Source organism: Cibotium barometz, chromosome 3, assembly GCF_041138505.1.
Source record: "Cibotium barometz isolate CiBa-2024 chromosome 3, ASM4113850v1, whole genome shotgun sequence".
In the NCBI taxonomy this organism is placed as follows: Eukaryota; Viridiplantae; Streptophyta; class Polypodiopsida; order Cyatheales; family Cibotiaceae; genus Cibotium; species Cibotium barometz.
In genome coordinates this window covers 69,790,678-69,862,720 of record NC_141048.1, presented here as the reverse complement: position 1 = coordinate 69,862,720, position 72,043 = coordinate 69,790,678, and the positions used below count along the sequence as shown (strand labels likewise).

Sequence of the window (72,043 nt, the reverse complement as noted above, 5' to 3'; positions counted from 1 at the left end):
AATACAAATTTGTTGGCTAGTAAATAAGTAATGTCGGTATTTCTTTACAACATAAACCATGGCCAACCCTTCACGCTCAGTGGTGGTGGTGTAGTTTATATCTGCATCATTCAGTTGTTGATGGCCGACGAACTGGCAAAGAAAACTAGGTAATCCAATTTGAATTCCCCATATTTTGCCAATACGCATCCTATAGCGAAGTTTGATGCATTGATGTGCACGTGGAATACAAGATCCCAGTTGGGTGGTCTCAGAATTGGTGCACAAGCCAGTGCGTTCTTCAGCTTATCATATGCCTCTTGGCATTCCTCTGTCCATTCAAAGACAATGGCTCAGCAATTTCAACATAGAATATAATGAAACGTCGATAATACCCAATGTGTCCCATAAACCGTTGTACACCTTTGTAGTTTGTTGGTGGAGGTAATTCCAAAATCAAATTTACTTTGCTCTCATTAGTGGAAATACCATTCTTAGACATAATGTGCCCTAAGATTACACCGTGGTTGACCTAGAATTGACACTCTAAAGGGTTTAAAGATATATAATATAATCGACATCTCTCAAACACCTTCCTCAAGCAAGCCAAGTGCTCGGTCCAGCGTGTGTGCACACAGATCATCAATGAATACCTCTAGCCACTTTTGCAAGTAGTCCTTGAAGGCCGTGCTTATCAGTCTCGTTGGAAAGTTGTTGGGGCATTAATGAAGCCAAAAGGCATAACCTTATAAGCATATGTCCCCCATATTGTATTGAAGGCCATCTTGTGCTAGTCTTTTGGTGTTATGGACACCTGATTATAGCCTGAAAACCCATTGACCACCCCCCCCCCGAGTCTCCGTCCAACTCACTGCACGCTTTTAGCACCCTCGCTCTTATCAGACTATCTCTACAGGTCACCTTGATAAAGACTTACTAGCAACATAGGGCTATTATCAAGGAAATGAAATGGTATGGGTACCAAAACCCAATTCTTCATGTACCTCCAAAAGAACAGAAGAGAGCCATAAGCATAGACAGGACCAAGTCCTAGCTAAATCAAGTGCTAAGGAAGCACCAAAGTTGATCTGGAGAAAGAAACAAGTTCAATCAAGTAAACAAGGGAGTGCAACACCGCCAATGTCATCCACCAATGAGGAAAAGTTGAACCAAGCCATGGACTAGGGTAAAGAAGATGTGCCCCCACATGCACATGAAGCAAAACAGGTTCACCAAGATTCGGTGGATGTACTTCTCCACTGGATGGAAGGAAAAATCAAAAGTTCTCACTCACAAAGCTTACGCAGTTTGTAACAACACATACCCACAGGCTCCAAAGTACCACATTGGTTTCTATGGTAATAAAAGGAAGGAAGATGACGATGGGTACGGAGCTCCAAGCAACTGGGGTACAAGGTAAAGGGGTATGCTTTTCATGCCGTGAAACATGTTTATTCGTTTCACGTGTACACTTCTACTCCTCAAAATGCATAACATGTGGACTTGGACTATTTGAGCATATAGGAAACCATAGGGTATCAATATTTGCATACATAAGTGTACAAGTTGTTTCACGTCATGAATCCGTTTGGGCTAGTTCACGTCGTGAAAATCTCAGGATTGTTTCATGTCATGAAACACTTCAAAATAGTTCACATCATGAACCAACTCATGCCAGTTCACACCATGAAACGGTAAAAAAACCTCCACAAATTGCAGACGGACACGTGGCATACCCAATTAAGATGGTCGCCAGGGCCGACAACTAGATCATAAATGCATCTTTTTTCCCTTTATTGTGCATTTTCATTGACCTACTTCCATCGCTTCTCCTTGGCATCATCATCTTCATCGTCTTCTGGAGTGCATTCGTCGTCGGTGTTCATCCTCATTTGATTGCTTGCGACCATCCCGATTCTCAGGTAGGAGCTTTTCACACACTTTTAATTGTTTCATTTGTTTGCATAAAAACATTGTTTGAGCTCTTAGGTGACACATTCGAACACATTTCTGCATTTTACAACTCTTAATCAATTGTATCTATCCTTTCCCTTCTTGTTCTCATCATCCCTCCACTTTAGAAGATGACACCTCCCACCAAATCCACTCACATGACATAAGGAAATTGATCCGTGAAATAGTGGTCTGCTATTTCACAGAGTCCAAACTACACTCTCGGTTTGGATAATAATGCACCGTTTGCTTAAAGTCGCTTGCTCATACCAAGCGCTAACCACTAACACTCATTCCACACTGATAATCGTGACACCACAATCTACTATTTCATGAAATAACTTACTGCTAGTTCACGGGTTAAGCCTTTCATGGGTTAAGCCTTTCACGGTTAAGCCTTGCATGGGTTAAGCCTTTCACGGATTACCCTTTCATGGGGTAACATCTCACGTAATAACACTTCACACTTTAACCCTTCACGAGTTAAGCTTTCACAAACTAACAGTTCACAGGTTAAGATTTCACATGTTAACCCCTCACATCTTTACACTTCATGTGTTAATAGTTCACGCTTTAACCCTTCACGTGCTAACCCTTCATGGGTTAACGTTTCATGCTTTAACCCTTCATGAGTTAAGCTTTCACAAACTAACAGTTCATGGGTTAAGATTTCACATAACCCCTCACATCTTTGCACTGTGCCTCGAAGATAGGTTCGTGTTGCCAGTAACTCCTGGGGACCCTCCTCAAACTCTAACATTATTTTTATCTACACTAACTCTCTCTCTTCTTCAATACAAAATTAACCTAACCGAAGAACTCAATTTAGGAGACCTAACCCTAATTCATCAAAACACGAAAAGGGATACAGACCCAACCATAATATAGTGGGAATCCTACGAGGGGATATAATAACTAACCCAGCTGATATTTTCTTTTTCCCCTTACATCCCATAGTACTAAACCTTCATAGTTGGTGTCGGGTGCTACAACAGTCAGACATCCTAGATGACAGTGTCGATAAACTCACCCTATTTTTACCAAATGATATTCCAATGACACTGGGGCCAACTACGAGGTTGTTGCACGTAGCTACCAATGGGTTATTAGCCATGGCTGGACTGAAGTTTATAATAGCCATCAGCATCTAAACCTATCAAAATCCACATTATATCATCCTTTTAGTATTACAAAACTTTATCAAAATATCCATAAGCTTTTGGAGGCTATGCTCATGTTAATGGCTCACCCTAACCCCCCTTGAAACACATCCAACAAGAGATTACATGGTGAACCGACTGTATTCAGGATCTTTCCAATGGCCGAGCTCGTAACCCTTGAGGTCTCCAAGCTCTACAATGGCCGAGCTCGTAACCCTTGAGGTCTCCAAGCTCTACAACTCTTTGAGAATCAATTCCACCGTACCTCCCGCGAGTGTTGTCACCATCGCGTTGCACTACGTGTACTCGTCCCTCCTCTACCTCACATCACACACACACTCATTCACTAGCATGCATTAGAGATATAGATTAGCAAGAGGATTAGCAAGAGCAAGACTCTATTGCATAATGGGAGAGTATCCTTGTATTATGAAAGAAATTCACTTATCTACATGGCCATAAGTATTCACACTCACTTAAACTATGGCCAACCAGGCATTTAGGCTCAAGGGGCCTAATGTTATTACAATGACTTCTCTCATAATATATCCATGAAGTACATCACTTAGGACTTCATCCTAACTTACTACCACACGCTCTTGAAGTGGGAATTTCCATAATTAGTTCGTCAAACCATTACGGGCGCCCATCTAAGTTATAGATTTGGATGCCATTGCTTCATATCTTGAATGTATGACCTTTTGGTGTATCTACCTTGACTTCTTGATATAAGATAATGGTAGTAGCTCTTGTTAAGCCTAGAAATGGGTTAACATTCCCCCCTTCCTGATGGCGATCACGTCCTCATGTTGAAGACCTTTGTGTGGGGAGAATCGACATACTTGTAGATGGCTTTGATGTTGATTGACATTCAATTGTCTTTTGTTTCTCCAGAAGGAATAAGAAGGGCTAGTTAGTAAATGAAAAGGTTAGTGGTTTATCGGGAATTCCTAACTTTATATTTTTGTGAGCATGGTTTTTTGTTTTTTTTTTGCTCACTTTGTTTTTGGCAATCATAAGCTAGGTTGCATGTGATTTGTGTTAGTGGAGAAACTAAGAGATGTTAATGATAGGGGAGAAGAGAAGGAAGGATACGGAGAAACGTAGACAAAATCACCAAAATGAGATTGTGTTTCTCAGTTTCTCATTTGATTCATTGAAGCGATAAAATCATCAAAATGAGATTGTGTTTCTCAATTTCTCATTTGATTCATCATTTGAAGAAATTGGCCTTCAATGATATCCCTTTTGTGTGTGGCAGGATTCTTGTCAAATGTTGTTGAGTAGAGCTTATTCCTGCATGCTTCTTCCCATGTGCTTTTTATGTTTTTATGTATATTTAAGTGCTCTTATGAAGGAGATATACATGAAGTACAAGAATTGTCATATAGCCACTTGTTGGTGAGGATTGAAAGAATTGCGGCAACTTGCGAGGCTAATACAGATATCTTCACTAAGGATTGGAGATCATTGATTTGTGAAGATGGTAGCGTCATTTGGAGGGATTTGTAATTTGAAGAAAAATTCCAGGCGATGGGTTGTACCATTGACCAGGATTTCACCCACCAATGCCCCCCCATTGAGAGATGTATCTAGAAAGTTATTGATGGTGAGGCTTTGGTGAAAATGTCCTCCAGTGCATGAGTATGGATATGTACTCATGGAGCAGCTGCTATATTAACTTAGCCAAAAGAATAGTAAGCTATAAGCTTAACAAAAATGGAATGGCTATTTAAGATCCTTGGGAGTTGTTTGTGATATTCTACCACTTTTAGGTAGGCCATGTGTGACTCCCTTATTTGTGTGTGTGTGTGTGTGTGTTTTGGTTACCACCTTGCGAGCAACAAGTTCTTGTGTCTACTCTCCTTTTTTAGAGAATAGGTTGTTATATATGTTGCATAGCTTCTGCACTTATGCTTCTCATCTCCAAAGGGGTGAAAAGAGCATCGTGAGTTTGTCTTTAATGTGCTCATAAGTCTCTGTTGGCTGACGCGAGGATTAAATCTTGAATTTTTGGCACAAGTGTTGTCGTGGGGGCAAAAGCTTCTAGTTTGTTGCCATTGGGTTTGAATGATCACACAAGCTCTTGTGTAGGTGCTAAATGCACGAGAGGGGTTGAGTGTCTTGCTTGGTGTTGCTTGGGCCTCCATTCTTGTCAAACTTTAGGTGAAGCTGTTGGGGTTAAAGTCGATGGTAAGGCTGTCTCCACCTTGTTTGATTTTGGCAACCATATGATGGGATTACCATCATAGTATCCTTGTTGTTGAAGCATGTGCATAGGCACCCATCTTTGATGGGCATTATATATCATTAGCTGACGCTTTTGGTGTTGAGGCTTCATTCTTTGTGCAAGCTTAGGGGGGACATTTTGATGCGCTTGGGAATCCTAGCTTTGGTATTTCCTTAGTAGTACCCTTGTGCTTCTAGTAATCTTTTGGGTACCTACACTTGTTGAGATATTGGAGTTCGTTGAGGAACTCGTATAGGCTTTTGTGGATGGTGTTTGTGGGGTACTTTGCTTTTTCTGTGGCCTTTAAGTGCTACGTTGAGGAAGACGCTTTGATGATCAAGGCACCCAAATCGGATTAGTGCCTTTGTAGTAGCCTTGGGCTACAAGTAGCCGCTTCTCCACCCACATTTTGATATCATTAAGATACTTGGATTTTGGTTGTCTTGGTGGATTTTTATTTTTTATTGAAGTGGAAGGTTTGGGACCCTCTGTCACATTGGTTTGTGCTGAGGTTACGGGTTTAAGACTCATGGGAATTATTAATGTGATGAGGCTAGAGTCTCTTGTGGTACTTTGCTTTTTCTGTGGCCTCTAAGTGCTACATTGAGGAAGACGCTTCGATGATCAAGGCCCCCAAATCGGATTAGTGCCTTTGTAGTAGCCTTGGGCTACAAGTAGCCACTTCTCCACCCACATTTTGATATCATTAAGATACTTGGATTTTGGTTGTCTTGGTGGATTTTTCTTTTTAATTGAAGTGGAAGGTTTGGGACCCTCTGTCACATTGGTTTGTGCTAAGGTTAACGGGTTTGAGACTCATGGGCATTATTAATGTGATGAGGCTAGAGTCTCTTGTGGAGTGGTTGTCGATGATGAGGTTTTTGAGTATGCGACTGTCTCCGTTTGGTGAGGTTTGTCGATGAAGAGGGGTTGGCTCTGGGGTTTTTCTTTTGAGTTCCTTGTTAGACATAGATGGTTGCACATGGGGAACTTTTGCAGGAATAGCTGTTGATTGTGAGGTTTTGGCATTGAACTTTGTTGAGAGGATGGAGTGGAAGGGGTAGATGCTTTATCATAGTCGGTTGCGTTGATACAGATGGTAGGTCTTTGTGTAGAGGGGCTTCCAAGGAAGAGACTAACGTTTTGCGCTCAGCATCATAGAAATCCATTAGGGTTGGATCCTCTTCCTGGAAGTATGGTATCGTCAACCCTATGTCGTTGACCATCACAATGACCCTATCACTGGCAAAGCACAGTGGTGCTTGAGTAGTATAATAGTCCATTTATGCCCCAAGATCAAATCTGCTCCCAACGTATACTCAACCATAAAAAACTTGCAAGAAAGGAGGTTAGTTTCAATATACATTGTATGTTCAAAATACCCCAAACATATCATGTCCAAGTCTTATCTGAATGGAATTCTTTCATAATGAGCATTGAGTTTGGTTGACCTAATAAATCCCATAACTCGAGGGTCATGAGATTGTGTTCTCGTGTTGGATAAGGATGTGCTTGTATTGTGGTGATTTTATTTAAAAAAAATAAATCCAACCACCATAATTCTTGGGATATTCTCAGTAAGGTATGTTGGAAGTTCCAGCTCCTCCAAGGTCTCTTCCTCCTGTAATAGCAATTGCATAATGCCTGCATGAGTGTTCAAGGTGACTGTTTGCATGGATTCATCAATTGAATACAACGAGTCACGTATTCAAGCTCCACCAAGGATGACATCGTACTCAAGGGGATCTAGGGATCTAGGGATAACATGGAATCTAAATTCTACATCTCCACCGATTGTTTGAGTAGCATAGCTAAAGTAACCTGGAACTTCAATGTTTTGTCCATTGGCTCCTCTGTAAGACCATTGTCTTTAGGGATGAGTTTTGGTAGTCCCAATGACACCCAAGTGTCTATTATCAAGATGTTATGACTAGCTCGAGGGCTAATCAACGCACATTTGTGCTTAACATCATTGCCTATAGGGAAATCCAACCATACCATGATAGAATCTTCAAGTAGAACCATGGATGTTTCAGTTTTTGTTTCAGCTTTATCATCCTCTTTTCTGCTCTTAGCTTTTTCAATAGTACCCAATGTGTGTACAATGGCACACTTGGTCCTCTGACAATTATGATTAAGGTCTGTTTGAAAACTTGTGAATTCTCATAGTCCTATCCTATGGAGCTCTTTATGTCTTAGTATAACTCATGTTTAGCCTTTAAAGGTGCAAGTGTGCTGATGCTATGCTGGCTTCACCATGAAAGAAGAGCACTCCTCCAAATGAGGATTTAAGAGACTACTTTTGTAAGGGATTGAAATTTTTACGTACTTTTTCAACCGTATAATTCATACAATTTGCCTCTAATGACTCATTTAGAGAGTACGTCTTCCTCTTAAAAGGGGAAGCGATACTCCTCCAGTTCAAGCACAACCGGTGATCCTGTATGACACTCGACAATGCTATGCATGCTCTCTTGAGATTGCTTTTTGCGTTCTGCATATATCATGTGATCATGATTTTCAATTTAGAGTGGTTGAGCGGGTTCTAGTTTCTAGATCGGTTGAGATGCACCTAGTGTCAAATCAAGACTTAATTCATCCTCACTTAGTGACGTACTAGAACTTGTTTCATCTTCTGACTTTCTTTGGATTGTCAGGTTTTCATTATGTTTACTCATGCGACTATTAAAACCCTAAAGATCTCTCTAGCTAATAACTATGCATAAACCAAGCATATACTCATCCACCCAACCACCCCCGAGCCAAGGGTACACACATAATACAATGAAGTACCACATACCTTACCTTGGTGTCCCATACCACCAAGAGATATGACTTCACTCCAACAGCACATAGCTCTAGCATGAAATGACAAGAGGGTAGATATAATGCTCTATATTAGAGAACATTCCTTGAGAGTGCCCCATGCTCCTATTATATAAGAGGGCCCTCAAGCGACTCTTAACTCTCCATTTCCATGTGTGACCCTTGGTTTCCTGACCCTAACCTCAACCCAAGGTTAGACCTAACCCTTGCCCCACTAGAGCATGTTCCCATGCTCACATACCTAGGGTGGGTTAGCCTCCTAGCACATGCACATATAATGTGCACATAACATACTTCCCCTCTCTCAAAACATTGCACTCTTGCAATGAAAAGAAGGAAAATTGCGCTAAACATTCTCAACTGACTCCCAAGTCGAATCTTTAATTTTTCTATCTTTCCACTTAATTTTAACCTCATAGATTAAGCGACTACGAAGTTTTCTTTCCCTGAATTCAAGTACCTTTTCAAGTTCATGTGGAACATTAAGCGACTACGAAGTTTCCTTTCCCTGAATTCAAGTACCTTTTCAAGTTCATGCGGAACATAAAACAAATCTTTGACTTCAACGAGTTCTTGAGGAGTAACTGTGTTATCCTCACCTCCCAGCTTCTCTTTCAGTCTAATGACATGAAAGACTAGATGAACTCTTGACATGTGGAGGTAGTTTTAGCTCATATGCAACCGTGTCAATCCGACGTATAGCAAGAATAGACCACAATATCTAAGAGATAATTTTGAGCACTTTCCTGTTGACAAAGTCTGAGAATCTTTAAGAACTTTCAAATAAAGCAACGCTCCTAGCTCAAAAGACCGAGGTGAGCGTCCCCTATCAACATAAAATCATACTCTATCATGAGCACTCCTGATAGAATCATGAGCTTGGGTTAGCATTTCCTACATATCATGCAAGAAATCCCTCGATGCATCAAGCTCAATGTCCTTAAGACTGACATCAATAGGTGCCCTAGGTTGATACCCATACATAAGCATGAATGGACTCTAACCAATAGCCATATGCTTAGAACTGTTATAGGCAAATTCCATCATTAGAAGATATTTTTCTCAACTTGATGGTTTTCCAGAGACATGCACGAAGCATATCCTCTACAATCTGATTCACACGCTTTGTTTTCCCATCAGACTGCTAATGATCAGAGGAACTCATACTCAAAGTAGTTTCCGATTTCTTGAAAACTTTCTGCCAAAATGAGCCATGAACTTAGAGTCCCGATGGCTCACAATATCAGAAGGAAGACCATACAGTCTAAAAAGTTGCTCGATAAATTGGTAATCCAATTCCGATGCTTTAACTATTGTCTTTGTGGGGTAAAAACCTAGCCATCTTTGTCAATCTATCCACGACTACCCAAATGGCATTGTGACCCTTGCTGGTACATGGAAGTCCCGTAAATGAAATCCATGGAAATACTTTCCCATTTTTGAGATGGAATATCCAAAGGATGTAATAACCTAATAGATTTAAGGCGCTCTGCCTTATTAATCTGACTCTGATGACACTTGACCACATAATTCTAAACAAAATCCTTCATTTTTTGCCAATAAAAAGTCCTTCTAACCAAAGCCAAGGTACATTGTATGCCCGAATGTTCTGCTGATGGTGCATCATGGCACTCAAATACATTTTAATTTTCAGCATGCAAACCTTATTATTTCGAAATAAAAGATCATTTCGAGTAAAAAATTAGTTGGCTTTTCCTTCATTCACAAGGTTTTGATCTACCCCAGAGTTGGACCCTAATTTTACGAAATTCTAATATTTTTCAAAGAAAATATATGTATTTAATTTTTTCCTGAGTGAATCATACAAGTTAGAAGTAATTTCTGTGAAGCTATTTTCATTAACTTCACCAATTCGACTCAACACATCAGCAATGCTATTCAAGCTACCTTTTCTATATTTAATCATGAAATCAAAGTCCTACATCAACTTAGCCCATCTGGCCTTTCTACCTTTCAAGTTCGGTTGATAAAAAATGAACTATAAAGACTGATGATCTATCAAGACCATAAACTGAGACCCGTATAGAGATATTGTCTCCTTGCCTTTAAAGCATAAATGATTGCAAATAACTCTTTCTCCTAAACTAGGTACCTAGTGTGTGCATCGTTGAGTTTCTTACTCTCGAAGGCCCGGCTTCCCATCCTGGAACAAAGCTGTGCCTACAGCAAAATCACTAGCATTAGTCTCAACAATGTAAGGCCTGCTAGGATCTGATAAGGTTAACACAGGAGCATCTTGAACTTTATATTTCAAAGTATCAAAAGTTTCTTGTAACTTCTCATTCCACTCAATTGGAGAATTAGACTTCTTACTTTTACCCTTAAGAAGGTTGGTGAAAGGCATTGTCAACTTCGAATAATCCTTGATAGATTTTCGAAGAAATACCACGAAACCCAAGAAAGATCTTAATTGCTTGACCGTACACAGAACCGGCCATTCCAAAACCTTCTGGATCCGATCCAAATCTATACTTAAGCCATCTCGAAAGATCTTATGACCTAATTATAACAATTCCTTCTTGAAGAAATCACACTTGGATAACTTACAATACAGTTTCTCCTTCTTGAGCCTTCCTAGAACCTCTTTCTTAGCCAAAGTTTTATTGTGTATCAAAATATCATCTAAGAAGACCACTACACATTTTTCTAACAGATCCCGAAATATATCATTCATCATATGTTGGAAAGTTGATGGTGCATTAGTGAGACCAAAGGGTAACACTAAAAATTCATAATGGCCATAGAGTGTCCTAAAAGCAGTTTTAGAAACATCTTCCTCTGCAATACGGATCTGATGATAACCGGTTCATAAATCAAGCTTTGTGAAATACTTAACTCCTTGCAACCTATCAATAAGATCATCTAATCTAGGCAATGGGTATTTGTTCTTAATTGTAACCTTGTTAAGACATTTGTGATCAATACACATTTGCTAGGTACCTTGATCTTTTTTATGAACCAGGAGAACTGGTGCACCCCAAGAAGACTTACTTGGTCTAATTTGACCCATCCTCAAACATTTATCTAGTTGCTTTGCTACCTCGTCTTTCTCAGTCTGGCTAAGCCGATATGGAGGAATACAAATAGGTTCTGCACACCTGGCACTAGCTCAATTTTATGGTCCACCTCTCATTTAGGAGGTAATCCGTGAGGTAACTCATCAGAAAATACATCATGAAATTTGCTCTTAATGGAATTTAACACTTTACTTTCCCAAACATCCAAAGAAATAGTATTTACATCAAAATGAACACAGGAAGACATTGGATCCATAACTAACTGGAAAAGTTCGTAGTTAAAAAGATTTTCCATTAACTCAAGTTCATTGATAAAAGTTTCGTTGGGTATAACAATGTTTCCCTTAAGAGTAACAAGGTTTCCATTGTGATGGAAAGACATCAAATATTTGACCCAATCAAATATTTGACCCAATCAACAGAAAATTCTTATTTTTTTTATGAAACCATTCCATCCCTAAAATGATGTTTACATGACCCAAGCTCATGACATGAAAATCAAGTCTATCTTAGTACCACTGTGTTAAAACCCTAACGATCTCTCTAGCTAATACCTATGTATAAATCAGGCATATACTCATCCACTCGACCACCCCCGAGCCTAAGGGTACACACATAATACAATGAAGTACCACATACCTTACCTTGGTGTCCCGTACCACCAAGAGACATGACTTCAGTCTAGTAGCACATAGTTCTAGCATGAAATGACAAGAGGGTAGATACAATGCTCTACACAAGAGAACATTCCTTAAGAGTGCTCCATGTCCCTATTATATAGGAGGGCCCTCAACTGACTCTTGACTCTCCATTTCCATGTGTGACCCTTGGTTGCCTGACCTTAACCTCAACCCAAGGTTAGACCTAACCCTTGCCCCACTAGATTATGTTCCCATGCTCCCATGCTCACATGCCTAAGGTGGGTTAGTATGCACATATAATGTGCATATAACAGTGATGAGAACAAAATTTGTTTTGGGCTTTTTGTGTCACACATGTGGGTGTTGTGGTTTGTGTGGTAGCTTTTGAGGTGGATGCTTCCGCATCATGTGTAGCTTTTGTCTCTTTTGGATTTATTTCCTCCACGATCTCTTTTTCCCTGTCCTTTATTTCAACTTTGGTTTCGACAATAAGTTGCCCCTTGTTTTTCTTGGGTTTAGAAGGTTTTACTTGCTCTTCTACTTTAAAGCATGCTCTTCTACCCATTTCGAAGTGTTTTCTTTGGCATTCTTTCTTACTGTTTCTCATGCCTTGGCTTGTAAAAGCGTGTAAGCACATTCAAGGGTACCGTGACAATTGCCTATTTTGCACACTTAAGATGTTAAGAGTTGTATTTTGTGAGATAGGTTGCGGTGAAGCAACTCACCTTAGGCAATCTTAGAATAGGTGATCGATGCCACATCATTCACATAAGGATTGCAAGGTGTTAGTGACCGTGGGCATGGAAGTATTCCAAATTGTGCAATCTGCCACCTTGTGTAGTCCACGACAATAGAAACACTGAAGTGTTTGCTTAACTGTTTCTTGAGCGGTTTCTACCCTTTGGACTGTTTCTGTTTGGTGCACAGGAGATGGAGGTTTTGAGTTAATTGTTGATGAATTGGGACATAGGGTTGTGTCATGATCAAAGGTTTTGCAATCTATGTAGTACATAATGGGGATTGGGATGGTCGTAGTAATTGCCCTGAATATACAAGGCATTTCGCTCATCACTTGAAGAGGCATTAAGGATGTTTGGTTTTGAAGGATCTCATCCTCTCTTAGAGATGTCGATTGTAAGCTTTTAAGCAAGGCTGCATAGAATTCAGGGAATGACAACTCCGAGATCAATTTTTTGTTAGCCATTGCTTCACTTGGTTTAGATGAGGAACATTTCGTATCATGATCATCTTTCATCATGTTGTCATCTAACCGTATTGCTTCTTTACAACATTGATTGAATGTTTTCGGGTTGGATACAATGATCAAGTTGTGTGAGTTGTTATTCTTTAAGCCCATCATGAAACATCTCTTCAATTAAGCATCATTTAGTTTCTCCCATGGCTCACATCGTGAGTCCAATAGTTTTATCCGAAGGATAAAATCCCAAATGTTTTTGTTATATTTTCGCTCAATTGAATAGAGTTATTTCGCTGCACTCCACTGATCACCTTGTCTTAAAAAGCCATGGATAAAGGTTGTTTTCAAGGTTTTGAAGTTTGTCTTGATCGCGCAAGCATCAATGTGATGAACCATCGGCTAGCTTTTCCCACTAAGCATAGATTCAACGGATGTACCTTGGTGGGGCAGTTTGGATTTCCAAAGGCTTCGCATCATTGTTCAAACATTTGAATGAATTGAACAGGATCAGTTGTTCCATCATATTTGCCCATGATTTTTAAAATCTGTACGGCCGTGTTTTTGTACGAGTCACTGAGGCCCGTGTTGTGTGAGTGCTCTTGGGTGGGTAGGAACTCACTTAGTTCTTGGGCAACCCCCCTTCCTAGATTAGTCAATATATCCAAGTTGTGGGCATCCAGGGGTTGCAAAGGGTTGGTGCCTATAAGATTTGTGGAAATGTTAGGTAAAGAACCAAAGCCCAGTGGAATTGAAGTGACGGGGAATGTAAAACCTCTCTCATAATACAAGGATACTCTCCCATTGTGCAATAGAGTCTTGCTCTTGCTAATCTCTCTCTCTAATGCATGCTAGTGAGTGTGTGTGAGTGATGTGAGGTGAAAGGAGGGACAAGTACACATAGTGCAACGCGACGGTGTGACAAAGCTCATGGGAAGTGTGGTGGAATTGATTCTCAAGGAGTTGTAGAGCTTGGAGACCTCAAGGGTTACGAGCTCGGCCATTGAAAATATCCTGGCTACAGTCGGTTCACCGGGTAATCTCTTGTTGGATGTGTTTCAAGGGGGGTTAGGGTAAGCCACTAACATTTTTGGCACCCCTATCGGGGAGTCATCCCTTGCCTTTTTCCATCGTTTTTCTCTAATGTACGCATTACCCATTGCCCATTGTCTTGATTAATGGTTTCCCATGAAAAAGATGTGGATTTGATGGTGATTTGGTGTAGAATAGCGCTCTTTTTTTATTTTTGTAAAGAATGTTTTTTGCTTAATTTTAGCTTAAATTGTTATTTTTGTTGTTGTTGATGATGTGGTTTTTAATGTTCCTAGGGCTTGCACATTGAGTGTATTAGAGTTAGTTTGCATCTATTACATCAAACAATGCAATAGAATGCAATTTTTAGTGAATTTAAAGTTAAACATAGAACTAGAATCTTTAATTTTAGCTTAAATTATGTGTTTTTTGTTGGAATTGTATGCATTAGAGTGTTAACAAGCATTAGGAGTAGCTTAATCATTGAAAAAAATTCTCAAAAATATCAAAAAATCCTTGAAATTGACTAATCTATCTTAATGGATTGGTTTTTGTCATTAAGGGTGATTAATCTTGTTCAAAAGGTAAATTTTTTAGAAAATATGTTTTTTGGGGATCTAATTTGGTCATATAAGTAGTCAAAATTAGTGTTTTTGAGTGGTTTGAGAGCATCTAGATACATCAAAATACCTAATTACATCAATTGGAGAAATTTGACTCTCTTTTGCTTAATTTTACCTTAGGAGGAGACCAAAATTAAGAGCTTAATTAATATCCTATTTTAGCTTAATTTATACATTAGTTGATGCACATAGCTTATCAATCCCTTGCTCTATCCAATGATGTGCTCAATTGTGTGAATTAATTTAGTGATTAAGGGTTAATTAAAGTCCTTAATTAGTCTAAAAGAGAAATATTAGTGAAAGGATTAATTCTTAATTAATTTTTTAATCACTTTTTTTTACACAACTCATTAAGGCTAATGAGCAGTGAATGAGAAAATGCCAATGAGTTGTCAAATTGTCCATTTTGGGGGTCATTTATGAAGGGTGTAAGGAGGTGTCATAAAAGGGTTAACTTTTTTTATTCCCACTTGCCTTTTTGGGAAAATGCTAATATCCCCCTAACTTAAAATTCAAAAAATATCCCCCCAAACAAGCAAATTCAAATTTCCCTCTAGACTCCAAAAATAAAATAAAATAAAATAATTCACCTCATGCCTTAAGGCCTCACATGAAAATAAAATAAAATTAGCTCACGCTTTAAGGCCTCACATGGAAAAAAAATTCAAATTTAATAAATTTCATGAAGTTCGTTTCACGCCTTAAGGGTTTACGGCGTGAAACCCTTAAGCGTCTCACGGTGTGAAATAGTCCTCGCGTAATATATATATATATATATATATATATATATATATATATATATATATATATATATATATATATATATATATATATATATATATATATCAAATTTGATAAAATCCGTTTCACATCGTGAACTGCACCCTGCTAGTTCACGTGAAAGGGATCCATCGACCAAAAAAAAAAGGGTCCGTCGTCGGCCAAAAAAACAACCCTATATCTCCTAAACCGTGAATCTGATGAAGGGGCTCTAGTGCCCATTGGAAAGCTGACATCTAGCTCTTTGAAATTGGTCTTGGCCAGCCGAGGTCAAAATCGATCGTTTTGGCTTGACCCCAGCAGCCTCAAAATTCAACCCGAAAATCAAGGCAAAAAACGATCCTACTAAAAATTGCCCAAAATAATGCAAGAATGACTGCGAACCATATTCGGGCTACTTTTTGAGGGTCTAAACGACAAAATCATGAATGACTCAGAGAGACAAAGTTGTAGTACTCTAAAAGTACTACAACTCTCTCATATATAGTTTTACCAAATTCCTTTTGGAACACCTTCAAAAACAGGTTGCGAAACAGGGAAAAAACTCTCAATTGTTTTTTTTATATAAAGACAGTGATGGAAAATAGGTTTTAGGATCTCCACTTCCAGTTGGGATGCTAATGGTGTGCACTTTTTTTGGAAAAATATCTCTGGTCATTCACATGCATGTAGCGCCTAAGCTAGTTTGGGAAAATGGACACTCGTTTGACCCAACGAAGAGTACTCTAGGCCTTTTAAGGCGATAACGGGATATGGGAATATCTAAAAAGCAAAAAATAAAAATAAAATAAAATGCGTACTTGCTCATTAAGGAGCAATTTAGCAGCATTAGATATGACACAAGTAGAGGGACTACGTGGGTCGACACCCTCACTGAACCCAAGGTTGACGTCCTCGAGCCATTGAGATCTATGTCCTAACTGCAACTCCCATTACCATTTGCCATGCCAACAATAAGCGTGTCATCACTCACTTAAACTGTGGCCAACTAGGCACTTAGGCTCATAAGAGGCCTAAAGCTATTATAATGACTACTCTCATAATATATCCATGAAGAACGTCACTCAGTACTTCATCCTAACTTACTACCACATGCTCTTGAAGCGGGAATCGCCATAAGTATTCCGTCAAACCATTACGAGCACCCATCAAAGTTGTAGATTTGAACGCCATTGCTTCATATCTTGAATGTATGACCTTTTGGTGTATCTACCTTGACTTCTTGATATAAGATAATGGTAGTGGATCTTGTTAACCCTAGAAATGGGTTAACAGCTCACTAACGTGGTTTATAATATTTTTAAGGAGTATATAGAATATCCTAATATAACCACAACTAATATAATTGACCTCCAAGAATTTATGAAAACTAACAAGCCCAGCCTACCACTCCCAAGTTCCAAAGAGGGTCAAGAAGAAACACTAGGAACCTCCACTTCTTTTACTTATCCACCAGTGTTCTCTTCTATCGCCACAGTAAGTTATTAAATCCCTTTCCTAGTGTATCTCCTGCTAATAAAATTGAGGCCGATTGTATCTTCTCTCGCTTCTCTTCTATTCCCGTTGATTTTCCCACTAACACTCTCGCTCCCGAGGAGATGCTGCCACCAACTCTATCTCCACCAAGGCCGATTGATGAGGTGCATCACCCTCAGGATGATATCCAAGCTTTTACTGATGTAAATGTTCTTGAGTCTTTGTCAGAGTATGAGGGTTTCATCCGCGTAGGCAACCCACTCTTGAAAAGTAAACTCATGTTCAAGGTGCTGATGCAAATCACACCATTTAAGCCTACCAGAAGGATCCTGCCGAATGCATACTCTAACATTGACTCACGGAGACAGCCTTATGTACCATATCCTCTCCGAGCCCCAATGCCAGAATTAGAAGAGCTTTTACCAATGGGAGGAGAGGAGACCTTGTGGGAGAATGTGGCTTGACAAACACCAAACTGACCAATCCGCACTTGGCCGATCTGCTAGAGATCCGAATTGTCACATTCATGATCCGCTATTGTTTCTGTAGATGGCACACACAACACCCAATGCATACATACAAGGGGAGGCTATATGACAATCCAAACAGCTGATACCAACCCCCACTTAGCAGATTTTGGCATACAGCCGGATTGGTGCAAAAAGTATCTGATAGTCCCAGAATACAGTTTACAGTACCAGTGCTCCCCACCAACACAATGAGTGGATCCATTATTTATGCCAATCAAAAGACGACTCACTCCACTCTAATTCCACGAAGAATAGCAACGGAACTCTCATGTCTATTAACAACTTCCCTCACTTCTTACCATCCATATTCCACGATATAGCAAGTCAACGACAGTAATTGCTCACATGGATACGACATGGCGCAAAATTCCAGATCCAAATATAGTAGCTACCATAAGATTCATGAAGTTGATCGTAGTTCTTATTGATCAACCAAGAAAGGTATGATGGATTTGAGGTATAACAGCTTTGCTTCGACATGAAAAGAGGCCCAACTGAAAGAGGCATGATGCTTTATTATCATCACCTCAGGTGTCTTTCGGGTTACGTAAATACATGTCACATTCGAAGATGTAGTAGACACCGGGTTTTGGACCTCTCACCCAACATTCCAAAGAATCCTTAAAAAGCTTCAATCCCATTGAAACTTCTACAGACACGAGTTTGACGAGACCAAGTATTTCGACCTAGGTAAAGGTTCTGAGGACAAAACCTACATCAAGTAGGTTTTGACGACAAAACCTACATTAAGTAGGGGGGATGTTAATCCCATTTTGGATTAACAAAAATACTCCTCCAATTGAGAACATTAATAAGTGTTATGTAAAGGCACTATGAAAGTTATACATTTTGAGATACTAGCCACCCAAGGCCTTGGTTAGTAAGCTTTGGGCGCCCAAGTATGAATAAGGACTAGATGTATAAAAGGCAATTTCTCATAATGAAAGAACACAATCCCCCCCTTTGTGCTATGATAGCTCTTGCTTTGTCCACAGAGAGAGAGAGAGAGAGAGAGAGAGAGAGAGAGAGAGGGAGAGAGTGTACTCTAGTGCATGTTCCTCTTCTATGCATGTGTGGGAGAGTGAGAGGTAGATTACCTTGCATTGTGGTGAGAGCAACTCCGCAGTGACATCATAGAGGTGAAGATTGGAGGAGTGGAGCTTCCAAAAGCGAGCTTGGGGAGCCTCAAGGGACGTGAGCTCGAAGCATTGGTAATTACCCAACGATAGTTGTTGTCTATTGCTTCTTTCGATTGTGAATGGGTAGAGTTCTCTCTTGGGAGGTGTGCCATAACAGTGTGTTCACACACACACACACACACACATGCATGTATATATATGTAGATACATATATATACATACATACATACATGCATATATATACATACATACATGCATGCATGCATGTGTGCATGCATACATTCACACACATACACACACACACACGCATATATATATATATGTGTGTGTGTGTGTGTGTGTGTGTACACACACACATATTTATATATACACACACACAATGTATATATGTATGTATGTATGCATATGTGTGTGTGTCTTAGCTCACTTAGATTTGAGAATCGGCCAAGACGAATTCTAGAATCCCAATTTGAAAGCCATGGAAACTATCAAGGAAAAGGGAATCTAGAATCCTAACCCTACAAGTTATTTCTTTGTAAAATCATAGAAACCAATAAAAACATAAAAGACTAATCAAGAAAACGAATTTGAAAAATACAAAACACTTGGTTTCATAGTAGAACGAGGGGATGTTGTACTAAATGAGTGATGTCACCACTCACATAGAAGTGCCGCTACACTATGGTTAGGGGGGGCCTCGAAGGCCCTCAATGGCAGGGGTCTAGGGGATGCTGCTGGTCCCCCAGCATCATGTTACGGTATCCCTTATACATATTTGGGGGTAAATTCGTATGGTTGAGGTGCCACTCACATAGAAGTGCCGCTACACTATGGTTAGGGGGGCCTTGAAGGCCCTCAATGGCAGGGGTCTAGGGGATGCTGCTGGTCCCCCAGCATCATGTTACGGTATGCCTTATACATATTTGGGGGTAAATTCGTATGGTTGAGGTGCCACCACCATCTCCTCCTCCTCCTTTCTTCCATCCTCTACTCCTTCTCCCATCCACTCTTCCTCTTCCCTATCTAACAGGGTTGCCACTTCCCCCTTCACAGAGCTAGCTATTGTTCCCTCCTACCCTTTTCTTCCTCCTTATCCCTTTTCCCACTCGTCACACCTCCTCCCTTTTTTTTCACCCCGCAACTATGTTATCGCCCCTCCTTCCCATTCTTCCACTCTTCCTAACTCTACCCACCATCACCTCTCCCCTCCCAACTAGCCATTGCTTCCACCCTTATGAACCATCGTCTCCTTCCCCCCCCCTTCTCCCATCTACCACACTTAACAAAAAGAAGAAGATGGGAGGAAGAAGAAGACATAAACAAGAATAAGGGAAAGAAAACGGCGAGAGGAAGAAGAATTACACTGGCACCACGCTTCCACTTAGCTGCTACTATAATAAGATGCTACAAGAAGACACATGAAGACAAGGGGAGAGAAATAGAAATAGATAAACACACACACACACCCCCCCCCCAAGCATGCAAAAATAGCATAGAAAAGGCATGCAAAAATAGCACAGAAAAAGCATACAAAAATAGCACCCCAAAAAAAAAACAAAAGAAAAAATAGCAAAGATTCGCAAGTTTCTAAGTTGGATTATGGAATCCAAGTTAATGTGCACTTGGATTCTAGAATTTACCTAGGTAGATTTTGAAATCCAAGTCCAAGCTCACTTGGATTCTAGAAATTTACCCAGGCATATTTCTAAAATCCAAGTCCAAGCTTACTTGGATTATAAAATCCACCACCCATGATGGATTCTGGCACCCACGATGGATTTTGGAATCCAAGTGAGCATGCACTTAGATTTTAGAATCTAAGTGAGCTTATACTAGCCATGGTGGATTCTAGAATCCAAGCAAGTATAAAATTTTACCTAAAATGAAAACAATAAAAAAATATAGATTTTTAATTTTTAAAATTTTAGTTTTAAAATCAAAATTTTAAGAAAATTAGGAGTTTGTTATTTCTAAAAATTTAGCTTTATATTTGAAAAGATTTTTTAAAAAACTTTTGATCTCTTTAAGTATTATAAAAATCTTCATCATTAAAATGACTTTAGTACATAAAAAAAAAGTAAAGTTTTACTATTTCGCTTAATTTACTTAAATTAAAATACTAAATTTTTAAAATACCTGAAAAGGCTAAAAAAGCTCAAAATAGATTGTGGTTTGTACATACCTCTCAGTATAGGGTTCTGATGAATGGGTGTTGGATTATTTACTGGCGTGGTGGACAACATTTGGTATGGACTACTTAGAGCTAGTGGTTTCTTTGACATCAAGAACATAGGTTGTGGTGTCGGGTTTCCTTGGTACCAACAATGAGCTGTGTCATGGCTCCCATGGCACTGACAATGAGCACAAAACTCTTTCTTGTCTAGGTCTCAACAATGTATACTCTATACTTGTATGATTCTTATGTGACAAATTGCGAACCAAACCATATCTCTTCATGGGAATAGGTGTGGGTGTCCTACTTGAGGTGCTGGTTGGGGATGGCCTTGTCTCATTGCTGGCCTAAATGGTTTAGTAGATATTTTGCCAACTCGTCCATGCTCATGTTCTTAACTAAGACTCTAGATGGTTCTAGCTCGGCACCCTTGGCACAATGATGAGGCTTTGGATTATGCACCCCCTTTCTCTTGGTTAAGGTGGATGACTTCTACATCCTTGTCTTGGAGATTGTCTACTAGGTCTATTGCCTTGTGTGGCAACGCAATAACTCATTAAAGATGTAGAGCCTAGACCCGTAGAGATAGTCGTGTAGCCTCTTGCTCTTAAGACCCCAATCAATGAGCGACAAGTCATCCAATCTTTCACGTGTGTTGTATCTCATGTGGACATACTTGGTTCTAGCAATGCAGTCTTGCATAGTTTCCGCCCTCCTCATGCTTGAGGTTATAGATCTATGCGATAGGGATCCATCTAGCTTCACTGGGTGAGGATCCCACTATGAAAGTGTGAGTCAAGACCTTGTAGCTAGCCTTTTCAAGTGGGTTTAGTGCCCCTAAACCACTGGCCTGCTTTGCCTTCAAAGCAAAGTGCAAATGAATAGATCTTGGTGGGATCATCAATCCACTCCATGGCCTCATAAATTTGATCAAACTTCTTTAGGTATTGAATAGGATCTCCAGTTTTATCAAATTTGGATATCATCCTTGAGATGTGGATTGTCTTAGTTCTTCCCAACTCTAAGCCTCCTAGTGCTATGTTGGTTTCAACCCCTCCTTCCCATTTTAAATGCCATCCTAAGCATGTCTTCTATGTATTTACATAACGGTGGAACGTAAGGATGTGGTTGCATGCTAAGCCACGCTGGCAGAGGAGGACAAGTGCCATTGGAAAACTGTGCAGCCCAACCCCATAGGGCAAGAGATACTATACCCTGAAAAGCAGAGGTTAAGCCTGTAGGCTTATTACGAGTTGTGGTTCCCTTTGTGGAGGTAGTCCCTGACATTGGCTCTTTACCGTTCCACGCCTTCCATGTTTCTCATCAAAACAGAGAAGAGCTAAAATTTGGTTCCATGGTAAAGGCACTTCTATAGTGGGCTTATATGGATAGCAAGACTTCTTCTTATGTTATGTGCGCTTGCTATTGTGTAACATTTATCCCTAGTGGTACGGTAAAAGAGACATGTCCTGTTTATTGTAACTACGGTTATTGGGCTACTTTTTGGTGATGGTCTGCTTTAGAAGATAAACCCAGCTCATGATCGACACCAAATATTTGAAACATTATGGTGTCACGCACTGTTTGACAACTTCATATACAGGAGCGAACCTTGATGTTCCAGGTCTTGCTCCTGCTTCTTCACTGGAGCTGCATAAGGTGGTCAATCACCTTCTTCATAAAATTTAAGGCACTGTTTATAGAGCTAGATTCTACGTGTTCCACCATTCCCCCACTCATATCTATTTTTTGTTAGCTCACTTCTTTCCAAAGCTCCTCGTTGAGGTGGATTCAAAGGAGTCTAACCTTCATAACTGAGAAGCACTCTACTGAGTGCTGGTTATTTGTTGGGACCGAAGACTTGGCAAGTTTGAGGAGGTCTAGTTTGATGCATTGCAATTGACTGTATTGTCGTTTCCAATAACCAATCCATATCGGGTTCGCATCATTAAAGGCCTTGGGTGCTTATGGATCAGGTTTGAGAATATAGAAGATTTTTTTAATGATTAATTCTTTTTTTTTGGGGCTGCTAGGGCGCATGTGTCTAGACTCATGTCTCTAGGCTTAAGCCTACATGTTTATGTCTCTTAGCTCACGTGTCTAGACTCACGTCTCTAGGCTCACGTATACAGGTTCATGTCCCTTAGTTCATGAATATAGGTTCACATCCCTTGGTTCACATGTCTAGGTTCATATCTGTAGGCTCACACCTTTTTTATATGAACTCAATTCACGTACTTCCTTGGTATTAAATAGGCCTAACTAGTGTATGGATTTCTAGGAACTAGACTTATGATATGATTGGTGTGTACTTATTTGATAATAATTGTACTTAATTCTCTATAATTACGAAGGATACAAAATTTCCTTGAAAATTATAGTTGGTACACATTATATGACAAGAAAATCTTCTAAGGACATGGGTAGGTATGCTCGTACGAGTTTTTATGGCTGTAATAATTTGTATGTACTATATTAGGTATGCCTGTCTCCAGGCTCACGGCTTATGTGTCCAAGCTCATGGCTCACATGTCCAGGCTGGCTCACGACTCACATCTCCAAGCTCATGGCTCACGTGTTCAAAATGACTCAGGATCACATTTTTTTGCGTGGGACTATAGGTTCACGTCCCCTACCCAAGAGAGCTGGTTTGGCCTAGTTTTTGGTGATTTTTGCAAATTTTTGGGCTTGATGGGGTGTGTCTAATGTTCCTAATCCTAAATAATGGATGCAACTAATTAAGTGTTTTTTGATTGGTTTTGGATGATTTTGCATGCTTCTACTCTACCAATTTAATAATACATGAACAATTTATGAAAAAATATGACATGCACGAACAAAGCATTGACAACTTCACTCTGATAAAACCTAATGGAGCTCAATGCTCATGTTTTAAGAGTGCAATCTATAACTCCCCACGTGGGTGCGTCATCTATCGTCGTGTCCTCACTCCGTTGTTGTCACACTGGAATGCTCCTTGCCAAAGGGATGATGGAGGCAAGAAGAGATGATCCTTTGTGATGATTCTCTCTCACAAAAAGCAGGGGGAAGAAGATGTTAGCCTACAATCAAACCTACTCAAGCATGCATCTATCAAGAAAGCATGAATTTAAAAGCATACAAGCAAGCACGAAGAGGGAAGAAGGAGAGCTCACAAGTAAACTATTGCAAGGGAATGATTGTGTATTGCTTATTATCAAAAATGACTTAATATAGAAGTGGCTAACTTTCACACTAGGCTGGCCAAACTAAAAAATGTTCCAATCTTTATTACTAGTCTTAAGCAACTGTGTATACTAAGTCCGTAGATTTTTCCTTATTTGACATTAAGCAGCTATGTATACTAAGTCCATAGACTTTTCCTTATTTCACATTAAGCAACTATGTATATTAAGTCCGTAGACTTTTCCTTGTTTGACCTTAAGTGCATGGTAAGGTTGCTTTATATGTTCTAACGCCACCTTACAACAACAGATAAGTAATCATTTGCATGGGTAAGATGGCAAAGCACCTTACTGTAGGTTGGGAGGGCGAAACCTTTTTAATAAATACCATATAAGAAAATACGACTTGTGCATTCGCACAAATAGTAAAGTCTTCCATAAGATAAAGAACTTCTTAGAAGAGGGATAAAGAATAGTACTAAAGTACTATTTGTAAATCGAATTACAAACTACCCATGTGCTTTGGCGCAAGGAGCTTTGATGGCAATCTAGGTATAAGACTAAGGATGCTATATATACTAGCAAGGGTGCACAATGCAATGAAGATAGATCTTAAACTCGATGATCTCAATATGATAAAATAGTAAGGGTGCACAATGTAGTGAAGATAGATCTTAAACTCAATGATCTCAATATGATAAAATAGGCTACGAAACACATCTATATATAACACCCATAACTTAGGGTTGGTCGTATTGTAGGTGACCCTACGGTTGGTCCAGATGGATGGAACCGACCACATTACTTGATTGGGACAATATTAGACTAAACTAAGAACCTAGATTAAGGCACAGCTTCTAGGCCCATCCAAGGTCTTCTAGGTGCTCGTTTGGGTTGCTCGAGGACAAGGTGTCCCAAGAATATATTTTTTAACCCTAGAATGCGGTCTATTAATGTGCATTCACATGCATCCTACCTGACATGGTACCAAGTCTACAACCATTTGTATGTATCCTATTTGACATGGCACCAAGTCTACAATGATTCGCGACCATGGCCAATCCTAGTGTCTAAAGTGGGTTGTCAACCATTTAGCCACCTATGTCCAACCCTAGTGTCTAAAGTGGGTTGTCAACCATTTAGCCACCTATGTCCAACCCTAGTGTCTAAAATGGGTTGTCAACCATTTAGCCACCTATGTCCAACCCTAGTGTCTAAACTGGACTGCCAACCATTCGGTCACACCTATGGCCAACCCCAAACTGGGTTGCCAACCATTCGGTCACACCTATGGCCAACCCTAGTGTCTAAACTGGACACTGTTGGTGGGAACTTGGGGCCTTATAAAATAGAGCAAGTTGTTATTTGGACAATCACAATGATGAGGGTAGAGCATTGATTTCCAATAGCTATATCTTGTTTGTAGGCATGGAAAAAATCACAACTTATTCAATTTTAGATATCAACGATGCCACAAATGAGGTCAATATCACAATTATCGATTTTTTTTAAATCTCTCTTTTGATGGACCGAATTCACATAGGTGGTATATAGCCTCGCATGTCTCAATGTGATTGGATGGATGAATGAGTGCTCTTTGCTAACTGCAGCTGATTAATACTTTATGGGCCATGGATTACTTTCCAAGGGCTTTTGCAACGTTGAAGAACATCAAGGAGTTGACTTTTCCAAGATGGTCAAGTAAAAAATGGCAAGAAGTTGGTTTTCCCTTTAAGGAGAAGAGAACAAGGAGAAGTTTCATCAATGTATCAGAACAGCAACAAGGTGTTGGCTTTTGCAAGATTGTCGAATTCCCTTACATGCATGACAAAATCCAACTATAAACTAAGAATGTCACATAGAAAAGTTATGTCGCTACTCCAACAATTAACACAGGAGTAGTTTCCATACATGCTAAAAAAAAATGGTTGCACTTGGGATAGGGACCAATTATAAACCTAACCAAGAATGGGTTGTTGCTAGGCTACTCCTTGTAGAATCAGCTTACAAAAGGGAGAAGACTTGTTTTAAGAAACTGGAAGCCAAGGTAGAGTTTGCATGAACTAGGGAAACCACTCTTTAATAAAGTGTGTAGAGGTATAGGGGACGCGAGTTCAAATCTTAACTCACCTCTCCTCTCCACCCCAAGCGAAGGGTGGAATAAGAGTGGTTGAGTAAATCATGGTAAGAAATAAAAGAATAAGGTATTTGCTTGTGCTGTTGGGTGTAGTTATAACCTCTTCCCACACGGCCCAATTAACTGGGCATTGCAACTTACAAGGGCATTACGTTGTTTTATCTCGATTGTCATGCATTTTTGCTTCCATGAGCATGAGGTTTTTGGCCAAGTGTGAAGCCACTCTTACCGTGGCCCATGACCAAGGGGAGTCCAGACTACAATAGTGTGAAGCCGGCTAGGAGCGCATTTTTCTCTCTTTTACGTAGGCTGTCCGAAATTTCAAATTCTTAGGGTTTCTCGCTCAGGGCAGCAGCAGGTATTCTGAATCCCGTTTCTCATCTTTGCAACCATGCGCGAATCGGAACTTGTTTTTCTCTCTTTTGGTTTAGGGTTTTACATGCCATCCTTCTGGGTCTGGAAACCCTAATTCTGCAAACTTTAAATAAACGCGCAGGAAACCTACACCTCAATCTATTTCTTTGGTCCCATGCCTTCGAAGGGTCCACAGATGGGTACAGAAACCGGGGGAAGAAAGACACCACAGAGGGGGAGGCTCTCCGACATCACTAACACCACACCTGCAAGCTTTCCCAAGTATCGGGATGAAAATCAGTTCTCAAAAGGATGCGAGGCTCAACTGCAGAAGGTACTTATTGTTTTCACCCCAACTGAATCGTTGCAATGTCTTACCATATTTTGAATCGCAAGATAATTTCAACCCTAAGTAGCGTCAACAGGACCCTAATCTAGATCACTAGCGCCTGTGCACCGTTGCCCTGTTGTGATACCCTTATCAAAATCATGTCCTGTTTGAAGTTGTTTGCCCCCCCTAGGGAACGCTTTGATGTAACGCTATGGCAGGTTACCCAAATACGTTACCCTAATGAATGTCTAATGCTATAGTTCCCTGATTGAAATGATCAAGGTAATATTTTACAACCATAAAAGTGTTACCCCTTGAATCACGATTCATAAGGCAAAGTATATCGACGTGCGTGGTATGCATTTGAGATTTAGTGTTTTCATGGGTTGTAGCCATGACCTCATGGAAGAGCTTCATTTAGGGGTAAATATTGACTTCCAAGTCCACTTTTATGAAGCTAGTATGCAGAGACGTAATAATGGAGAACAATGTTCATGATATCCCTTTCCACCATTCAATCGATGTTTTTGCATTATTAGAATGAGGCTTAATGAGTGGTTCTTCCCAAATTGATATATGCATCAATCATGGACCATTAATGGAGTGCTTGTGATAGATTTTTATGAGGGCATCGTGGTACATGCAGCATGTTGTGGAAGAGTTTATGATGATTACGTCATGTGTTAATTGTGTGCAAGAGAGTGGTGAGGAACCATAAATGGAAAGAGAGAAATTAGAGAGTACACACTCAATTGGGTCCCAACTACCCACTTAAGGGCACCAATCAATTGTGGATGTATTTGCTTATATTGTTGAACTATGCAAAGTTCAAGATGTTACCACTGTTTTGTTGATTTTCTGAAGTGTCCAAACGTTGTGAGGGCTGCATTTGACTTGGTTCAGCCCTGCCAGGTGCTTGAAACTCTTGTGCCTTTTGCTCATAGAGTCATATGGCTGCCTGGATATTGATATTCAGCCCTTCACCTATTTTGATTGTTCCAGACACAACCTAGACTATATTCGGCCCCAGTCTCTTGGACAATTCTGCATTGTGGACATTTGTACACTGAGTTATTCAAGTGGGTTGGATAAATATGTGAGCAACACATGACGTTGACACCTCTATGACCTAGACCTCGATAGCAACTAGTGACTTTCCCTTGGGCAAGGGCTCACCAAAAGGTACTGATGTTGCACTGTTGTCCAAATTTGCCAAACTTTGTCCACATATCACTCTAGTACAATGGGTGCACGTGGCACATTGTTGCTATAGTGCAAAGAGAAATTGTGTTCAAGGATCAAGCGTGATGAAGTGTATGTCTCTACACCAACCCAAGGGTTTCACTAGCTTTGACATATGGAGAGGAGTTGGTTACCCTGGTCAGAGGAACGTTTTTTCTAATTGAGACTGCAGCAAGCCTTTGTAAGGGTTGTGGCACAGGAACTACAACAAATTCACGCGTAAAATATGAAAATAAACAAAAGAAAGAGAAGACACCACACTAGGGGTCCGAAGAGCCTTGGGCTGAAACAACCCCCCCCTCTCTCCTCGGTATATTAGATAAAACCTCTTGGAGGAGTCTTGAGTACAAGTTCTTAGAGCTAGAGAGCCCTCTTGTCTTTTTACATGTCTCAACAATGAGAGAATAGCTGAATTTATAGTTCTTGCACAAAAGCACTTGAGAAAAGCGCTTTAAAACTCACTTATAGCCCAAAAAGCAATAATATAAGCTCCTCTTTTTAGTATTTAAAAAGCTTTTAATCTTTTGCTTTCCAAAAGCTAGTCACATCATTCCAAGCTTGTAAGGTGGCCCTGCGTTGCTATCTTGCCACATCATCAGTGCCATGTTGCTTTTTTTTTTTTCGGTGTGATGCGCTTTGCATATTAGCAACTTGTATTTTGATGCTTCAGTGACATCTCCTAACTTATTAAACAGTTGTCCTCAAATGATAGGTCTTGCTTTTTCTTCTTGTGGGTCTAGCTCTTCTCTCTCTCTGTGGCTCTTGAGACATGGTTCTTTACGCGGAGAGCTTCTTGTCCTCATGGTTTTCACCCTTCACATAAAGTGACCTTGGGTTTGACCTCTTTGGCACATACTTCCACCCCTTGCACGTCTAGAGTTGCCCTCAGGTAGGAGTTTCACAGTATGATTCTCTTCCTGTTAAGATCAACACGCGCCAGTTATATATTAGAAGACACAAACTCGTGCATACATGCTTGTCCTTGGGTTTAATCGGGCATCCCGATTCTCGGCACACATACACAAGTATGCTTACAAGCATAAATCAAATAAACAAATGAATGCACAAATAATTCCTTGGTTTTGACATGAATTTCTTGGTTTTTACACCAATTCCTTTTGTAGTCTAACTACCCATATTAGTGTCTAACTATGGTAGACTAATAGTAGTCATATCCATGTACTCAATTCCGATTTCTTTCACTGATAAACAATGCCTCCATGAGATGGCTAGTCCCATGACTCTTGTACAAACAATTTAGTGTTGTTCAATTTTAGAGTTACTTCTTTTGGATACAACTTGAACAACAACCCTCGAGTTCTAGAATACTCAATTCCCTGTAGTGGAAATAAACCTTGAGCATTCTCCTTTGTTTCTAGTTCCTCGGATGTCAAAATACAAAGGCTGGTGATATCCCCTCGGCTTCTAATTAGTTGTCCTCAATTGAAAAGCTTCTTGATATGCGTGTAAAACCCGTGGATACTTTGCAAAGAAGTTCTCATCCACCCACTTGGCACCCATAGCCAAATAATTCTTAAACTTGACAAGGTAATCTTACCATGCGATCCCTTCTTTCCTTATGAAAGATAATCTGGTCTGGTTGAAGAACTTTCTCTAGCTCTTCAACTTCCGGTGAATCCTCGTTCATTGGTTTCAAAGGTTCGGGATCCTTATAAGCTCTTAGGAGACTCACATGAAAATCATTGTGAATCCTCCAATGATCGGGTGATGCTAATTTGAAAGCCACATCAATCATCTATGAAAGGTCCGTAGTACTTGTTGGACAACTTAGGATAAACCTTCTCTATGCTCTTTTGCTTTTGAAGCCTTGCTTTCTCAAGCTTCAACAATACTCAATCACCTTTCTTTTACTCCACTGCCCTTCTATGCTTCTCATAGCCTTTTTCTACCTAGCCCTTCACCTCTCTATGGCTGTCCGCACCTGTGCAAAAGCCGTATCCAAATCTTTGACATACTCGTCTGCCGCAAAGATCTCATCCTTATTCTTTAGAAGTGGTGGTAGTACAACTTTGCCATAAACAACTGTCACGTGCACACCTTGTTAGTGTACAAGTGACATGGCATTCATAAGCATTAAGCAGGTGGCATTCATAAACAATTAGCAGAGCATTCTTGGCATTAAGCAAAGGTGTCATGTGCACAGTGTGTATCTACCGTGTGCTACACGCACACAAGACTAGCTTCAAGGTTTGGGGAAGCTTGGAGCTAGGCAGGCAGATTGGCGAGCTGAGTTAGGGATAGACTAACGGGCGGGCACCCAAGTATGGACGGGCGGGTGCCCAAGTGTGGACGCTCGATGACCGGCCAAGAGCCTATAAAAGGGTGGCGAAGGTTAGTCATTAGGATATAGAGAGTTTCGTGGCGGTATGGGACGTCGCGAGGTGGAGATTGGTCGGTACGTCAACCTAGTTAGCTCAGCTCGTGGTTCGGTGGGGACAGCCAAGATTGTGGGCTTTCCCACGGCTGTCATGGTTGGGAGGTGAGTCAGGCCTGCACCCCCTTGTTTGTTTGTTTGTTTGTTTGCAGGATTCGAGTCTTGTACCAGGAACGATCACGAGGAGATCCGGTGGGGATTTGACAGTCTTAGGATATGATCCTTCTCGTCCTGGTCTCTTCCGAAGCCTAGCCTTCTCAAATTTCAGCAAAACCCAATCACCTTCTTTGACTTGTATGTCCCTTCTATGCTTGTCAGCAGCCATTTTATGCTTATCTTGAGACCTTGCAAGTTGCAATGGCTGTCCGTACCTGAGCAAAGGCTACATCCAAGTCACAAACATATTCATCAGCTGCAAAAATCTCATTCTTTGTACGAAGGATGGGTGGCAAAACCACTCTGCCATAAATAATCTCAAACGGGGCCTTTCCCGTGGAGGCATGGATCGTATTGTTGTAGGCAAACTCAACAAGTGGAAGATACTTCTCCCATGCAGTCTTTTGATCTGCCACATAATACTTCAACAAATCCAACAGGGCGGAATTTGCAGCTTCACTTTGGCCATCGGTTTGGGGATGATAAGCTGATGAAAACTCAAGTTTAGTACCCATGTTATCAAATAAGGCCCTCCAAGAGAGGCTGGTAGTTCTGGGATCTCTATCCCCAACAATGGATTTAGGCATACCATGATGCTTGAAGATATTAGCAAGAAAAAGCTTTATCATATGATCAACTTTAATGGTTTTCTTGACGGGCAAGAAATAAGCATGCTCGCAAACTTGTCCACAATGGTCCAAATAGCATTATTTCCATGCTGGGATCGAGGCAAGTCCATAATAAAATCCATAGTAATACTTTTCCAAGGTTGCGAGGGAATAGGCAATGGCTGAAGCAAACCTGGAGGTTTTTGCCTGTCAAATTTCACCTTTTGGCAAATAATACATGCACGTACATAAGCCTCAATGTCTTTACGCATGCTTGGCCAAAAGAAATCTCTCTCAATCATGCGTGTAGTGGGCATGATACCTCTATGACCAGCATAAGGTGGAGCGTGACATTCCTCCATAACCTTTGGACGCAAATCCTTCACCACACATAGGCAATTATCCTTCATAAGATAACCCTCATTGATAACATAAGAGGCATGTGAGTGACCAGCCATCAAATCAGTCCATATATGGCAAAAATCAGCATCCAAATGATATAAATCACGCATAGCAGATAAGTCCCCATGAGAGGCCACTGAGACTGCAGCCACATAAGGCCTCCTGGATAATGCATCGGCCACCACATTTTTCTTTCCTGGAGTATGCACAATCTGAAAATGAAACATGGAAAGAAAGTTTGCCATTCTCATATGTCCATTCTCATCTGCTTCTTCGAAAGCTTTGTTTGAGATAGAAAATATCTCAAGCTTTGATGATCTGTCTTGACTACAAATTCAGCCCCAAGAAGATAATGTTTCCATATCTTTAAAGCATGAATTACAGCCAAGAGCTCTTTCTCATAGATATCCATATGAAGCTCAGCATCATGCAAACGACGGCTCTCGTATGCAATTGCATGCCCTTCTTGATTTAGGACAGCCCCTATACAATCGCCACAAGCATCACATTCTACTACGAATGATCTTTGCAAGTCAGGAACAATCAATACGGGTCCACATATGATAGCATGCTTGAGCTGCAAGAAAGCATCCTGTTCTTTTGAAGTCCATTTGAAAGTGGTTTTCTTCTTCGTGAGATCATGTAGAGGGGTGGCTATCATAGCAAAATGGCTTATGAAACGCCTATAATATGAACATAATCTTAGAAAACTACGTACTTGATGTACGTTTTGCAATTCTGGCCAATTTCGAATGGTCTCTATCTTTGCAGGATCCATTGTTACTCCATCTTTGGATACAATGTGACCCAAATAATGTATCTCTAAAAGGAAGAACTCACTTTTCTTGGCATTAATGAAAAGTTTATGCTTCCGCAACTCTTCGAATACTGTGACCAGATGAGTTCTATGTTCCTGCTCATTCTTGGAGAAAACCAAGATATCATCAAAGAATACTTCTGTGAATTTGCGATGGGGTCCGAATATCCTATCCATCTTAGATTAAACGTGGCAGGAGCATTGGTAAGACCAAAAGGCATTACCAAAAATTCATATAATCCAAAGGTTGTCCTGAATGCAGTTTTATGGACATCTTGTGGCACCACTCGTTTTTGGTGATAACCACTCTTCAAATCAAGACGGTTGAAACAAGCCGAACCATCAAGCTTATCCAAAATGTCATCAATACGCGGAATTGAGAATCTATTCTTGATGGTGAGCTTATTTAAAGCTCTATAGTCCACACACGTGGAATGAGCCGTCTTTCTTTTGAACAAGAAGCATAGGAGAGCAATAAGGTGAGGAACTAGGCTGAACCAAGCCTTTGTCTAAAAGCTCATTTACTTGCTTCATGATCTCTTCTTGTTGTGCGGCACTCACACGGTATGCGGGTTTGTTAGGTGGAGAACTACCTGGCACAAGATCTATGCGATGATCTTCGGGCCTTTGGGGAGGTAATTCACCTGGCAATGCATCAGCAAAACAGTCGTTGAATGCATGAAGAAAATTCAGCCTATCATAAGTCATATCATCCACATTTTGTTGACTTGGTACAATGCTATCACGAACAAAAACCAAGTACGCAGAAAGACTCTTTTTCATTGCTTTATTAATTTGGATGTGAGATACAAGTGGGATGGAATCCCCTTCTTTGCCAGCATCAATGAAATGCATGCGGCCTCTATGCATAAAAGAAATCATGTTGGTCTTGTATTCTTTGCGGGGCTCAAGCCTATGATGCCATGGCTTGCCCAACAATACATCACATCCATTTAGTGGTGCAACTAAGAAATGTTCATTATCAAGGTAGCCCTGGATATGTATGCGCAACTTCCCTATCAGTGGGGTAACTTGCACCTCTTTACCAACAAAGGCAGCTTCGGCTTCAATCTGAGATCCCATGTTCTCAACCTCAATACCCAAGGCAGCTGCCGTTTGTATGGAGATGAAGTTATCGGTTGCACAGTCATCAAACATGAATAAGGCGGGTTGATCCTTGATTTGACCCCAAGCCTTGCATACCATCCGCTCTTTTGCATCATGTTTTGTGTTTCCCTGCACATCAGGAACTGCATGTACATTAGCCTTGGTCTGCTTGTCCTCGTGCTTTGGTTTCTGGTCAGGGCATTGTCGAAACATGTGCTCTTTGATGCCACAAGAAAAACATTTTCCCTCCTTGGCATATCGCTCTCTTTGCTCCGGGGTCAAGCCGAATTTGTTCTTCTTTGGGCCCTGATCTTTAGATGAGGTATTTTCAGCTTTACCTCCCTTGTGGGTCTCCCGGAAGTTCTTTTTAGGTGGCTGTTCCCCTTTTTGCAGATTTGGGACAGCCTTGTCTTTCCCCTTTGAACCACCTTGATCTTGCTTAATTTTGAGCACCAATTGCTCCGTAGCAAGAGCAGAGGCTGTAAGCTGTTGCAAAGTATGTTTCGGGTGCAATTCAATGCCCGAACGATAAGCTGGTTGCAATCTGGAGCAAAACTTCCTCTTTCTTTCATCCTCAGTGATTTGCATAAAAGGAGTTACCTCCAGCAACACTTTCCAAAACTTGTTGACATACTGTTGCACACTTTCATTATCTTTGATTCAAAGGGACAACTGTCTCGAGAAAAGACAGTCATGCAAGAACAAGAGCCTGATGCAATGAGGGCTGAAATGGAGCATATGAGAAACCTTTTGCAGGCACAAGAGCAAGAGCTGAAATTTTTGCATGAAGATCCCCATGTGCAAAGTGCCATTGAAGCAAGGAAAGCCGATGCAATGGTAGATGTGACTTTTGAGTCCATGGCACGGGAAGTAGGCAAGAAGCCAAGGGAGTTGGCACTTTCTTACCTCCTCCGCAAAGGTGACATCAAAGAGGGGGAAGACGGAGAGCTGAAATTCAGAAATCCACCTCGCTTGAAGCATGGAGATCTCGCATCTCAAAGGTTGAGGTCTTTTATGCAAAGGGAAGAGATGAGAGTCACCTCTCGTTATGCATCTTCTCCACAAGGCACAAAGCCTGACAGGTATATGTATGCTAGTGCTCATGGAGGGCCACATGCATTCAAGACATGTATCCCATGGTAGGGGTGACAGGTCTGCCACTAAAAGAGCTTTGCCCTCTGAGTTGTCTCATGGAGAGACAGTGCCTTATGCAGGAAGGTCACATGCATCTGATTCTCAAGTTCGTGGAGCACATGCCACCGTGCTTCATGAAACTTCCATGATGGCCCATGGAGCCCATGCAGATAGGGTTGCCCCGTTGGATAAGGGAAAAAAAAAAAAGAGAGGACCATGAGCCTCATGCCAGAAAGCTCAAGGAATTTAAAGCAGGTGACAAGTCCGTTAAGTTTGATGTTTTTCATGGAGAGCATGATGCTTCCAAAGTGTTAGCATTTGTGGCACAGTTTGACATTGCTTTTAGCGATGAGGACTTCGCTGAGAAGTCTAAAGTACGCCATGCTAGCATGTTTTTGAAGGGGACCGCTGCTCATTGGTGGATCACTGAAAAGATCACCAAAGACCCCATTTGCACCTGGAAGGAGTTTAAGGACAGATTTTATGCTCAGTTCTTGCCACCAAATGCGGAGCAAACTCTCACCCAAAAGTGGGATAGACTTGAGCACTATCATTTACCCTTTCAAGGGGCTTGTGCCTTCCTCGTAGAGCATCAGAACCACGCGAGGCACTTGATGGGCCCCTCGAATTAGGCACTTCCAAAGGGTTGCCTCGGTTGTCCATTGTGTTAAGTGTCCTAGAAGCGGGGTGTCCAATACACAGTTTCGTTTCCCCACTAAGAAGAGGGAAATAACTGTGCTCTGATACCAATGAAACCGATCCCGTCAAGTGGGAATAGACTCCGTTGGACACCCACACGCGTAATAGCACAACTTAAATATCACAATTTGAAATGGACAACTTAATAACAACTGAAAATTGAAATGAAAAGAAATGTTGATAGATGGACACCAGCACTGGGGCCGAAACGGGCCGACTCCCCCCTCAATATATGATATATTATTGGGAGTATTTAACAAATACAATGCTCCATGGGTTCAAAGAACCAGATGATGTCCATGTACAACTGAGATGAATACAGTACCAAACAAGAGGCTCGAAGCAGATGCTCGAAGAAGAGCGATCACTTGAGCGGTCGAGTCTCTACGGTCCTGTGCCTTCACTGGAATCCGCGGAGAGCGTCCCATTGGTGTTCTAGGACCAGGCACAAACAGGCGCTCCCGTACTAACGCATGGCTCCCCCGATCTCGACACCTTTGGACCGTGGTTCTCCAAAAGCTTGGACTACCCAGCATCGAACGGGTGTTAGCGGTAGAGAGAATCCTTTAACATATTTACAACAAAGTTCTTTACTTAAATCTGAATTCACTTGTAGCTCGCAAATGGAAGACAGATACCCAAGGTGTCTGTGTGCAGCTGCTAGAAGTGGACACCAGGGCGCAGCAGCCTGTCGAGGAGGAGGAGGAGCTGCCTATGTAGAAGGTGTAGCCACCTAGGAGGTGCAGCGTCGGTTGTAGCCGCCTATGGAAGGGAGGTGCAACCGCCAACAGAGGAGCACAACCGATTGCTGAGCAGGACACATCTGCCTGCTGTGGAGGAGGATGAAGCGTAGCTGCTTGCTGTGGAGGATGAGGAGGGCAGCCTGCTGTGGGAGGCGTTGCCACCTGGAAAGCGCAGATGTCGCCTGCTGCTGCAGTTGCTTGTAGGGTGGCACAGCCGCCTGTATGGGCAAGAGACACCCAGCTGCAGCTGTCCGTGGGGAGGAGGCACAACCGCTAGCAGAGGAGGTACAGCCGCATGTATGGGAAGAGGAGGAGCCGCCGATGGAAAAGGAAACGCCTGGCTGCAGCTTGCGCCACCTGCAGTGTAGAGGGCAGTTTGCTGGAGAACAGGCGCAGCCACCTGCAGAAGACACAGCCGCCTGTTGTGATGCTGAAACTGCCTGGCTGCAGGAGCACAGCCACCTGCAGAGGAGAAGGCAGCCCCACGCAGTCTGTAGAGGAGAGTGCAGAACTGGAGAACAAACGCAGCCGTCTGCTTGTGGAGGTGGAGATGGTGCAGCCTGAAGAGGAGGAGGCGCACCAAAAAAAACGTCTGAGGATAAGCAAAAGGGTGGTCGCCTCTTTGTAGGTGTTGGAGAGGAGATACCCGACCACAGCTGGCTGGCTCCCCACGTTTGCATGGGGCAGCCAGCTTCATGGTGTGGTGTGGGTAGGTGGCCATGCACCCACCCCCACACACACTTAAAGGGGTTATCTGTGGGGTTTCCCTCCCCACCTTGGCCCACAAGTGGGTGCCCATAATGGGTGCCCTGTCATGTGCACAGTGTGTGTCTACCATGTGCTATACGCATGCAAGACTAGTTTCGAGGTTTGGGGAAGCTTGGAACTAGGCAGGCTGATTGACGAGCTGAGTTAGGGAAATACTAACGGGCGGGCACCCAAGTATGGACGGGTGGGCGGCCAAGTGTGGACGCTCGATGACCGGCCAAGAGCCTATAAAAGGGTGGCCAAGGTTAGTTATTGTATGATAGAGATTCTCGCGAGTTTGTGAGGGCTCTATGGCCTTGGAGCCTGGATCTAGTGCAGACGTGCACTTGCTTTACGCAGTCGAGGCCGGCAGCAATCTCGAGGCCCGCGAGGGCAGCTTCGTGGCGGTATGGGACGTTGCGAGGAGGAGATTGGTCGGTACGTCATCCTAGTTAGCTCAGCTCGTGGCTCGGTGGGGACAGCCAAGATTGTGGGCTCGCCCACGGCTGTCACGGTTGGGAGGTGAGTTAGGTCTGCACCCCCTTGCTTGTTTGTTTGTTGTTTGTTTGCAGGATTCGAGTTTCGAACCAAGATCGATCACGAGGGGATCCGTGGGGATTTGACAGTGGTATCAGAGCATACCTCGTGAACGAGCAAGTCGGTAGGTAGAGAAGAAGAGGTCGAAGAACGGTATGTGTTAAAAAACTTGCTGTTTTTTTTGTGCATACTGCAGTTTTCAGATTAGTATGTGTTTTTCTTCATCTAAGACACCCATGTTGATGGGGGAGGTGGTAGTTTAAGTAGGGTTGATTGCTTTGCAAAGAAGAGGCATGTTTTTTGTGCATACGCATAAATTGCAGGGAGAGAAACAGAAAAAAAGAAAAAGCATGTTGCTTTTCGTTGTTTTTTGGCGTACGAGAGAGAGAGCGAGAGAAGTACGGGATTGTGTGTTGACGGGTGTTGCTGGCGTTGGGTTACAGTCGGCTGCAGGCACCTTAGGCCTGCCAAGCCAGGCGGCCAGGCAGCCGAGCCATGTAGGCGCCCAGGCTAGGCACGGCGGGCTGGTGCCCAGGCCAGGCCGGCGCCCAGGCCAGACGGCCAGTGCCCAGGCCTACGCAGCGCCCAGCCAGGCCCCGTAGGCGGCCAGTGCAGGTAACAGAACAGGCTCGCGAGGCGCAGAAGCGCAGGCAACAGCCACATGGGTGACGCACGCGTGAAGGCGCCGGCAGTCACTTCTCGCGACGTCAGCATCCGCCGGATGAAAAGCATGCGCCGGCAGCTCACCGTCGGGCTAATCCAAGAGGGAAGCGAAAAAAAATGCAAGTAAAGCATTTCGTTTTTTTTAGTGCTTTCGATTTTTTTTGGGGGAATTTATATAAAAAAAAAAGGTTTAAAAGTTCTCTTTTCTCCAAGGTTTCCAAGGTGTTTATTTTTTTTAAAAAGAAAAAAGAATATATATATCCATATATGAATATATATATATATTTATTCAAGGAAAAAAAAACACAAAAGCAAAGCAAAAGCTAAGCCTAGCTTTTGGGAAACCTTTATAAACCCCTCAAGTGGGCTTCTTGCCACACATCTCTCGAGTTCTCAAGTTTTCAAGCTCTCAAGCTCTCAAGTTCTCGTGCACTTTCATTGTGCAAAGATCGAATTTTCTCTCCACGTACTCTCTTCACGATGTCGATCCAAGAATCAGAGTTGGAGCCCCTTGTGGAACGTGAAGGCTTGCCGGCTACGGAAGGTACCGATGCCGATCTTTTTGACGATTTTGTGTCAAAATCAGATCTCCAAGAGTTCAAAGTAGCTCTCGAAGCTTCTTCGAAGGAACGTCAGGCACAAATCGCAGCCCAGATGCAAGCTTTGCAGAACTCCATCACTCTATTGATAACTACCCTCTCTACTTTCTCGGGTATGGATACCTTGGCTTCAGCTTTAGGCCCCAATATTACTCCGGAACCGTTCGGGAGCGAGCAAAAGCAGCGCACCAAGGAGATTGTGGACACGTGGCTACATAAGTGGCAAGTTCACTTTCAGTTTCATCCATATGATGATGGAAAGAAGATCCAGTTAGCAGCAGGTTTCCTGTCCGGCAAAGCTTTGCTTTGGTGGAAGGAACTCAACCCTAAGCCAACAACTTGGGCACAATTTGAAGATATTTTTAAGAAAGAATTCCTCAAGAAAGAGGATGACTATGATGTTGTTGCCCGGTTTTCAGCTTTGACCATGACCTCGCAGCACCTCACTTATGAGGTCTACCTCCAGAAGTTTCGTGACTTGTAGATGAAAGCTACAAAGATGGATCCCACTACTCTTTTGGGGTTTTTCGTAGCTGGTTTACCAGACTCGTACCGATTACAGGTTAAAAATAACAAATGTAAAACTTTGGACAAGGCCATTCATTCAGCTCGTATCTATGATGATACGATGGTCTCTTCCAAGTCGAAACCCGTTACCGAGCAGGGGAACAAGCATAAAAGAAAGTTCTCCGCACCTATGGCTAACACGACAGAGGGAAAGTCTTCGGACCAACCTTCGAAGAGTTCAAGTTCGACACCAACGAAGAAGAAACGACTCCTTAGGGCTTTAAAGCTCAAGAAGGAAGGACGTTGTTTTATCTGTGAAGAAAAACGACACATGCGTAACGAGTGCCCGAAGCAAAAGGGTACCAAGACAAACGCAAGATCCAAGCCAAAGGCAGCTAACCGGTTGTCTTTGACAGGTACGTCAATTACTGTACTTTCTCGCCCTAGTAGTTGTTCTAATTGTCTGTTCAATTCTAAAGTATTTGACTTGCATGATCTTCTCCGAGTTTATGGAGAAGTGAATGGCGATAAAATTCACATTCTTTTAGACCCTGGCAGTTCACATAACTTTGTTAACTACAAACTTGTGCAGAAATTGAGTCTTGATACGACACTCAGCGACCATACCTATGAGGTACGCCTACCTGCGGGAAGGCAAGTTTGGGATCGCAAGGTGGAGATGCTTCCAATCCAGATTCAGGACTACAAAGACACTCTGGAATGCTATGTTATGCATCTGGAAAATGTAGACTTATTATTAGGGATTGAGTGGTTTAAGACTCTTGACGTCCAGATAGATTGGTCTGGTTATATTTTTTTTTTTCAGCATAGGGACACCAAGTATAGTATTTTAGGTGATTGTATCCATCCCTCTAAGGGACCTCTTGTACATACAATTGATTTTGGAAATATAATGAATTCTTCTTTGTATACCGCTTTCCATTGTGTATTGATTCCACTTTCTTCTTTTCTCATCCTTTCCATGGATGTATATGAATTAAGTGTGTTTGAAAGCAAAGAATTACAGAAGATACTTGATTCGTTTCAAGACGTATTTTCTAAGAAACTGCCATCGGGTTTACCACTTGAACGGGCAGTAGATCATCGTATTGACTTGATCCCTGGTGCTCATCCTGTGAGTATTCCACCTTATAGGATGAGTCAAGCTGAGGAAGATGAGTTGGCTAAACAACTCGAAGATTATTTGAGGATGGGCCAGATCCGTCTAAGTAAATCACCTTGGGGTGCACCTGTGTTGCTTAGGAGAAAGAAGGACAATACTTGGAGAATGTGTATAGATTACAAGAGATTGAACAAGCTGACCATTAAGAACCGTTATCCTCTCCCTAGATCAGATGACCTGATTGACCGGTTAGCAAGAGCGAAATATTTCACGAAGATAGATTTACGTACTGGCTATCACCAGATACGTATTCATGAAAGGCATGTCGAAAGAACCGCCTTTCGAACTAGGTATGGCCATTACGAGTTTCTCGTATTACCTTTTGGGTTAACCAATGCTCCAGCCACTTTCCAGCAAATGATGAACGACCTTTTTCGTGAACATTTGGAAAAATTTGTGGTGGTGTTCCTGGATGATATTTTGATATATAGTGTACTCTTGAGGATCATGTCAGACATCTCACGATTGTCTTATCTATTTTAAGACAGAATCGACTATATGCTAAGTTGAGTAAATGTGAGTTCTTTATGATCGACATCATTTACTTGGGACACAAGATCACTAGAGATGGATTGAGCATTGACTATGACCGAGTTCAGAAGGTTTTGGATTGGCCTATACCGCGAACAGTGAAACAACTTCGTTCTTTTCTCGGTTTTAATGTGTTTCTTCGAAAATTTGTACGGAAGTACTTTCAGCTCACACTATCGATGACCGACTTATGATGGGGAGAAACTAGAATTAGGGTTTAGAGATCATTCATGGGAGACATACACAGAGAAGCAAGGGAGAGAGAGAGAGAGAGTTGTGGGGATAAGTCAACTCATGAAAAGCATGAGAGTGTGACTCCCCTATCACACATGTATATTGCACTAGTACACATAGTGCACTTAGTACATTAAAAGTACTAAGTGTACTATGTACTATAACTTATGGGCTTGTACACACTATAAGGGTGGGCATAACGCCTTTACCCCAACAACCTCCCACTTAAAGGCAAAGTGCCCTTAAGTAAAGGAAAAGAAAAAATCAGCATGTACATGATAATATACAAGGCCATATCAAGGCTGAAAATGGCCTCATCCAATGCCCATCAAGTGTCTGCAATGAGCAAACCGCTCCGGAGGCAAACTCTTCGTCAACAGATCAGCCGGGTTGTCATCCGTGTGAATCTTAACAAGCTGAATTTGCTTGTTCTCTATCACCTCTCTGATGAAGTGATACTTCACATCCACATGCTTCGTCTTTGCATGAAAGACAGGGTTCTTTGCCAACTGGATGGCACTCTGACTGTCACAATGCAACAATGGAATATCCCCTGTATAACCCAAATCAACCACTAACCGAGATAGCCATAATGCCTCCTTGCAAGCCTCTGTGGCTGCAATATACTCGGCCTCTGTAGTAGATAAGGCAGTGCACTTCTGCATCCTGGATATCCATGACACAGCACCTCCTGTGAATGTAAATACATAACCGGTAGTAGACTTCCGGTTATCTGGATGACCGGCATAATCCGAATCCGTGTAACCATGCACTAATGCATTCTGTTTGCCAAAGCAAATGCACAAATCCTGTGTGCCCTTTAGGTATCTCATGACACCTTTCACTGCTTCCCAATGCTTCTTGCCAGGGTTGGCCATGTATCTAGAAACCACTCCCACTGCAAATGCAATGTCCGGCCTAGTAGCAACCATGGCATACATGAGACTGCCACAAGCTGAAGCATACGGAATCTTGGCCATATCAGCCCTGTCTCTATCTGACTGTGGGCTGTCCATAGCACTGAGTTTCACATAAGGAGGCAAAGGAGTACTAGCTTTCTTCCCCCCGTCCATATTGAACCTCTGCAAGACTTTGCCAATGTATTCCTTCTGAGACAAATACAACACATGCTGATTTCTGTCCCGAAGTATCCGCATACCCAAAATGTGATTTGCATCACCCAAATCCTTCATATCAAAGGTTTGATGCAGCCTCTGCTTTAAGGCATCCATCTCTTTACGAGATTTTCCGGCAATCAACATATCATCAACATACAAAATGAGAATCAAGAGACTGCCATCCAAAGCTTTCTTGGTGTACAAGCAGTGATCTATGTCACTTCTCCTGAATTTCTGAGATTTCATGAATGTATCAAATTTATGATACCATTCTCTTGGTGCCTGTTTGAGCCCATAAAGACTCTTTTTCAGCTTGCATACAAGCTTCTCCTTTCCACTCACTGCATAACCCTCTGGCTGCTGCATATATATCTCCTCATGGAGATCACCGTGAAGAAAAGCAGTCTTCACATCCATCTGAATCAAGTCCAGATCATCATGTGCAACCAAAGCCAACACAGCTCTAAGTGTGGTCATTTTGACCACTGGAGAGAAGATCTCATCAAAGTCCACACCATATTCCTGCTTGAAGCCCTTAGCCACTAACCTGGCTTTGTATCTTGGCTTAGCATCTGATGCAACTTTGAGCCTGTATACCCACTTGCATGGCAAAACCTTCTTGCCTGCAGGCAAAGACACCAATTTCCATGTTCCATTTTTATGCAGAGAATCCATCTCTGACTTCATGGCACGCTCCCATAGAGCTTTGTCTGCCCTCTGTAAAGCCTCTTTGTAACATGAGGGCTCCCCACAGTCAGTAAGCATCAAATAGTCAACCCCTGGAACAAACCTGTCAGGGACTTTGGAGGGTCTAGTGGACCTCCGTACCCAATGACCATCATTTGCAGGTTGCTGTCCAGCCTGCATATCACCCATTGGTGGCTCCTGTTCCATGCCATAAGGCTGAAAAATCATGCCCGGTATATCCTCCAACTGTGGTATATCCATAGGGATATCTTCTGCCATATCTGGCTGTCCATTTGGACCATTTTCAGCACCATTTAAGGGCTGGTTTTCCTGCTGTAATGGCTGATTTACAGCCCTTTGTTGTTGTCCATGATGTCCATCATCATCAAAGATGACTCTGCCAGGCTCCTGTTGCCTTGCAGGCTCCTTATACATGCATGTTTCATCAAAAATGACATCATTGCTGCGTATGATCTTTCTATTCATGGGATCCCAAAGTCTATACCCCATTTCACCTCTGTCACCATATCCTAGGAATATGCATTTGTGAGACTTGGGATCAAGTTTGGTGCGCATTTCCCTGCGTATGTGCACGTACGCAACGCAACCAAACACTCTCAAGTGCTTGTATGACGGAGGCTTTCCTGTCCATACTTCTTCTGGCACTTTCCCACCAAGCCTCGTGTTAGGTGACCTATTTATAAGGTGTACGGTTGTCATAACAGCTTCAGCCCAAAAACCATGAGGTAATGCAGCATGTGACAACATAGAACGGACCTTCTCCTGAATGGTCCTGTTCATCCTCTCTGCTGTCCCGTTTTGTGGAGGATCATAAGGAGTAGAGAGCTCCCTCTTGATGCCTTTAGCATCACAAAAGTCCTGAAACTGTTTGGACATATACTCTCCACCGTTGTCGGAACGCAAAGCCTTCAGTGTTTTGCCAGTTTGATTCTCAACAAGAGCAACAAACTTCTCAAACACTGAGAATGTATCACTCTTCAAGCGAAGAGGATAGACCCACACCTTGCGTGTGGCATCATCTATAAAAGACACAAAATATTTTGCCCCTCCCAAAGAAAGCTGAGGCATCTCACATACATCTGTATGCACAAGCTCTAACTGAGCATCTTTCTGTCCAAGAGCTTTCTTGTGGGGGCACTGTAGTTGCCTACCATATATACAATGCTCACAAAACTGAAAACTTGAAAACTTTAGAGAAGGCAAGTAACCCAAACGAGACAATTGCTCCATTCCCTTGACACTCATGTGTCCCAACCGGCTATGCCACATAGAAATTTCCGGCAGCTCGGTTGCATTTACATTAGCATGGTGACAAACACCTGCATGCATGAAATAAAGAGTGTCCACCTTAGAGCCTCTGGCAACAACCAGTGAGCCCTTACTAATCTTCCACTTTCCACTACCAAATGTGGTAACATAATCAGCATCATCAAGCTGTCCAGTAGAAAGCAGATTCTTCTTGATCTCAGGCACATGCCTGACATCATGGAGCATAAGCTGTGAGCCATCTGAAAATACAAGCCTCACATCACCTCTGCCAAGAATTTTGCATGCATGGTTATCACCCAAATAAACCACTCCTTCATTGCCAGCAGTGTACCTGACAAACAAGTCTCTGCAACCTGTGACATGAAAGGAGGCACCTGAATCAATGATCCATGAGTGCATACCATGACCACCTGTAAGAAGTGAATGGGCATCAAGTGAAGACGTAAAGAGGACCTCATCCTCACTGCCACCTGCATGTGACACATTGATTTCTTCGATCTTGACTCCACTTTTGCCCTTTGGCTTTACATCTTTGGCTTCATCCTTCTCTTTGTCTTTGCCTTTTCCCTTTTCTTTCTGATCATTTTTCCATTTGTAGCATTGCTTTTTAATGTGTCCCTTCTTGCCACAATAATGGCATTCCAAATCCTTTTTGGAGCGAGACTTGCTCCTTCCCCTTTCTTGGCTTTTCCCCCTTTGCTGGGATCTCCCACGTGCATTCATTGCATTGGACTTTCCAACAGAGTTGTTCTTCCTGTTCATCTCTTCTTGAAGAAGAGCACCCTCAACATCTGCATATGACAGCATAGCATGCGAATTACTAGTGGCTGTCCTGAATGTGTCCCAACTCTCTGGCAAAGTGCATAACAAAAAAGTGGCTTTGAACTCATCGTCCATTGCCAACTTTTGATTTATAACCTGGCTGACAATACCATTAAACTCATTGAGATGGGCTGTCATAGAAGCCCCTTCCTTCATCTGAAGGCCTATGAGTTTCTTCAACCAATACACTTTGCTTGAGGCACTTTGTTGGGCATACAAGTCCTGCAATCTCTGCCACATTCCCCAAGCTGTCTTCTCTTCACGAATGCTGAAAAGTAATGAGTCTGACACAGACAACATGATAGTAGATCTTGCCAGCTCATCCATATCTTCCCACTCTTCAGCCGTAAGAGAAGCGGGCATCACACCCCTTTCTTTGATAGGCTTATGTTGCTTTTTCTGAAGCAACACATTGTAGCACTGGGTTTGCCAAATATCATAATTATGCGAGCCTTCAAGCTTCTTGATGTGAAGCAATGAAGAGCTCTCACCTGTGGTTGCCATAGCAAAATGCAACCTGTAATGCCTGACTCCCTGCAAATGTGCAAACACTGCACCCTAAGCACACAAAGTGCTTACAAATGTTCTCCCAAGCTTTATCTCCCACTGCGGAAGCAAGAATGCAACTTTTCTCCCACTTTTTGTGATGAAAACACCAAAATCTGGTTGCTGCAGATTTTGGACAGCACCTTAAATGTCCTCTTTTGCCCTTCCAAAGTACTGTACAGCAGTACTAAGCGCTCTCCAATGATGTACCAAACCTGTACCGGCAATTTCAGCAGCTGAATTTGAACCTTTTGATCACTCAAAACAGTGTACAGCCATGCCCAAACATGCACAAAGCTGTGCCAAATCTGTACCAGCAGGTACAATAGCAATAAATGCTCTCTTGGCTGTCCAAATGAGTGAAAATCAGATTTTTACAGTCACGAACACTGCATAAAACAGTCCCGAACAGAAATTGGGCAAAAGCCCCTTGACTGCAAGCTGATTTTTGAGGATTCAAGGCATAAAAGTCTCGCCTGCTGCTTTGCCAAGCTCAACAAGCATACAAATTTGAAAAGCCCCTTGATTTGAGATCAATTTCTGATCATGCATGGTACATTGGCGCACATGAAGGCATCCAGAGTGTTCACGATGCTTCCCCCTGGCCACATATACATCAAATACATGAAAGCCCCTTGATTTACAGGCACATTGAGTGCTTGTAAGGCATCAGCACATTAACCACAGCATCAAATGCGATTGCCTGCATGCAAATCAACCAAATCGGCACAAAAGCCCCTTGATTTGCACTGCAATTTGCTGCGATTTTGCCCAAATGTGCAATTTCTCACATCATACAGCATGTATGAGTGCTTAATTGCACAATTACATCAAAAGCCCCAAATTTCGACATCCAATTTCCTGCAAATTGATCCTGATTTGACCAATTTCCTGCAAATTTATCCTGATTGTGACCAATGTCACCCAATTTTGCCAATTTTGCTCAAAAAATTGAGCAATTGGGCACCTGTACCTGCTCAATTGATTACTGTATTTGCTCAATTGCAAATCCCAAAAAAAAAATTGAAGCAGAATACCTTGAAATTTTTTTGATTTATCTTCAATTTGCAGGCTGTTGCAGGAGATGGGGGCAATTCTTGCTGCTGCAGATTGTTGGTGCAGAAAGAGTGCTGCACGATGATGATGCTGCAATTTGCTGAATTTGGTGTTGCTTGGGCTGGTCACAGATGTGGTCCTGTTTGGGAAGGCGAAGGACCCTGTCTTTGGCGTAGAGGAGAAGGTGACGTGAAGGGGCGTCTGCCAGGTGCTCCTTGCTCACCAGCGATGCTTCTGTTCGCTACGACGCTTGCACTGCTCAAGCGATCACCAGCGCCCAGTCTACGCCCAGCTTCACGATCAGCTCTACACGACGAGAGCAGCATGGCGAAAGCATCACGCACACCGCTTCGTCAACTTCTTCACTCGACTGCTTCTTCGCCCGCCTGCTTCTTCGCTCGCCTGCCTAGAGGCTTACGTGGCCTATTATTTTGACGCCTTGTAGCGCTACGAGCTCGCCTTTACCTATCGGCCTGCTTCGCCTGTGTTCAGCGCAATAGTGGCTGCCGGCCACCTTTTCCTTCCGCCCACCTGCCTGCTACTGCTGTCCTCGCTTGGCTGTTGGGCAGCTGGGGCACCCCACGCAGCTGGCTGGGCAGCAGCCAGAAAAGATACAGGCAGCTCTGTCAGAGATTCAGCAGGCGACCAGTTCAAGAAAAATTCAGCAGGCGACCAGCTCCAAGAGAGGTTCAACAGGCGACCTTGCTCTGATACCAGTTGATGGGGAGAAACTAGAATTAGGGTTTAGAGATCATTCATGGGAGACATACACAGAGAAGCAAGGGAGAGAGAGAGAGAGAGTTGTGGGGATAAGTCAACTCATGAAAAGCATGAGAGTGTGACTCCCCTATCACACATGTATATTGCACTAGTACACATAGTGCACTTAGTACATTAAAAGTACTAAGTGTACTATGTACTATAACTTATGGGCTTGTACACACTATAAGGGTGGGCATAACGCCTTTACCCCAACAACTTATTGAAAGGTCGTGGACGTAAGTCAAATCAGCCTATCACTTGGAATAACGATTTGGATATGGCCTTCAGACTTTTGAAAGATAAAGTCAAGGAAGCACCTATCTTAGCATCACCTGATCCTAGTCGGCCTTATGTTCTTGAAACTGATGCCAATGACTATGCTATCGGGGCTGCTTTATTTCAAGATGGTAGACCGGTTGCTTTTGAAAGTAAAAAGCTAGACGACACTCAATCTCGTTGGCCAACCCTTGAGAAGGAGCTTTATGCTATGATTCATGCTCTCAAGGTTTGGAGACATTATTTATATGGCTCCAAGTTTGTGGTATTGACTGATCATCAGTCAATCAAGTATGTGTGTGATGCAGATGATTTGAGAGGCAGGAAAGCTCGTTGGGCAGAGTTAATGCGAGATTTTGATTTTGAGATCCGTTATCGGAAAGGGTCCATGAATAGTATTGCAGATACGCTTAGCCGGATTAGAGAGGTGAATACTTTTTAATGACAAAATTTGTGTGTCACAGATCTCGGACATTAGGTCCAAGATTCTGAGGGAGTGTCACGACGCCCGTTTTGCTGGACACCCTGGGGTACACAGGACACTATCATTAGTGAAACACACTTTTTATTGGCCAAAGATGAAAGGGTATGTAGAAGATTATGTTCTTAAGTGTCAAATTTGTCGGGCAAATAAAGCTAAACGCTTTAGACAGGCTGGGTTGTTGCATCCGTTGCAAATCCCAGGTAATAAATGGGAAAGTATTTCCATGGATTTTATTACCGGATTGCCAAGAGCACATCAAGGCCACGATTCTTTTTCGATTGTGGTAGATCGCTTGACAAAAATGGCTAGATTTTTACCGACCCGGAAGACTATTACAGCTACGCAATTAGCACGGCAGTTTATCGAGCAATTGTTTAGACTGTACGGGTTACCGCAGGACATAGTCAGTGATAGGGACTCTAAGTTTACGAGTGATTTTTGGAAACTTGTTTTTGAGAAGTTGGAAACAACTTTGAATTTGAGTTCCTCTGATCATCCTCAATCTGATGGCCAGACTGAAAGAGTGAATCAGATTTTGGAGGATATGCTTCGAGCATATGTATCCAAAAGACAGAGTTCATGGGAGGATTATCTTCCTATGTTAGAATTTGCATATAACAGTACTAAGCATACGAGTACAGGGTTTAGTCCTTTCATGCTTATGTATGGTTTTCAACCAAGATCACCTGTTACAGTAGGATTCTCATGACTTCAGCATGATGCAGCACGTAATTTTTTGCAAGATATGCAGGAAATGTTACAAGTTGCGAAGGAATCTATTAGAAGTGCTCAAGACCGAGACAGGTTTTATTCTAATAGACATCGTTCACCTAGAGAGTTCTCTGAAGGAACGATGGTGTATTTGCGAGTTCCGAAAGATTCCGAGACTTTACGGACAGGTAGATCTCCGAAATTATCCCCTAGATACTGTGGACCATTTCGTATTACACGACGGATTGGTTCAGTTGCATATGAATTGGATTTGCCTTCTCATGTGAAAGTTCATCCTGTATTTCATGTCAGTAGACTTAAGGAAGTACTGGGTGGAGCAGATTAGTTAGTTACTCCTCAAGAAATTATAGATGTCGAGGATATGACATTTGTTCCGTACGAACCTGAAAAGATTCTTGGATTTCGTGAACGAAGATTGCGTAATACGCTTATCACGGAATACAAGATCAAGTGGAAGGATCGTGTTGAGGAGGATGCTACATGGGACACATTGACTACTCTTCGGAGAGATTACCCTAGCTTTTTAGTGAGCTCAGGAGTGAGCTCTTAGAGGAAGGGGAGTATGTCATGTGCACATTGTGTATCTACCGTGTGCTATACGCATGCAAGACTAGTTTCGAGGTTTGGGGAAACTTGGAACTAGGTAGGCTGATTGACGAGCTGAGTTAGGGAAATACTAACGGGCGGGCACCCAAGTCTGGACGGGCGGGCGGCCAAGTGTGGACGCCCGATGACCGGCCAAGAGCCTATAAAAGGGTGGCCAAGGTTAGTTATTGTTGTATGATAGAGATTCTCGCGAGTTTGTGAGGGCTCTATGGTCTTGGAGCCTGGATCTAGTGCAGACATGCACCTGCCTTACGCAGCCGAGGCCGGCAGCAATCTCGAGGCCCGCGAGGGCAGCTTCGTGGCGGTATGGGACGTCGCGAGGAGGAGATTGGTCGGTACGTCATCCTAGTTAGCTCAGCTCGTGGTTCGGTGGGGACAGCCAAGACTGTGGGCTCGCCCACGGCTGTCATGGTTGGGAGGTGAGTCAGGCCTGCATCCCCTTGCTTGTTTGTTTGCAGGATTCGAGTTTCGAACCAAGATCGATCACGAGGGGATCCGTGGGGATTTGACATGCCCACTTTTAAATGAATGTGAACTTACAACCTTATAAAATGAAAGGTTAGAATTAAAACTATTAAACCAACAAGTGCAATACACTTACCACCTGTTCACATGCAACAAAACTTGTCAGAAGACAGAGCAAACTTCACAACTCACTGGCAGGCGTTCCCGCTCAGTAAGTGACACGTCAAGCAAGCAAACACAAGAATACAAGTCATGCGAAAACAGTTTCAAACATGCAAAACATGAGTGCATGTGCAAACAGTATCATGGACATATCTCCCGTTCATGGAACAAGTACAAAATATCTGTCGGGCACAAAAATGGCACGACATAATACATAAATCCTGGTCTTCCTATGGAGTGACAGTCCCATAGGTAAAACACAGTTCCAGGCACGAGCCTCCCTATGGAGTGACAGTCCCATAGGCAAGACACGGCACAAATACTGGCTCTTTCATGGCGTGACAATCCCATGGATAGAACACAGTCCAGGTCATACACGGGTGGCACCAGTCTGGCTCCCGTCCATACGACACCATCCTGCTAACACACGGGTGGCACCAGTTTGGCTCCCGTCTATGTTAAGCAAAAATACTGGCCTCTTCACATGAGACACCGGCCTGGCCTCAAGTGAACAAGACACAAATCTGGAGATGGACCAAATGGTCGGCCAATTGGTGACAGGCACGGGTTCTTAGCTTATCTTCAACAAAACAACAAATTCTTGTGTAAATCTTGTGTAAAATCTTGAGAAAATCTGAAAATAAACAAAAGAGAGAGAGTAGATAGAGAAGACACCACACTAGGGGCCCGAATAGCCGTGGGCTGACCCCCAGAGACCATCAATGTCTATGCAAATCCTCTTTGAAAATCACATGACGATGTTACCATGATTGAAATCATCTAGGGAATCTTCTAATCCATGTATGTGTTGTTATACCCTGATTGAGGCCATTAGGCAATCATTTTACTCTAGTTGAGCTATCAAGGTAATGTTCACTATAGTCAAAATCTTAGGTTATCCTTTATTTAATTGAAATCAAGAACAGCTTAGCAATATGTTCCCTTGGTTGAACTTGTAATGTGATTTTACCCTTACTAAATCTATGAATGTCTATGCATCGTTCCCCTTATTTTATATCATCCAGTGATCAGAGTTCACTATAAAGGTAATTACCCTGGTTGAAATCATAACTGTCTTTGTCATTCCTCAACACAAGCACTGATTGATAACTCTTGGTCTCACTGATAATACCCCCCCCCCCCCCCCCGCCCCCCACACACACACACACCTCCATCTCCTCATTTCAGGAATTGGTCACCTTGAAGAAGACACTGTCAGAAAAGGAGTATCCTTGTGAGAGAAAAGACTTTGTTGGATTATCTTTACATGTCTGGTTGCACAATGAGCAGCAGTTGTTATGCTGTACAAAGGTGTTGCTTCCTTTACCTCGAACCAACAGGGAAATAATGGAGGTACAGAAGGTCAACATGGAGAAGCTTTGGACTAATTACTGTCGCAAAACAAAGCAGAATGAAGATATCATCCAACAGAATGCCCAACTCTACAAAGTATGTTCTTTTCATGTGAATATTTCAGCTGTTTTGTAGAAATAGTATTTAATAGAATTGAAGCATCTATGTGATTGTCTGAAGATTTAGGATTAACCTGATACTAGTACATCTTAGTAAATTAGTGATCCCCATGGCAATGTGGAAAATCCGTCACAATAACATATTGGGATGCTGAATTATAGACATATAGGGTATTGACATCACAGATTATGTTGAAATCACAATAATGTTTTTGATTCAGTCAATATCTTGAGAAAAGTTTGGTCTGTTTGTTTTCTCTGTGTACAGGACCTGATGCAGGCACGCGATAGAGTAAGCTTTCTGCATTGATAAAATTTTCAGGAATTGCATCTGCAGGAAATCAAGCTTCTGAGACACTGACCCTGAATGCTGATAGCTGCAGCTTAAGATTCTTCAGCATGAAAATGTCCAAATGGCAGCAGTTCATAAGATCTGCAAGTCTGAGCTGCAGGTATGAGAGAGAGAGAGAGAGAGAGAGAGAGAGGAGGTTATTAACGTCTATAAAGACATGAAGGGTCTAGGAGACCTGCAAAGCTTCTCAGGATTGCACCCTTCAAATGATGCCATGTCTGCACCTCATGATGCTGCATATAACCCGTACGCATGAGGCCAGCTAGCTATATCCTTATTTTGGTTGACAACTCTGCAGGCTGATACATTTTGATCATGGCTTTAGTGCAGGAGAAAATTTAAATGTCTCCCTCAGAGTATGAGCGTAGTAGGCATTTGGCATCTTTTGTCTTGACCTGCCTCAAACGATTGCCAAGTTTAGAGGGTTGTTTTCCGATGGATGCTTGGCCTCCTGGCTACATATACGAGCTTGCATCCTTAGATAAGACTGTACCTCTTTGCTGCTTCTTCCAAATTAACCATACTAAGATCTAGCAGTGTCCTTGAGATGGACCAAGTTGCTCCCTCATGCATGGCATTCATCTCCTGAGTTGGTGCATCTCTGTCAAAAATCTTGCCACCATTGCATGCTCTAACCAAGAAGAAAGTAGTGTTTGGATGGGGTGAGCGTTAGAGACATGCCTTAAACCTATTGAAGGAGAAGCTTACTACCGGACCTGTATTGGTCATTCCATATCTAGTGAAACCTACCTTTTGTGATGGAATGTGATGCAAGTGGGGATTGTATAGGGGCAGTTTTGCGACGAGAAGGACATGTGGTTGCCTTTGAGAGCCGAAGGTTGCAACATGCGGAGAAACACTTACAGGTTTATGAGAAAGAGTTCTAGCCATGATTCATGCTCTTACGTCATGGAAGCATTGTTTGCTTGGGATTGTTTTCGTGGTGAAGACGGATCATCAAAGTATGAGACGTTTTCTGACCCAAACTAAGCTTTCCGAGAGAGATGCCCCTGATCTGAGAGAGAGAGAGTTGCCTTTGTGTCTTGACTTATGATTGCTGTTTGATGTTCATGCAGCTTAAGCTTACCAAGGCAGAACAGGCGAGTTCTCTTCAAACAGTAGCAGGAACTTCAGCAATCGAGAAGGTGGTGGTTGTTTGATGAAAACACTCAATCATATAGACGTGTTTGTGCTATTAGTGTAACTTTCTTTTAATTAGCTTGGAGGCAAATTAATATATGTGACTATTAGGAGCATGGTCAGTTTCGTCGAGGCTGCTTTAAGGTCCATCCTCTCGGAGCAGAGTAGCTTCTCAGTGATGTGGACTAAATCAGAATAGATGGGCTGAGATGCTGTTGACTGACCAGCATGGAAACTAGTATACATAGTCAAATCTTCCTCATGGGAACCCATTTCAATGTTTCTAGAGAGCAAGAGGTTGAGAGTCATGTTCCTTGCTTGCTTTATAAACTCTACCTTCTAAGCTTAACCCCCCCTCTTCCTCTTCCTCTTCCCTGCCCCTGCCCCCGCCCCCAACCCCTTCCCCTTTGCAATTCTTTAGTTCACAAACTCTGTAGCGTGTCATTGAAATTTAGCTCTCGTGATTTGGAACCTTGTTACCGTTAGCAGTCATCTCATGTCTGTATATTTACACCAGGGCCTCTGTTGTGGGTGTGCCCGCCATTTAGGTGTTTTCTCATTTTTCCCCACTCCATATTTTTCCCTATTTTTTCTGCTGTGGGAGGCTGTTCTGTGCATGTCGGCTACCCCTGTATGCTGGCCGACTGCATCCTGGCTGACTGCATTTTTACTGGCCGACTGTACTTATGCTTGTTGGGTGTCATCAGGCTGCTGTCGGCTGTCTCTACAGCAGGCCGACTGCTTGTAGGGGCCATATAAAATGGCCCCTTGGCCCCCACTCATTTCATTCTTGTATTTCGGGATTCCTAGTGTATATAGTAGAGTTACACGCCTCTCTCTCTCCCTCTCTATTGGTGTATTTTTCTGCAGTGCACTTGCTCGTGTTTTCAGATTTTGTCTTCATCTCCGCTGCATATTCTGACAGTTACATGGCATGACTGATGATGTTTGATGCTATCCTCAATGAACTGAAGTGAGCATCATAGGTGAACAAACTTTCTGGTAATTTACACATCTGTCCTGTGATGCCCATGACTTTTATTCTGTGTTTATGGTTTCATTTTGGCCCCCAACCAGGGGCGCCGGAGAGAGAGATTAATGTCTACTAAAGACCCAACGGGTCTCTGAGACCAAAAGTGTTCAAAAGTTCCATGTGTGAACTAGAGATCATAAACATGGAAACAAAAAGTGCCAAAATAAAATAGGCACGCGTACTACACAAGCCCTACATGTACAATGAATAGTGATGTCAGCCAGTGAGACCAATGGAAGTTGGAACACATCATATGGCATCTTCTACTACAGTATACATGGAGACAATGTCGACCACCCCTGGTCCCAAACATCTCTGATCTCTATAGAGCATCACCCGTGAGAGGGGACCAAACCCATCCCTGAAGAGGCAACGAAATCTCTCGTGTATCTCATAATAGACTAGCATTGAAACAAATATTGCTCCTCAATCTCTTCTCTCAATGGTGGTGCATAGCTTTTGAGACCGTGATGGAGGTCTGGGAGGCGACTAGCTGGAGTTGTCTCTTGGAGTGCTGCTTCAGCATGACCTCTTTGTGACGGCAAAGCTCCAGTAAATACATGCCTAAACATCTCTGGTCCTCATACTCCATGCTCCGTGAGAGGGGGCGGAATCCTTCCCGGAAGAGACAACGAAATCTCTCTCTGATCTCATATCTGAACAAATAGTGCTTCTCATTGTCCATCTCACCAGAGGTGCATGCTTTGCATATATTTCCAGACTCAACCCTAAGGTGATGTGAAGATACCCTCAGCTGGCTAATCACTATCAGCATGGCATGCGACATGGGAGTCTGTAAGTACCCTGGGTTCTCAATGAACCCTTCCTTAGAAAGTTACTCTCTCTAAAACAAAGGTTTCGTGGTGAGTGGTGGTAGATGTCCTGCTTGTATGGAGCCCTAGCAGGTCCAGCCGAATGAGACGGTTGATCCCTTGCTGTGAGAGATCCAAAACCAGAGAATTCAGGCTGTATTGGAAGGGAGGAAGGCCGTGCCTATCAAACCAATCACACCTCAGAGTACCATGATCTGCCATGTCCATCCTGATGTAACTGTGACAACAACCTAAGGGCCAATTGGGAGACGCTCACTGTAAAATGTACATGATGATAAGTAATGGTCTGAAAGAGGGCATCTATGACCAATTGGGTGACTCCAAACTCTGCTAGCACAATCTCATGTGGTACAGATGGCTTACTCCTGATCATACGTGAGAGCTTCATCACTTGGAGCCTCTCTATGCTCTTGCAAGTTGCCTCACTGAGATCCAGTCCCGAGAAGGGGCCCCATACATTGCTGCTGGGCACACCAAGGCATCGAATAGCCAACATTTGGTGCAGGATTCATAGAAATGGGCGTGGAAACACTGCCTGTCCAGGTGGGCTAGGGATGCATATTCTCTCGCCAAACATGCATGGGCAGCTGGTCTCACGGAAAAGATTGGGCTGGTAATAGTAAACCCGAGGTCTGCAGTCCCCCAGGGCTCCCCTGTATGAGAAAGATAGGCTAGATAGATGTAACCTGATATGATGTGTTGAAGACCATGACCATGGTTTTACTGATATTGACCATCAGGTCTCTCTTGTCACAAAACCTCTACAGGGCATCCAAAAGTCTCTGCAATCCCTTTGCAGAAGCTGAGGTAAGAATGACATCATTTGCTTATAAGAGAATGGGCAGCCAGTCGCGAGCCTGCACCCCCAAATCTGTCCACAAAGTGTAAGATCTCATCAATATGCAAACCAAATAGTGTGGAAGAGAGTAGGCAGCCCTGTTTGACCCCCGTGTTACCACGGATATCCCGAGAGAGAGAGAGAGAGAGAGAGAGAGAGAGAGAGAGACTTATAGCTGCTGTTAACATCAGGCTCCATCTGATAAGCAAGCGACTGTTTCAAATGTGCTTACAAAACTTGCAGAGTCAAGAGCTCGTAGAGCTGTCAGCACTTGTAAGTTGTTTGTAAATTCACTTGTGCGCTTGGGTCTGATTGCAGTTGCACCTCTGTTGTATGCATACTCACACCACTTATGCTTGCTTGCGCAGGTGAAGGATCTAGTGATGTGTCCTTTGATTCTATAAAAGGTAGTGAAGAACCGGAGCGTCCTATTACTTGCAGGTAGTGTGCTTTTATCCCCCACCTCTTCAGTTTTGCTTACATTTATATGATGAAGTGCATGTGCTCAATTATGGTTTTCAGATCAACGCTTAGACGAAGAGAGAGTCTAAGCTACAAGGAACCTTCTTTGAAAGTGAAGCTGAGGCAGCCCGAAGGAATGTCAAGTCAGGTCAATCCTTGCAGTAATCGGCGCGAGAACCCAATCCTTGGTCTCGACAAAGTAAGCGAAGAACAAGAGTCCAGCATTGCTTCTGCTGTGATCCCATGCATTTTAGAAGCCCAAATGACAGAAAAAAGCTCACCTTCATTCTCGGAATCAGTTTCCCAGCCTAATAAAACGACTCTCTCAACTGCTACCTTTGTTAACATGGTTCAAGATCAAACACACTCTATGGAATCTACCTTACTTTTGCTATCTGAGGAGAGTTCAAGTGCTCCAATTGTAACCCTTCTGGAAGTGGGCAAAGAACAGACAATGCCAATGGCGGACTCTCATTCTCCAGAAAAAACCTTAACTGGAAGACCTTGCAGGCGATCTGTAAGCTGTGTCAGTTCTTACAAAGAAGCCCCATTAAATACTAAGATGAGAAGGCCTGATTGAGAACCTACAGGTGGCACTCTACTTCATAGCTTCCTGCCTTGTCTATATTGTGCCATTCTTTGTTCATGACTGGCAATCAAGCAGCTGCTTGCTCATTTTGGGCTGTGTAAGTTTTTTCATGTGCTGTATGTCTATAGGGAGGAAACTCAAGCAGAGGTCTGTCTGAATTAACGAGTTTGGTTTTTTAATTAGTGCAATCTGCATTGGATAAGATTCATGTAGTTTGAGAAAGTATGGTAGTGTAGTTCCTGTAAGTGTCCCTTTTGAGAAATGGTCCTGCATTCAGTGACTGAGTTCAGTTTGTAACTACAGGAAGCTATCGCAATTATATAGTTTGTTTCAATTGCTTTGCTCAAAGAGCAACGATGTCCATTGTTTTGTTTTTTTTTGGGGTCACTGCTGAGCGTTTATGTGAAAAGCCAGTTCAGATTTGGTTCCCTTTTGGAATGTGTCCAAGCAGTAGATTGATATTAGTTCCAAAATATGGGTAGCAAAGGATCTTGATAGCTTATACTTAAGCACTAACATTGACATAATCCCTAAGTCAGGCGAAGCTGAAAGTGCTGTGCTAAGACCACATTAGTTGAAATGATACTGTACTAAGAGAGAAGAGAGTGCATGGTCTTTGATCTTTTAAAGAAGCAGATGACATAATCGCCAAATCAGAGGAGAAGCTGAAAGTGTTGTGCTCAGACCACATTAGTTGAAATGATATTGTACTAAGGGAGAAGAGACTGCATGATCTTTTATCTTTTTAAAGAAGAATACCCTCAAGATGATCATGGAAGAAAAGGGGGAAGGCCTCATTTGTTTGCTTTCTCTTGTTTGTCCTTACATCTTAACATTCTATAGAAGAGACAGCAGATGAAAAGGTTCCTCTTCAGGTATTTGTCTAGAGGCACTTTCTAATGTTTATTGGTTGAGGTCGAAGTGAGTGGGTAAAAGACTGTTAATTGGTTGAACTTGAGGTGAGTTGATAAAAAGCCTGAAGTTAGTAAAACCTGCATGAATTGATGATGTCATCTCTTTGAGAGTTGAAGCCAAGTCACTTATGGTGTCCACACGACAAGGGGTGAAGTGTCATGGTTTGATGGTTATCTTGACAATGATAAATAAACAGACCCACACAACTTTTAAGATTCAGACTAAATATGCTATAAACTAGAGGCATTCAAGCAATTTCTTTGAACAATAAACGACCAACTATCTATAAACCAAACCCGTGGTAGGCACATGTCAAAAACAACCCATGTAGACCCAAGGCTTTGAGCATTATTATCAATCTGGTCTAGCTGTCTGAAAAAACTGAGGTCTGAAAAAGCTCACAAATAATGAACCCTAATACAAATCCCAAGACAAGTGGTTGTCTAAATATATTGAATTCTAAAATCTTATTTTGCTTTAAAGATTTGAAACAAAAATACAACACTGCTATGCATATGCATTTTAAATTTAAGGTTCAATTTGCATGTTAAAACGCACACTTACACAACCTAGCATCCAGCTCTCCTACCTCTATGAGATAGGGGCAAATATGATTTTAACCACAATATAATATCCTATTCTTCTAAAAGACTGAACTAACATGCAACAATAGGAAATCAAGAGTGAGCTATTGATTACTAGCTCCTTTGACTACTCACACCGTAAAGGTACTGCAAAGTTAGATTTCTAAACATGCACACACAAGAACTGACTTGACTATTGAAATTTAAGGTAGCACGATTTAAGAAACAATCAAGGAGAGCATAATGAAACTGCTTGGTTACTTTTGAAGCCAGCAGCTACATGCAATTCACCTAGAGTTGTTTGATTGCAGGACGCTGTATTTACACAGACTTCTTTGCACTGATTTGCAATGCAAAGAGTTCATGATGCAGACTATGCATCATCGGCATCACTACTGGTAGGATTTGCTTCCGAGTGGAACTCGCTAGTATCACCACCTGCCATCCTTGCCCTACATCAAACAAGTTGCGTGACATGAGCTGTGTACAGGCTACCAGTAAAAGTACATATATTGTTTCAGTAATTCTACATGAAGCTGGACATGTAATCAAACAGATGAAAAGGCATGATACCGTTCCAGTATGAATTTCCCTTCCTTGTATTTCTGGCTTTTTTCATATGCTCTCTCCTGCAACAATGCAAGATGGCACCACCTATTATAAGCTTGATGAGATTTTTCCAATTTTACATCGTTTTTGGTGTAATTACAAGCAATTAGCATAGCTGGTCCATCTGAAGGGCATATTATCAAGCTTTGATGACTTACATATTTCCATCCAACAATTTGATGACAAGAGTTGCAATAAATATCAGACACTGTATGCATCCCCGTTGTCATCATTCGATCCTCTTTGGGTCCTGCTGAAACATTGACTCTGTGAAATCAAAACGTTAAGGGTCAACAATCTGTGTAATGGGCCCCTCCAAATTGGAGTAGAAGCTGCCGCATATCACAAACTTGTGTATGGTAATAAACATGAGGTCTGTTATACATCTCTTGAAGATAAATATATACCGTCTCATGTAATTATATTTAACGACCCTAATGTAAGCCAAAGACAGTAGAAGCTAATAAACATTACACCTCGAGTGAATGTAAACACTATAATCATACCGATTATAAAAATTCCTCTAAGCGACACATCAATAATCAAAACTTACCCAGGCAGTCTAAAACACTTTACAAATGAATAAACACAGCAAGATTGAAACCCTACAGATCGCATGAAGAGTTCCCTGATTGATTTGACATAACAACACAAGCCATTGTGTGAACACCATACTTCCACTTAATGCCTGATAGTAATATATGTAAAACACACTCATAACAATCTACTACTCAAGGAATTTTGGACAAATATATTATGTTGGTAGGAGAGCTTACACTGTATTGAACAGGTAAGCCTTCCCTTGTCGGCAATGAAACGCCTGGAACAAGGAGACTCACATTAAGGTGATTCATTCTGGGCTGGGAATCGTGTTTAACACTTGATTGATGTGTTTGTAACATCAGAAAACCTTTCGTGTTTCACAAATCTTACAATTAAGATGAAGCCGTCACAAAACAAGCCTCACATAAATCACACAAATGAATTAATTAAGATTGCAGCATGAATCGTAGTGCAGTTAGTTTTTAACATAAATAATTAACAACTTGAGTGGGACTAAAAGTGGGACCTTACACGGAGAACAAGTTCTACAAGTGCCTCAAGTCATCTTCTAGTGCGATGGACCAGCCATGCATTGCACCCACCCAACATCCAATAGAGCATGAAGGCTCATAATACTGTGTATATAAGTAGATAGTACAAGGCAGTCATATCTTGATGTATTACATGGCTGCTTCAGGAAATGCTGGTGAAACAAGTCCAGGGCGGGCTAGGCAACACCACAGATATATATGTATGTATGTGCAATCATACCTCATGCATGTAGGTACAAAACTCGAGCAACACATAAGCACACGTGACACATGTAAATACATTCACAAACAAACATGATTGTACTGATCTCTCTCTCTCTCTCACACACACACACACACTCAATCACAAGCATTACTAATCACAAACACATGCATGCATACATATGCATGTGGATGCATACAAATCATGTGTGGCTGGGCTTTGTTTTGGGTGATGAGAAGCGTACCCTGGAAACCAGATCCTCACTGTTTGCGAGATGGCTGCGGCAGAAACGGCAGCTGTAAATCCGGCCATCCAGATACACCAAGAAAAGCCTCCCCATTTCTCTTTCTCTAAAATAATGTCTCGCCCCTTCTACCCCCCAAAGAAAGGCCCTTCTACCCTTCTCTAAAATAATGTCTCGCCCCTTCTTCCCTCTCCCCCGAAAGAAAGGCCCTCTTATTCTACAAACATTTACAGCATTTAGTATGCCCTGCATCAGAAAGCGCAAAATCAATTCTCAAAATGCATAGACAAAACTGGTGGGTATGCCGAATTCTACCTTAAATTGGGAGAGGAAAAGGGAACCTGTGCCAAGGGTGAAACGAAATTATCAAAAGAAGCAAGGGCCCTCGCCGTTGTTGGAGATGCGGGCCATTGCTACTCTTTAAGAGTCGTTTGGATACGTGGAAGAGGAATCGCTAGTGCTCAGTCGGAATAAGCACAACACACGCCATAGCCCAAGAGAGAGGCAAGCAGAGGTAAAACAGAATGAAGAAGTCAATGGCGATCAGCGCCGAATGATAATAGGTAAGGGAAGATGATGATCATTGATAATAGGCAAGGGGAGATGATGATGATGGTTGAAAAGGAGATCATGGTGATGATGATGGTGGTGGCGTAGTGAAGTAAAGGCACGCACATTAGGATAAAGTGGCCGGCCAAGGTAAAATGCCACTAATATTTCAAAAAGCAAAAATAAAAAATTGCCCTTTGAACAATTTGTAACAGCGAAATACATTTTTAAAGAGACTAGTAGACGAACAAAAAAGGCTAGCAACGAATCAGCAGCAACCACCTCAGCAAACGTCTGTAGAAAAGTGTTCCACGTGTTCTAAAACTGGTGGGGTCGAAGAGCTGCTGCCTCGGGCCTTAGCCCTCACATATCCTTATCTAGAATAGGACAGCGATCAACAAGAGTGTGAGAGAGAGAGATGGCTTCATGATTTATGTGTGTGCATGTAGCACGTAGGTGCATGTGTGTGTGTGGGTGAGAGAGAGAAGGGGAGGGGGGGAGAGAGAGAGAGAGTTTATTTCATTCCTTCATTACACATTTACACGTATATGCCTCTCTAGCACACACTTGCACCTTTACAAATTCATTGTGGATATGCATGCATATACTTAGGCTCTTTACAAAATTCAATATTAATAGGCATGTCTCTGGCGCATACTACTGAAAATTCAGAGCTCCCAAATGACTGCACTAATGAGGGATTTACCTCCATCAATATTTTTTGTTTTCAATACGGAAAAATCCTATGGATTCAGATTCCTAAAATTTATGCGGCCTCTCTGAGCTTGCTAGCATTCTTCCGCAGCGTCTTACCCTCCTCGCCTTCCATTGCAGCCCTCACCATCTTCTCCACCTCGCTTCGTCGCACAAGGCCATCTTCGGCTTGGAACCTGAGCCCCACCTTCCATTCCTCCACCACAAACTTGGCGTCGAGCCACTGGTCCGCAAGAGAGAGATTATTGGGGACGCAACAAGAGAGGAATTGATGTGGTTATGAGATGAGATGACGGTTATAAAAACCTTCATTAAATAAGGTTGAAGAAACCTAATAATACCTTACCACTTTTAAGGTTTTCCTATTACGCCTCTTACACAAATTAATGAAAAAACATTTCTCCCTCGTTATCCGCCCCTATTGGGATGGTTGGAATCCTAAGGCTAAGGGTTGGTGGTGTTGCAGCATTAGAAGGGTTTGTATAGGATGGGTCAAAAAGAGCCTAAAAGAAGTGGATAGCCCAAGTGGGAAAATAGCGGCTAAGGTGAAAAATACCAATCAAGACACTTATACCCACACCCATACCTATACACATATACCCCCCCCACACACACACACCCACCATACACATGCATGCACCCACGCACTTGCATCTCACTCACACACACACACACACACACACACACACACACACACATAGATATTCTTATGCATGAGTGTGCATGCATGCACACACAATCACATATGCATATATACACATACATATCAGCATTCACACGTACACACGTATACCCATTCACACGTACACATGTACACACGCACGCCATACATCTCCAACTTACATACACACACGTGCACACGTGCACACATAGATATTCTAATGCATGAGCGTGCATGCATGCACACACAAGCACATATGCATATATACACACACATATCAGCATTCACACGTACAATGCATACCCAGACACACATGTGCATGCATGCCTGTATAGTCACATATGCATATATACACACACATATCAGCACACACACGCACACCTATACGAACGTGCATACAAGCACATGCGTGCACACACACACACACATAGAGAATTCATATGGACTCAAATGCAAGGATTATCATGTAGAAATTTGCTTATCTACACACATGCGCATGTATAGTCACATGCGCATGTATAGTCACATATGCATATATACACACACATATCAGCACACACACACACACACATAGAGAATTCATATGGACTCAAATGCAAGGATTATCATGTAGAAATTTGCTTATCTACCATGTTGCGATGGATGGTGAAAGCCTTGCCATAATAATGTAGTGTAACACTTATAAAAGGTAAATTATTGATGTGTCCTCCTCGAAGGATAGACGTGTTTATAGAATGCTCCACATTAGTTGAGTTTTCCATTTTTCTATCTCACTCATGGGATTAGATGGTCTATCATCTTGAGGTTTCCTAAATTGTAGTGTTTAGTGTATAGGAGATGACAGAGTGTATTTATCAAGAGGAAGTGGTTATTTACACCAATAATAAATCCTTTACTTTGAAAAAAAGGTTGTGATTATGGACCATGGAATCTTGCTTTTCCTTATGAGAGATATGAATAGTGTAACACACCAATTTTTGCCATGGTCACTATGCTTGTTGCACTAAAAGTTTGACCAATTGAACATATTTACAAGTTTATTTTGTAGAAATAATAGCTTACACATAAGTTAGTACGGAATTATCTTTACCCTTAATTATTGACTAGAATATGCATCAACTTTGTATATGTATTTATGTACTTGTTATGCTCCAGTATACTGAAGTTCAGTTCGTCAATTCTAAAAAACAAGAGAAATTCATATGAGAAAAAGGTCATTTTACATGTGATCTAGAGTAGAGAGTGAGTGTTAAAAGTAGCATTCTTACAAAGATGAAGTGATGAACAATACTCAAGTGTAAAAGATTACATGGTTTTGTTGGTGTTATTATCTTAGAAATAAATCATTTCTAAATGCCAAACTTATAGTACAAAACAAAATCTATATTTTAATTACTATTACTTTCTTAGCTTGGATGGGTTATATATATATATATATATATATATATATATATATACATATATATATCTATACACACACACACACACACACACACACATATATATATATACATATATATATATACACACATATACATATACGTATATATATATATATATATATATATATAGAGAGAGAGAGAGAGAGAGAGAGAGAGAGAGAGAGAGAGAGTTCATTATTTCTTTAGAACAAAAGTATTTAAAAAAAGTTAATATGAAGTTCTTTAAGATAGTTTTCTATCTTAATTTTTGCTAACTAGTCAAAGAGATAACTATGTTTACTAACTATAATGGTAACTATTTTGGTATGTTTTGGAGGAGATGTAATTTCTAATAACTTATTACATGTTGAGATAATCTCTAATTTCACTCAAAATATTGTGCTGGATATAATTTTGATAGATGTAGCTTATGTATACATCAATCAACTAAGGGAATATATTATGTATTTATATACAATCTAAAAAGAATCCAATGTAGTGAGCAAAGTAGAATATTTTGAACAATTTCACATGTATAAATGCATTGCTTATTGTAAGAAATCTGTAGATACTTCATGTTCATACTTATTTATTTGCAAGCTTGGGCAAAAGTTAATGTGTTTGCCACATCCATTATAAGGTTAGTACACTTTATTCTATTATTATATAAATATCACTTTTACAAATCTTATCATAAACCAAACAATTAAGATACATACTCTTTGTATTGTTAGAAGTATGCAAATTAAAGAAATGTAGTTATGTTGATGGTGTGTTCAAGTTGCAAGCTCAATTTCAATTGTCAGCTAATAACATTATCTAGTGATTTCATGGAGCTATCCAACAAAGAATGGAAGACTTCAAATGTATATAACTATAACAAAAGGATATAAGCTAATCTACATGCCATTGCACATTTCTTATGGCTATAACCAAAACATATAAGAAGCTAATCTAAATGCCATTGTAGATTTCTTATGGCTCTAAACAAAGCATATGAGCTAATCTAAATGCTATGTGACTTTTCTTGTGCTGCCCACTAAGGTTTAATGCACATTTTAAAAAAAACATTCATTAAGGATTGAACACCCACTATAAAAAAGTTCATCTTCAACAAGAAAGCAAATCAAACTAAAAACTACCTTGTGTAGTAACAAGAAGAAAAAAGAAACTACAATCCCACTACTGCAATAGGGTAACAAATTAATTACTAACACAAACCTTGTTTTAAAAAATCCAAACTATATGGAATTTGCATGGAGCTAAGGGTGACTTTTACTTTTTAGGTTCAAATGGTGCAACAATATAAAAACATGATAAGAATCAAATCGTTACTGCTGTAAGATCCAATGAGTATTAAAAAAATGAAATGGATCATTATTAGAAATCTATAAAACGAAGCAATAATATTTTTTAATTCACAACATTATTCTTGCATTTAAAATATAATCTTTATCTAAATTTTGTTGTCTATGATGCTGCTAGTTAAGTTCTTCCACAAGTAGTAGCAAGAAATCATTTAAGATCATTTAAAAGGGCATTATCCCACATGGCATGGGGCTTTCCATGTGACACCATGTGGCAAAATATGTGCAAGTATTGATAACATCTTAAAGAGGGTCATGTGGCATAATGGGGTCTCTATCTGGCATGGTAAGCACAAAATATGGCACCATGGAGTTTGCCATCGGGTGTTACATAAATTATGGGCCCTCGCCATGGGGAACTATGGGTACTAATTTTATGGAATTATGACACTCATCACATTGTATCATGAGGCATTATGGTTTGTAAAGTGGTGCAAAATGGTTTGAGTATTGGAAAAACATGCATGTAATCTGAAAACACTTCTCCTTATCATAATCAACACACCATGCCTATCCATAAAAGTGTGTCATATTATGAAACTTAGAACACAATGAAATCGCTATCTATATGTGTTAAACTTGTAGATCATACATTTATCTTGTTTATTACTTTGAAGTGCACAAGTTCCAAGAAAACATTTTAATAAATGTTCATAGTCTTGGCAGCATTCCATAGGTTTTCCCATAAGTGGGCTTTGATACGTATGTTGGAAAAAGAAAGGTCAAGGTGACATCACACATGCCATTCAATGACATAAAATTGACTTTTTGAAAATTGATAGAAAAAAAGGTCCTCTCTCTAGTACCAAAACCTAAAAACCTAAGGAGTTTGATTTTAGAAAAAAATGCTTCACTTAACTAATACATGTGTATAATGTAAAAGTTATAAGCTATATGCCATATGTTTACAACTAATACATCTATATAATGTAAAAGTTATGAACTATGCCATATGTTTACAAATCATAATCACAATGAAAGTGAGTATCAAGAAAAAGCAAGGAGAACTTTTAAAATCTGGATTATGAAATACGCAATTAAAAGTTATGAACTATGCCATATGTTTGGATAATGTAAAAGTTATGAACTATGCCATATGTTTACAAATAATAATCACAATGAAAGTGAGTATCAAGAAAAAGCAAGGAGAACTTTTAAAATCTGGATTATGAAATACGCAATTAATTATTAAGGATGCCTGCACCTCAACTTATAAATATTACATTTAAAAAAGTAAGGGCCAATTGTCATCTCATTATAGATGACTCGATCCTAAAGCAATTGTCATCTTATTGTAGATAACTTGAGCCTAAAGCAACTGTCATCTTATCGTAGACAAATTGGTCCTATAGAAATCTCCTTAGACTAAAGATGCACTCCAAGGTGTACCAATTTAAAAAATATATATAATTGTAGATAACTTGGTCCTAGAGCGATATCTCCTTAGATTAGAGATGCTCCAAGGTGTAACAGTTTTTGAATTTGGTTAGAACAATTTAATGTAAGCAAACAAAGCTCTCCTCATGTTGTTAGTGAGACTAAGTTTATAAACAAGGTTGAACTTAGACCTACTAATGACATGAAAGGATTCCTTGAAAATACAAGCAAACAAATCCCTCCTCATGTTGTTAGTGACTAAGTTTGTAAAAAACATTGAACTCAAACCTACTAAAACAACATGAAAGGAGTCCTTGAAAATGCAAGTGGGAGTTTAGATGCTAGCATTTTCACAATTAACTTGGTCTAATTATTCTCAAGTTTCAAGGTAATTATAGATCATGTTTCATACACACACACACATGCGTGCGTGCATGCACGTATGCATGCACACATATGCGCATGCACATGCACATACACGCACACACACACACACATACATATACATGTATATGTATATGTACACACACACATGTACATGTATATGTATATGTATATATGGGTGTGTGTGCATGTGTGTATACATGTACATGTATATGTGTGTGTGTGTGTATCTCATACATGTACATGTACATGTATGTGTGTGTGTGTGTGTGTGTGTGTGTGTGTGTGTGTGTGTATCTCATACACTTTCAATCTTTAAAATATTTACTATATGTAGATTTTTAAACTTCTTGATGTTGTCCATTTCAAGGTTGAATTATGACAAAATATATATCTATATATATATGTGTGTGTGTGTGTGTATGTCACGCGTGCGTGTATATATATGAGTGTGTGTGTGTGTGTATGTGTGCGTGCATGTGTGTGTGTGTGTGTGTGTGTGTGTGTGTGTGTGTGTAGGTTCCTATCAAGTCACATAAATTCCTCCTCACAGCATAGTAAAGATAGATACCCTGGATGGAGTTGAGATGGAAGGATACTTCAATGTTAGCAAGCTAAAATGCTACTTCAATGGCAGGAAGCAAAAATGCTAGTTCCATGGCAGCAAGTTGAAGTGCTACTGCAATGGTCGTAAGCTGAAACACTACTATGGACCTCTCACCCACGACATGCTCTTCTTTATTCATAAGAAAAAAGAGGAGAAATGAGATGGTGACAATGGAAAATGGAGGGCATGCGTCAAGGCATATGCTTGACAAAAGAAGACCCAAATAAGTCGTAAACCCCCATGCATAAAGATCTTTGTACATGTAGTCGTTCCACGATGCAGCCAAAACATAAACACCCATTAAACCTGCTTGCCTTGAACTAGATCTTTGTACATGTAGTCGTTCCACGATGCAGCCAAAACATAAACACCCATTAAACTTGCTTGCCTTGAACTAGATCTCACCCATTAAACCTGCTTGCCTTGAACTAGATCTCACCCATTAAACCTGCTTGCCTTGAGCTAGATCTTCCCCATCAAAGATGAAGACTACCCCCCCAAACATCAACTTTAATAAACTCAAGGTTTGGCTTGGGAGATTTGCTTTAGTGCCCAAAATATCTAAAGAGGGGGCTTGATTAGTTTATGGGGCTTGTTCTCTAGAAGACTAGTGCTTACCCTTGTTTCCTTATGAGAACTTGTCAAGAACATCCTCCTCATCAAACTTATGCCTTTGGAAAAAGGCAAAGGCCTCCTATGCCTCGTTAGTGCTTGCCCTTGTTTACTTATGAGAACTTGTCAAGGACATCCTCCTCCTCCTCATCAAAATTATGAATTTGGAAAAAAGCAAAGGCCTTCTATGCCTCATCAGTGGATATGTCCTACGGCGGGGGTAAGCCACATAGATGGTATAAATGGTGGCTTCACTGATGGCAAGGGCTTATTTAAGGTAAGAGTAGACTATATGTTGTATAGCTGGAGGATGCCTATAGGTTGTATCGATTCTTGGGCATGTTACAAAGTTGGCAGAAAGTAGTCTTTACGAACAAGGTCTTCATGGCATGGCCAAGTGCAATGAGTCTACATGGATGGGTGGTTGTGCCATCAAGTTAAGGAAATGTTCTTCCTTGGTAAAGAGTGTAGAATTCATGAGCAGGTGACCCCAAGTGACCAAGTAAGACATAAGCGGGTAGGATTCAAAGGAGTATAAGAGTGTGGTGTTGTCGTCGTGGATGAGATGGTTTGGTCAAAGAAGAAAAGGGTGGCAAGGGTGAGTTATGATGTAGTGTTTATGCAGGCTAAGATGGTGTGGAAGGTGGGGGTTGAAATGGGGTATAATAAAAAGATATTAAATTGAAGCAAATGGGGGTTTGGTTGATGAGGATAAGGGTATCGTCTCTTGGTTAGCAAAGTGTCGAGGTGAGTAGCCCATGAGAGAAGCATGTCTAGTTTCTTTATTTTCACCCTTCCAATGGGTATCATCCAAGGAAAGAGTTTCCATTTTATGAATTTTGGCATGTGCCTAGGTGATGATGAGGGCTTGGTTATGGTCAATGAGATCTTCATAGGTTGCTTTCCTCGTGGCGGTGAAGGAGATCTTGGTAGGTTGCTTCCCTCTAGCGGTGGAGAAGACCTTGGTAGGTTGCTTCCCTAGCAGTCGCTTTGCTCATTGCGTGATTATACTCATTGAATTTTGGCATGTGCCTGTGGGGTGATGTGGGCTTCTTTGTGGTGGAGGAGACCTTGGTAGGTTGCTTTTCTATTCTTGCGTGATTATACACCTCATGGAATTTTGGCATGCGCGTGGGTGATGAGGGCTTCTTTGTGGTGGAGGAGATCAAGGAGATCTTAGTAGGTTGCTTCCCTAGCTGCTTTGCTCATTGCATAATTATACTCCTTAGGGAATATTCAGTGGATGAGAGATTTGGTTGCCTCATGTGTTGTTGCAGTGATGGTAGCATCACACTCCTTTGCAAATTGGTTAGCTGCATCATATGGATCACTTGGGCCTCTTTGGCTTTAGCTTGCTTGAGCTTATCTAGGATTGGGCTTCATGTTCCTAGTCGACTGCAACCGCCTCCTTAGAGGGCAGATCCATGTCATGCTTGTGTTGTGAGTGTGTGCTAGCTACTCCTGGGTGCCTTTTTAGATACCATCACGAGGTCATTTTGAAGCCAATGGATTTCACATGTAGCCTTCTTAAGCATAGCTTCGATCTTGCCAGCTTCTCTCGGATTTCCTAGTCGTGACTGCAAGCTCAACCGCCTCCTCAGAGGGCATCCATGTCATGCTTGTGAGTGTGTGCTAGCTCCTCCTAGGTGCCTTTTTAGATACCATCATGAGCTCATTTTGAAGACAATGGATATCACATGTAGCCTTCTTAAGCACGGCTTTGATCTTGCCAGCCTCTCTCGGATGTGCCAAGTGTAGTGTGCGAAGAAGTCCTAAGGTGCTTCTCCATTTATGTGGGCTAGGTGTAAAGAAGTATGGAGGCTCAAACATATCACTTGCAGAGCTAGGAGGAGCTTCTCCTTAAGTGGACTTAGGAATGGGGATGTTGGCGGGGCAAGAGGTTGAGGTTGCGGTTGGGTAATGGTGAGTGGGCGGTTGAAGGTTCCTCCATCCATGGATATGGTCGTGTGGGGAAGAAACGGATGAATTACAGAAGGATTCCCATTTGTGTTTTCTTTGGAGGAGGTTTGGGCTTGGGGGTGTCACAATGAGTCTCTATGCCATAAGCCGTAAACAGGTTGGGCAAGGTACATGGTGTGAGAGCTCCTTGTCAATGGAATGACATAGGATCTTTATAAGCATATGAATGCAATGCACCTTGCCTAATAGGTTTTTGCAAGAGCTTTGGAGCTCATCAGGGTGAAGGCTTTAGTCCAATTGGTTGGTTGGCCAAAAGTAGCTTGCTAGGATGGGGAGACAAACCCTGTTGTTGTAGTCTTGGCCCTTCTGAGTGAGGAAGGTGAGCACACGAGTCAATGGCACCCATTCTAGGACTTCTATGTCATCAAATTTAGCCATAGGGTGGGTAATTTTTTCCAAATCATGCCCCAAGATTCTTTAGGATGTTGCACATTAGGGTGGGACATGGCTAAGTTTGTGGGTAGATTGAAGAAATGAGGCCAAATCATGCCCCAAGCTTCTTTAGGAGGTTGCACACTAGGGTGAGTAATTTTTTCCACCTCATTATCTATTAACCCTATTGAAGCATGGCCAATACCAACTAGCAAAGGTGGAAACACTAAGAGTAATAAGGAGATAGAATATATGATGACATCCACAATAAAACTAGCAACTAAAGAGACAAGGAGATAGAATATATGATGACATCCACAATAAAACTAGCAACTAAAGAGACAAGGAGATAGAATATGGTGTCCACAACTAAGGTGTTGATCAACTTTGTTATTGGATGAGTGATGAGATTCAGGTGTTACTTCCTAGGATTCTTGCACTATACCTAGAAGAACCTGGTTTGTTGCCTCTGTAAGTGATAAATGGGTAGAGCTCCAAAATAATGGAATTGAGACTGTTGTTTGTGATCATGTGCCGAACCTACGCTCCTTTCCTATAATGAAATTTGGATGTGTGGGCTAGAATGTGTAGGGCTCTATAAACAAGATCCTTGAGTGAGACAAAGTGATCCATACAGCATCTCAACCACCCCTGAATCTATATTGTGGTATTTTGGTAGGACTCAATGTAGAGCAAGGCAAGCCTCATGGGGATTGGTTATAGAAGACCATGGCTCAATCTTATGGGGTGACTTTGGGTAAATGGAACACCACATGAAATTTTGTCAATAGGTAGGCGATTCTACAGATGTTTGCCAGGGGATTTCGACTTGGGAATGAAGGAGACATCCTTGGATGGTACAAAGCATTTTAGGATCTAGGAAGCTAGAATCATCCCAAGTAATGAGGGACATTTCGACGAATGGATCTGAAAGATCCAAAGACTGCTTTTTAGGCTCCCTATGCAAGGGTGATGATGTGGATGTGTCTTAGTCAAGACACCGTAGTGTGTGTCCAAAGGTTCCTCGTCGTGTAATGAATTAAATTCTTAGTTTTCAATGTCGCTGTGTGTGGGTAGGTGCCAGGTGTGTGTGAAGTGGCATGGTGAGTTGGCCATGATCAGAAAGGGGTTTAACTTTACGGGTGGAAGCTTTTAGATTTTTCAGGGGTGCTATTTGGACTTTCTAGGCGGGTGGGCCTACAACTGTACAGGGTTGCTTTTTGACGTGCAGCCCTACCCATCAAAACTGACGGTCTTTTCCCATAATCACCTGTTTTTTAACTTTTTAATGTAATTTTTTTCGACATCTCTTTAAAAAAAAGTTAATTACGTTCAAAATAACCAAAAACGTGTCAAAAATCAACCCTGAGCTCCACCCTTTATTTACGCTTTACCCACCACCACGCAGGATTTTACCTACTTGGTTGGTCGATAAGAATGGGGTCATCTTTACTGAGGGCTTTGTTAGGATCATGGCTTTATCCTTCGTGCGCGGGCGTTATGGAAGAGATCACGCCAGTGGCTTGTGGCAGGTTGCCGGCGAAACCCTTCTCTCTCTCTC

The 72,043-nt window shown here is 41.7% G+C and overlaps 2 protein-coding genes across 7 annotated transcripts; one reads left to right on the top strand and one right to left on the bottom strand.

Moving 5' to 3' along the window:
- The first annotated feature begins 26,338 nt into the window (after nt 1-26,338).
- LOC147640479 (uncharacterized) lies at nt 26,339-57,124 on the top strand. 2 transcript variants are annotated; one of them, XM_086781098.1, is made up of 10 exons: nt 26,339-26,434; nt 26,573-26,764; nt 51,260-51,297; nt 51,412-51,520; nt 51,812-51,835; nt 51,927-51,995; nt 52,972-53,040; nt 55,931-56,012; nt 56,108-56,180; nt 56,262-57,124. In XM_086781098.1, exons 2-10 carry the CDS (start codon nt 26,606-26,608, stop codon nt 56,779-56,781), a joined length of 1,143 nt encoding a protein of 380 aa, XP_086637224.1. In that variant the 5' UTR covers nt 26,339-26,434; nt 26,573-26,605; the 3' UTR covers nt 56,782-57,124. The 2 variants fall into 2 exon arrangements, with proteins under 2 accessions (XP_086637224.1, XP_086637217.1); XM_086781091.1 differs by having other exon boundaries at nt 51,921-51,995.
- Nucleotides 57,125-58,379: 1,255 nt separating this feature from the next.
- Nucleotides 58,380-61,059, bottom strand: LOC147640478 (protein yippee-like). 5 transcript variants are annotated; one of them, XM_086781118.1, is made up of 6 exons: nt 60,754-61,049; nt 60,439-60,655; nt 59,675-59,718; nt 59,057-59,165; nt 58,863-58,918; nt 58,380-58,741 (listed from the first exon to the last, which is right to left on the bottom strand). In XM_086781118.1, exons 2-6 carry the CDS (start codon nt 60,532-60,534, stop codon nt 58,663-58,665), a joined length of 384 nt encoding a protein of 127 aa, XP_086637244.1. In that variant the 5' UTR covers nt 60,535-60,655; nt 60,754-61,049; the 3' UTR covers nt 58,380-58,662. The 5 variants fall into 5 exon arrangements, with proteins under 5 accessions (XP_086637244.1, XP_086637236.1, XP_086637259.1 ...); XM_086781110.1 differs by having other exon boundaries at nt 60,439-60,684; nt 60,780-61,049; XM_086781133.1 differs by lacking the exon at nt 59,675-59,718 and having other exon boundaries at nt 60,754-61,059.
- Between the last annotated feature and the right edge of the window lie 10,984 nt (nt 61,060-72,043).

What these genes read in the sequence shown, in the direction of transcription:
- LOC147640478 (XM_086781118.1), bottom strand. Translation starts at nt 60,534, where the DNA reads ATGGGGAGGCTTTTCTTGGTGTATCTGGATGGCCGGATTTACAGCTGC. An exon ending in GTGAGGATCTGGTTTCCAGG is followed by an intron (nt 59,719 to 60,438) that starts GTACGCTTCTCA and finishes TCCTTGTTCCAG; the next exon opens with GCGTTTCATTGCCGACAAGG. An exon ending in GGGAAATTCATACTGGAACG is followed by an intron (nt 58,742 to 58,862) that starts GTATCATGCCTT and finishes TGTTTGATGTAG; the next exon opens with GGCAAGGATGGCAGGTGGTG.
- LOC147640479 (XM_086781091.1), top strand. Translation starts at nt 26,606, where the DNA reads ATGCCTTCGAAGGGTCCACAGATGGGTACAGAAACCGGGGGAAGAAAG. An exon ending in GCGAGGCTCAACTGCAGAAG is followed by an intron (nt 26,765 to 51,259) that starts GTACTTATTGTT and finishes TCCTCATTTCAG; the next exon opens with GAATTGGTCACCTTGAAGAA. An exon ending in AAGACACTGTCAGAAAAGGA is followed by an intron (nt 51,298 to 51,411) that starts GTATCCTTGTGA and finishes TCGAACCAACAG; the next exon opens with GGAAATAATGGAGGTACAGA.